Here is a 71,664-nt window from a genome sequence, read left to right on the forward strand (position 1 = left end):
GGCTATGTTCGGCGTGATCGCACAGCTATACTCTCACTCCGGACTAGCCCCGCAGCAACCAGGTCTTCAGGGTATGGGAGCACCTACACTTACAGTCACTCCAGCTCCAGCCTGTACAGTAGCTCCAGCTTCTTCGACGACACCAGAGACCACATTCTCGTTGTCCGCACTTCTTGGGTCTACCAGTCGTCAGATCTTCTCGCCACTGCTAGCGACTACGCTTTTTCAGGACTCACCGTCAGCGGTTCAGTCAGTCGCCCTCCCCATCGTACCACAGGCACCACTTTCAGGGGGAGGAGCAGGAGAGGAGTCCCTACCACCGCAGTTGCCGCAGCTAGCAGCATCAGCAGTCACGACTTTAGATGCTGACACCTCTTTTGCTGACCCGATTACGACTTCTACGGATCCTCTCCCAGGCAGTGCCAGCACGAGAGCCTCCACGACAGCTACACCTCCAGTCAGCTCGGACCCACAGCTCCCGTTCATCACCGACGATTCTCCGTCCGACGACAACGACGATGACCTGGACCGCTTCCTCGCCGTGCCGCGACAGCAGAACCCGTAGCTCGCCTTTTTGGTGCTTTGATGCCAAAGGGGGAGAGAGTTAGGGGAGTCACAGAGGAGTTGGAGTCAGGGGGAGGGTAGAGCTAGCAGAGTGATCGTAGATGCCAGGACTTGATTGTTGTATCTTTATTAGCTTCTAGTTCATGGACATGTATATTTGACTCTTGTGCGTGTTGCTCTTTTATGACATGTCTATGGATACTGTTCGAGCCTTCGTGCTCTTTGTGTGTTTCTTTTCGCGCGTTAATCTTTCTTGCTTTACTCGTTTAAGTTATTGTTTGTGTTGTCATCAATCACCAAAAAGGGGGAGATTGAAAGCATCTAGGCCCTCTAGGTATGTTTCAGTGATTAATGACAACCATTATTGTGACTAATGAGTTTGTGCAGCTTAATGAAATCTTATCGCTCATTGGATTATATGTTAAAGAGGCCCCTAAATTTCATCATTCAAAAAGGCGATCTTGGTATTCAACTCAAGTATATAACAAGACTAAGGATCTTTCTAGTCCTAAGTGTCGCAAGGTTGAGAAGGACACTTAAGTTAGTATAGGTTTTATAGTTTTGTAGAGATCGCACTATTAAGAGGGGTTAAGGCCAAGTAACTTGAGCATGGACATGGTCAATCAAAAAATGGATGCACACATTGGTCACTCGGGTTCTTGGAAGCTCAAACAAGTGCTATTCAACTCATATCTCAAGAATATTTGGATTTCATTCAAGATTCAAATCAAAACAGACAAAATCAGGAAAAAGTCTTATCAGCGGTTTAACCGACGACATCAATTTTCTATACATCGGTTAAACGCTGTCACTGAAGCATGGACACTGAGTATACCGGTTAAACCGACGATATTTGAAATTAACGTCGGTGCAGTTGTCCAGAACGTTGGTTTTCTAGAGATTTCTAAGCTTATACTCTCCGGTTAAACCGACGATGGATTTGAGTTAGCGTCGGTGCAGTTGTCCAGAGAGTTGGTTTCTCAGTTGATCAGTGGACAACTACACTCACTGGTTAAACTGATGATACGTCGGTTAAATTGCTCGAGCTGTAACGGTTAGTTTTTCAAATGGGTTGTTTACATTCATCGGTTAAACTGACGATGACTTTTGGAGGGCCGTCGAATTAACCGGCGTTGCGTACGTTTCTGGCAGCTTTTCTCCAACGGCTCTATCCGCGTGAGCTGCCTATATATACCCCTCCAATGGGTCATTTTGAACGCTCTTGACACCAGGCAACACTCATACACTTATTCTATTGTTGAGAGCCACCTTGAGCTTCACATTCCACTCATTTGATCTTTCAATCATCCAAGAAGCAAGGCTAAGGACTTGAGTAGAGAGAAGCTTGTGTGCATCCGTTCTTGGTGTTCGGTTCTTGCTCAAGTGAAGGCCCTAGCTTATTACTCTTGGTGATTGGTGATTAGTAACATGCCTTCGCCTTCACTTGAGCAAGAATCGGTCGCCAAGAATGGATGCACACAAGCTTTTCCTCACTCAAGTCACTAGCCTTGCTTCTTGGATGATTTCTTGAACAATGTGTAAGAATTGAAGCTCAATGTGGCTCTTACCTATAGAATGGGTGTATGAATGCTTCAGAGTGTTAAGAGTATTGAGAATGACCCATTGGAGGGGTATATATAGGCAGAAATCTCAAATAGAGCCGATGGAGAAAAACTGCCAGAAACAGTATGCAACGTCGGTTAATCCGACGGCCCTCCAAAAATCATCGTCGGTTCAACCGATGAATGTAAACTGCCCATTTGAAAACTAGCCATTACAGCTCAGGCAATTTAACCGACGTATCATCGGTTTAACCAGTGAGTGTAGTTGTCCACTGATCAACTGAAAAACCAACTCACTGGACAACTGCACCGACGCTAACTCAAATCCATCGTCGGTTTAACCGGTGAGTGTAAACCTGAAAACCCCTGAAAAGCCGACTCTCTGGACAACGGAACCAACGTTAATTTTAAACATCGTCGGTTAATCCGGTGAATGTTGTGTCCAGACTCCAGTAACTGCGTTTAACCGACGTATAAAAAATTGATGTCGTCGGTTAAATCGGTGATAAGACTTTTTCTTGATTTTCCTTTTTTTGATTTGAGTCTTAAATGAAATCCAAATATTCTTGAGGTATGAGTTGAATACCACTTATTTGAACTTCTAAGAACCTGAGTGACCAATGTGTGCATCCATTTTTGAAAGACCATGTCACATGCTCAAGTTACTTGACTTAGACCCCTCTTAATAGTGCGATCTCTATAAAACTATAAAACATATACTAACCTAAGTGTCCTTCTCCTCCTTATGACACTTAGGACTAGAAAGATCCTTAGTCTTGAGATTTATATGAAATTCAATACCTAGATCGCCTTTTTGAGTGATGGAAATTGAGGGTCTTTATAACCACATGATCCAATGAGTGATATGATTTCCTTAAGCTGCACAAACTCATTAGTCACATTAATGGTTGTCATTAATCACCAAAACATACCTTGAGGCCCTAGATGCTTTCAATCTCCCCTTTTTGGTGATTGATGACAACACAAATATTATCTTTAATGAGAGAGCGAGAAAGTAAACGCTAAAAAAACTCAAGCTAACTCGAAAAAGACCCAAAGAGCTCAACGGCTCGAATGAAACCCATAGATATGTCTCAAAACACAGCATACGCAAGAGTCAAATGTACATATCCATGAACTAACATCAAATGAGATATAAAACATCAAAGTCCTGCAACTACGAGCTCTCTCTAGCTCTACCCTCCCCCTAACTGACTGACTCCCAAGCTCCTAAGCTCCCCTAAGTCTCCCTCTTTGGCATCAAAGCACCAAATAGGTGAGTCTAGGGGCCCTGCTGACGAGGCACGGCCACAAACTGGTCCGGGTTGTCATCATCATCATCATCGTTTGATGGTGAGCCCTTTGTAACTGACGGGAGTGGAGGATCCGAGCTGACTGGTGGTGTCGCGGTGGTAGAAGCTGTGGTAGAAGCTCGAGTGCTGGCACTACCGGGCAGAGGGTCCGTCGAAGTCACCGTCGGGTCAGCTGAGGTGGTGTCTGCCTCTGAAGTAGTCACCGCTGATGCTGCCGGCTGCATGGACTGAGGAAGTAAGGACACCTCTGCTCCTCCCCCTGAAGGTGCTGCCTGTGGTGCGCTGGGGAGTGCGACTGACTGTACAACTGTCGGAGTGTCGTGGAACAGAGTCGTCGCAGGCATCGGTGAGTAGATCGGACGACCAGCAGACCCAAGTAGATCAGACATCGAGAAGATGGTCTCTGGCGTCGCTGAAGAGGCAGCCTGAGTCGGGATTGGAGCTGGAGCTGGTGTAACTGCAAGTGGTGCGGCTCCTCCCTGAAGTCCTGGCTGCTGGGGAGCTATGCCGGTGTGAGAGTAAAGCTTTGAGATCTGCTGCTGCATCATCCCGAACATAGCCATCATCCCCTGGTGCATCTGCTGGAACTGGGCATCTAAGCGCTGTGTCACTCGATCCAGCAGAGCAACAAACCTCTCCTCTGTAGCTGCTCGCTCTCTGGCAGCCTCCTGCTGGATAGCAAGGAGCTGGGCCTCGTGGGCTCTCCTGGTCTCCTCCTATGCGAGCCTGTCCTCTCTCTGCTGAATAACTATCTGCTGTAGAAGGGAGGTCAGCTCGGAGGGTTGTGTCACCTGTGACTCTGAAACTGTGGCTGCTGCTGGTGACGGTGGACGCTCTGGCTGCCCTGACCCTCCTGCCTCATGATCATGAGCTACTAGTGCTGGAGGGAAGTAGTCGTCGTCCTCGAAGGAGTCTGAATCAATCTCAGACCAGTGTATCTCATCTCCTCCGGGGAGCTGGGCCTCTGCCTCTAGGAGTGCCTCGTCCTCCTCGGCCACTCGGGCCTGATCCTCTGCTGGCAGCTGCGCCATGGCGGCTCTGTCGGCCTGCCTGCCCCTCCTCCGGTCCTGAGGTGTGGTCAGCCTGTATACCGGGAATCGGGGAGCCTCGTCGTGCCTGTAAGGTGCACTGATGGGGAATCCTCTGCAACAATCATGGAACAGATAAAGCTAATCCAATGAGCATACGAAAACTGATGCACGACCCCCATCCCATCAGTGATAACATCCTCAATCTCTGCCAATATGAAATCAATAATGTCGAATGGCTCGTGTGTGAGGATGTGAAGGAGCAGAAGCTGCTGAAGACCTGTGAAGCCCTCTGGGTAGCCGCTCCTGGGCAGTAGTGTTCTCCTGAGTGCCATATGGACTGTATATGCCTCGACGGTGAGCAGACTAGGCACTCTGGCATAGGAGGCTAGGAATGGCTGGCGGAAGCACTGAGAGATATCCTCGTGACCTGGTGCTATCCCGCCGATCATGGCCCTGCGGGGTGGATCTGAATCCCCGAATACTCGCTCGTGGAGGGAGACATCAACCAAGTCCACACCAAGTATCCCTGCCAGTGTCTCCCTCGACAAATCAAACACCTGCCCCCCGAACATGAAGTGAACTGCTCTGCGCTCTGGGGCGATCCAAGCTGTGGCATAGAAAACTCGGACCCAGTCATCTACGTATCTATTCTGCCCCATCTCAAGTAGCCTGGGCAGACCACTGAACTGAGAGAAGTGTCCTCGGATATCAGCTCCCCCTGCGGCTGTCCTCAGCGAGACCCAGTCCAGGACCCTGTGAGGGAAGATCTTGTAGCCTCGCCTCTGGTAAGTCTCGTAAAAGCTAGCCTGGAGGAGTGTCCAGAACCGGCGGTCAACTCTGCTGTCTCGGCCAACTGGAAACCAGTCCTCCTCTGCCACGCTCCACTAGAGCCTCTTGACTTTCGCCGCATTGGCCTTGGTCAAGTTCTGGAGCAGCACACCTGGCTCCAGACGCACAACAGTGTCCATACGGAACACTGCGCGCTCGGCCGCTAGGGCCTGTGCTCTACAGGCTGCTGCTACTGCTGCTGTCCTGCGAGGCACCTGTGGCTGGTGACCACCTCACATCCTCGGCCCGGTGCGACGCTCGATCACTGGTGGAGACCCTGCTGCTGGGGATGTCTGTCGAGTGTGGCCAGAAGGTCGTGGAGTCGGTGACCCATGAGTGCTCTGCCCCTGAGACTGCTCTGACTGCGCTGCATCTGAATCTGAGCTATCTGACCCTGCAGCTGCCTTAGACGCCGCCCTGATGGCCCTGCCCCCTCTGACTCTGCCCCTGCCTCTGCCTCTGGCTGGCTGCTCTCGAATCCGGAATGGGTGAGCACGGCCTGAACCCTGCTCCTCGGCGGCCTTTGCCACCATCTCGGCCCTCTTGGCCTCTCTCTCGGCTCGGGTCCGCTTGTGAACCGGCTTCTCGACCATGATCTCCTTCCCCTTCCTCTTCTCGCAGCCCATCTCGGCTGGTGGTGGCTAGAACGTGGCGCGGTGAGCTAAGGTGAGCGCGATGCGATGCGAAAACAGCTCGGGCAATCTGTCGAGCAGGTAGTGTGCACGGCGTGGATGGCAATGGAGATTGACGTGCTGGTGCGTGGGAATGAGTGGTGCAGTGTAGGATTGCTAGAGCTTGCTGGCGTGGCCTAACTCTGGCGAGGGTGATGGCGGCGAGCAGTGGCGTGGCGGTGGTGCGCGGGCGGCGCGGAGCGGCGTGGAGCGGCGCGCGGGGGCCAGTTCGTTAGCCCTGACCATGGGATGCTCTCCACAGCAATGTGTATACATACCATGCTAAGCACAACCACCATACACCCAGATCGTGTGATTGGGTCCACCCACAACAACAGTGTAGCAGCTGAACTCTGGAGCAATATGCATGGCTCATGGGCCCAATGTTGTGTAACCTCCTAGTTAGAAAACCATGCTTCGTTTGGCATACAAATCTCATGAAACCCAGCACGTCTCTTGTCTAACCAGAGACTGCACCTGCACACCTCATTGTGAAAACGAGCACGTCTCGGGTTCGCCGTGGGTTGAGACAAACGACATCCTTTCCCCAGCCCAGCAATAGCAGACCTCCTAAATTGTCCCACTCTAGTTGGTCAAACCCTTCTTGAAACGCCTACGGCTGTCTGCGTCTGCTTCCTCGATAACTACTTTAATTGCAGCAACACGCCGTATTCGCTACCATCATTTCTTGACAATATGTTAACAGCTATTTAGTAAATACACCATGTAAATTTCTTCTTAATGCAATACATTCTCACATGTGTTTTTTTCTGAAGAGTACGCTGATAGTTTTGATTCGGAACCAATGCTGGTTAGCTGGCAAAGCATGATGATGTGCATGCCAGGAAGACGTTGACTCTGAGGGTAGCATAGCTATAGTGAGATCAGCATAGCTATAGTGAGATCAGCATAGCGTTAGTGAAACCACCAAATGTATCGGCCTTCTTATGTGCAAGCGGTTCTCTCAGAAATGGGGCAGGAAGCACAACCGACCGCAGGCCAGACCAACAAGGTGTTCAGCAGCACCCTACACTAGGTGCTCTGTGGTTTATGTGAGACCATGTTCAATGGAACCTAATTCCATCTAGTTGAGACCAGGAACTTCAAAAGAAGAAATGATGGAACAGAACATGGCAAATGCCTAAAAATATTGAGAAAACAGAAATATGACATTGATACGATGAAGACTACTATAGAACAGCATACAAGAAGGATAACAAACCAAGGCTCCAACACACTTGCACTGAAAAAAAGAAAACACACACATGTTCTTATTAGGCACATCAGAAACAATAGGTTCCCATCGCTGCTATTGTTTCTTCACTTCTCATATGAACTGGGTCTCGATCGCATCATCCTTCACAGCACCGCAGATTGGGCAAGCCGTGAGATGGAGTGCACATGGCTTGCAGGTGCAGAGGTGCTTGCACGACAGCAACATCATACAAGCACCACCAGAGTTGCAAACCATACAAGTACGATCAGTCCTGGTTGACTCTGCTTGCCACACTTGATGCTTCATCTCCAGGGCCTGAAACATGTGAGTTCATTTCCTGCTGCAACGTAGCAATCATTCTGACAAGTGCCTCGTTCATTTCATATACAAGAACAACAAGCTGCAGCAATTGATCCCAAGCATGCCGTGAAGTTTCTTGATTCTCTCGGATCCTTTGCAACTCTAAGCGCATCCTGACTACCTCTTCAACGTTCCGGAGCAGCGCATCGGTTGTCAGAAGGTTTGATAGAATTGCGTTCTGTAAAGACATTTCCTGCTGCTGCGACACCTGAGCCTGCTCATTCTATTTATTGAGGAAAAAAGTAAAAAACAAAAGCAGAAGAAGTAAGACAACATCTATCCAAGACTCAACCAAACTAGTGCACAAAAAGTCACGCAGAGTTGGAGAACCCGACCCAACTGCAGCCTGTGCTGCTCAAGGGAGAACCATTGCGGCGTCTGATTTGTGCTCTGTGGTTCAATCATATGAGTATCTAAGACCTCACTTGTTGGTATATCCAAAGGAAGGCCATTTTGCTTGTTGTCCCTGAGGTTGATTGGCCTGTTCAGAATGGGTATTGAGGTTGTCCATTGCAGACACCAGAGACCAGACTGAAGGGTGTCTCTGGTCCGGTGCGATGGATGCTCCTTTTATAGGGCGGAATGGAGGTGCACAATTAATACCAGCGAATCCAGAAAGATTTGTCTTAAATCTACTCAATAACTCTACTCATTTATTTAGTAGAAGAGTTCATGAACATCATCTGTCTATGTACTCTGATTCTTACCTGTCTAATTGACTGCCAAATATACAAGGTTCACCACAAGATCGGTCAAACTTACCGTTGGTAACCTCATGACGTATGCTCCATAAATTCTTGTCGTATCTACTATGTATTTAGTAATAGATACTTATTTGGTAGAGGATTCTATAGCCAAAAGGCTGGCACTAGCTTAAGACACAGCGTATGCTTGTTTGTTCATTAATCTATGGAAATACGTACAGGATCTATCTAGACGCTTTGTTTGGGTTCTATCAAAACCTAATTAAAGACTGAAGTTTGCAGATTGTTGAGATTGTTAGTACTCCTTGGCAAACATTGTGAAGGAATCTTTTCCAAGCCATCCTCACAACCTCATGGTTACCAAGATGCAAGCTATATCCAGCAACTGAAGCCAAAATAAAAGGGAGACAATTTTCTATAAGTAACCAAAAATGGAATTTTAGGCCTTGCAAAAGGAGAAACATAGAAAGATGTAAAATAAAGAAGAGAAAATAAATCCAAAGAGTTGAGGAAGGTATTATAGGTGTAAGGCTGACCATCCAGTATCCATCCCACACTTGCTTCCAGCAACAGCCATAGAAACCATTGGGTCATGTGTCCAAAGATGAAATCAAGTTCAAGCTCCCAGCCCGCAGCAAAACAGCTGTGCTATGGTACTCGGCACCATAAACAACTAGAGCACCAAGTGCAAATATTTTCCTGCAATTTTCATCAATGAAGATTAGACAAGGGCATATTTATCTAAAGATGATAGAATCAGAACTTGCAAGAAGAGTAGACTTCCAATGATACTGAACACAAATTTACAGGTCCAGTTAAGTTTATTTTCTGAAAGCATGTATCTTTAAGGGTTGAATATAAGATTTTATGAAGTAAAAGCAACAAAAAATCAAACTGTCGCTGCAAATTCTAAGTCTAAATGTATCAATGAATTATATATCACAATTACCAAAGATTTAGGAATTATTCATAAAGCAGTTAATTGATCACAAATCTATATATAAGTTATGAAACTATGACCCATAAAATTTAGACCACAAACAAAAGAAGAGGTAGCATATTTCAAAACAGTCTGCTCAAGCCAGACATGTTTAATTTTAATTTTACCGGATGGTAGGAGGAGCATATGTCCCGTGAGACTTTTGTCGCTAACGCAATGGGCCCACATGTCGGCGTGATGCCGATAGCAGCGCGAACGACTCGTTTGGAGTGACGAGTGATGGAAGATGGCGGCGCCATGCGTGCCCACATGGGTGCTCGGGTATGGAATAGGGGTGTTAGTGATAGTTTGTCTTCGGGAATACGTGCATCTCAATTGAAAATATTACACTATCATCATTACCATATTTTGCATGTTAACTAGTATTTTGATTCACATTTATTATTTGCAACTATGAAATTAACACAATACTGACTCCTTATTGGAAAGTACATTTGGAAATAAAATTGCTAGAGAGAGAGGAGCTCGCTGCTGGCGCATCTTGGAGGGAGGAGCAAAGCTCTGTTGTCATTGCAAGGTTGATGGTAATGGCAAGCACAACAGGTCAGCTGCGCAGGAAACAGATTGTGGCAGCATAAACTTATTCCTTGCGATGCATAGTCTCTGTGTTGTATTAGTGATGCGTTTCGTTAGGGTTGAAAGTTTAGTCTGCTTCATTAAAAATATTGTATTTTGTAAAAAACTATTGTTCGTTAGGGGCCTAGTCTCTGATAGGGTCTCTCTTTTGGCAAGGGCCTTGTACCTCTGTGTGCATGTTCTTTTCTTTGTGATTAAAAAAATTCAGCAGGAATCTCCTTGGTGTTTCCATGGGGAAAAAGTTTGGTGGCTGATCATGAATACCAAGTTCACACGACTTTTTCTTTCACTATTTACTACAAATGTGTACTGTTCTCTGTCTTCAACGACAACGAGAGCAAATGTAAGACACAGTTCCTTTCTCAAGTTGTATTTTTTATGGTCCAACAGGGTATTAGTGAACCAAGTTCAAACATTTAGGCTTTGTTTCATGGTTGTTGATGTAAAAGAATAATTAATTTAATTCATGACCTGACATGCCGATACAAACAAATGGGAACTCAATTAGTTGCCACATCACACAATTCCAGAACTATTTTATCGTCACACCAATAACCAGGAATCAGTTTTCCATACGCCAATTACCCCATTCCCGAGTCACAGTTGACATGTCCCACATCCCCGTGAAAAGCGCATCTGCCTTTTGCCTCCTGCACGCTGGTGGAAAAGTACGAGCCGCAGCTTTGGCCTTTGGCCTCCTGCAGCAGGAATAGACGCCTTCAGAATTTTGGATTTGCTCCAATTGTCCAGCAAATCCAAAATTCTGACGGCGTCTATTCCTGCTGCTTGAATTGATCGGCCTGCTGATGGCTCACCACCATTTGGAGGATGGGATCACGTGGTCACCCCTGCGACTCTCGACAACGGCTGCAAACGTGCAACTTCAGGCAGGTCGCCTCTATCTGTTTGCCACCACATAAGTGTCATGCCGATGGTGGGGACTGTGTTCACGCACTCCCTTGAGAGGATGGAGCATGTTAATTGAGAGAGCAGCATTATCCTAATGAAGCTGTTTCTCGAAGTATGCAAGCTCACGCTTCATGTGCTAGGTAAAAAGGAAATATGTATTGCATTCCTGAAATATATTCGATGTGGTTATAGCAATGGCATTCTGATATTCATGGTTCATTGCAGGGAAATTTGGGTTAACCATGTCTATTGTCAAGATTGATATAGAAGGCAGTATCATAGTAAGAGAAATTCATTCCACATCAGAGGTTTCATATGCATCTAATTGATGTTATAACATAAGCCATGCTAATGAAAGTTTCTTTTGCTTCAACAAATCATCAAAGCAAATTCTGCTACTTTTGATTTATATCTGGTTCCTACTGCAGTTTATGGCAACACATTGGTGATGTTCTTGAGCAGAGGCCGGAGACAGAATATGCATATTAAAAAGTAGGAGCAGCTGCATGGCATGGTGAAAGTAGAAGTTAGCACAAAGACTGACGAAAGTTCTAGCAGTTGTAACAACGATCTTCTCTAGCTGACAAGGTAACCCAGCAAAACTTGCATATTTTGAGGATTTTTTTTTGGAATTTATTAGCGCCTCACTCGCCCGCGCCCTGCTCCTCCTCCCCCCCACCTCCTCTGCTGCGAGCCACCCCCGTCGTACGTCATGCTCGCCCCCACCCCCGTGCATTCCTCCCTCCCCTGCAATCCTCCCCTCCCTAATCTCCGGCCTGCGTGCGCCGGCGCCAGCGCTCCCAACCGGCGCCTCCCCGACGACACCCGCGCACATCTGACTGGGAGTCTGGGACCCGTCCCCGCCGCACCGCCCGAGCTCTGCCCTTGTGCGGCTCGCCGCCTCCCCATTACCTCTGCCCCTGCCGCCGCCCCTTCTCCAACCAAACCCTAATCACAGGTCCTCCTCCTTCCCGATGCAGCGACGGTAGCCAAATGCGGGGGGGCTCGAGTTCCTGGATGTTGTGAAGCTCCTGGAATCTGAGGGTGACCACTGGATGCCTGCGCCCGCCGCCGACTCCGCATGTCGATGCCGTCCCGCACGATGTTGCCTCCACACGTCATTTGCTCCGGCCGTCGCCGGCATCGCACGCCATCCAGGGTCTCCCCATCCTCCACCAGCACCTCGCTTCTCTGACCTGACTAGCTGCGGGCGTGCATGTCTCTCTCCCATGTTGTGTGACCGCATCACCATGTCATTCAAAATCAAGATCGATTTCTTTCTCCAATGGAAAAGGTATTTTCATTTCCTTGCTCACATAGATTTAGATTATACATGTCCAAACATAGAAAATGGATCAGGATGAGGGTTTCCTAGGGATTCATTTAGATTATACATGTCCAAACATAGAAAATGTAGTCTTTTTATTTTCAGTACTACGCCGAGTATGGGTTAAGCTTCTGTTACTTTTTCTGAATTCTAGAGACAATTTTATTTTGAACTTCATGATGATTCTTAAATATGGCTTGGCATTCCTTTCCTTACATAGCTGCTGGTACCTGATAGATGTACGTTACTTTTTCAGAATCAATTGTCATTTGATCATGCAAAGTTGTTTATTTACTGATCCCCACAACATGGTCTTTAAAACATTACAAGGATGGTGCTTGCTTTTACAACAAGTGTGTAGTCTGTCCTGAAAATTTACAAATGCTAACTGGGTAACCTAAAACAAATGTTAGTGCAGCTATCCAGGACATCAGCAGTTTTACTATTGCCTTTGACAGTGAAGTTCAGAACTTCAGATCAGTCTAAGGCACAGTCGTGTCTGAATCCAATTGATCTTCCATCGTATGGCACCTGATCAAGGTATGCATACTAGCAAGCCTATCATTTTAGATTTTTTGCCAATCCAAATGATGGTGCAAGCTGCACCATTTCTTCTACTATTCTGAACCGATTCAGTCAGTTGGTTCGGGCAATATTCAAATCGGAAAGGCAATGTGATATGGGAATACTCATTGATTGGTTGGCAGTCCAAGCACCTTGGGGTTCATTTATAACAGTTATATACTATGTTAACATGTTTTAATTTGTTAACGTTTATTGTCTCGAACTCATAGCATTCTTATGTGCACAACTCAAGTGCGTCAGCTGCTTGCATTTGCCAAATAGAAAAAGAACAGAAGCTGGAGCTAGATCCCTCACATGTCTTAGTTTACATCTTAAAGCCTGTTTTTTTTATAAACAGGCTTTGTATGCCTTCTAAAAGGGTATCAAATTCATATATAATTCAGGTGAATTGAAGAAAAAAACTGCGAACAGAACACAATTGAGATGACCTCCCCTTCTTGGATCTGGGGACGAAATTACTAGTAATGTCTAATGAGCTTTAAAATATTTCATGTTGGTGGGTAAGGTATCTGTTAGCAAATCGACAATTAAACAACTATGTTGTTTTCACTTCATCTTGGGACTAAAGTATTGGAATCTTGTCATCACGCTTACTCTGATTCTGATTGATTTAGTTGCTATGCAAGAGTGCGCTTCTTTTTTTTCCTGTTGCTCTATGAGGTAGCACATATATATTTTGCAAAATTGTTTAGCCATTGCTTGTATTCATAGGACTTATGTAGATGTTCTAATGCAGATTAATGAATGAGATGGTGCTTTCTACGGTCCAAAAATTGATATTGGTGTGTTTGATGCCCTCAAGAGGAAATTTCAATGTGCAACCCTACAGGTTTACCTGAATATTATTCTGCCATTAACTGTAGATTTTTAAAAATAGTCTCATGTATCTAACTTATATATTATATGTTACAGCTGGATTTTCAGCTCCCCCTTCGCTTCAAGCTGACTTACTCTGCCGAGGATGAAGCCAAACTTGAAAGACCTGTGATGATACACAGAGCAATCTTAGGATCCGTTGAAAGGATGTTTGCCATTCTTTTTGAGCATTACAATGGTAAATGGCCCTTGTGGCTAAGCCCTCGCCAGGTCATTGTTTGCTCAGTATCTTTTGGTTCAGCGGAATATGGAAAACAGGTAAATGGTCCTCATATCTGCAAATTGAGTTAAGCTACATAGTTCTCTGTGGTAGCTGATGCTACCAAAAAAAAACTGCTTTAGTTATTCCGTTTGGTGGTCCTCCCCAGTGAAATGGTATTTTAGATGGTTCTTTGTGGTTACTGGTGTGAAATTGCTTAGTTTTTGTCTCTAATTCAAACAACAAATATTTTTACTAACTTTGAGTTGGTTGATGAGGATTATGACTTATGTTTGTTTAATATAACTCGAACATTTGCTCGTTTAACTTGTTGTGGTATATAATTGTGGGTTTCCTGTAATATATGTTCCCAATACATTCCCTTTTACAGACTTGAGCAAACTTGACTGTGCTTATTTTACAAACTTGCTAATTGATCTTTTGGTTTTCTGATACCAGGTCCTTGCCAGGCTACATGAAGCTGATTTTCATGTTGACATTGACATTAGTGACAGAACAATCCAAAAGAAGGTACTTCCCAGCAGCAACAGAAGCCCAGGGCAGGACGGGACAGCCCAGCCCAGCCCAGCCCACCTTGTTGAGGCTCAGGAGGAGGCCCACCCACCTTGTTTGCTTGCTGTTGCTGCAGTCCGTCCATCAGCTTATTAATCATCAGAATCAGAGGTGCTTACTGGATAATCGATTGTCATCTGTGAGGTCTGAAAATCATTGCATTCCTAGGCCTGGCCTGGTTTAGATGCAAAATTTAAAATTCCAAAACTATCACATACGATGTGTGCGGTATATGCATGGAGTATTAAATCTAGACCAAATAAAAAAAACTAATTGCATAGTTTGCTTTTAAATTACGAGACGAATCTAATAAGTCTAATTAGATCATGATTAGTTACTAAATTGCTACAATAAACATATACTAATGATAGATTAATTAGCTTTAATAAATTCATCTCGTAGTTTATAGACAAGTTCTGCAATTAGTTTTGTGATTAGCTTATATTTAATACTTCAAATATGAAAATATTCTCTTTTAAAAATTTTACACGGTCCATCTTAACAAGAGCCTAGTACCACGAAGCAGCTGACATTATCCTTGCCTTCAGCAGCAGTTTTCTACTAGAAAACAATGCTTGTCGATCTGGTGATTCAATCTACCACGCATCTCGATGCTCACCAAGTTACTAGAGCAGAGCTGGCACCGGCACACGGACAGTGAAAAATCAGCTCAAACACAAACAAACTGCATAGTACTGGTCCAACAACGATTAGTTAATTCTTCAAAAACAGCAATTAGAGTAGTTTAACACCCCCAACCATGCACTACACATGCAGCGTTCCCATTAGAAAACAGACAAACGCCAAATGGGGCGGGCAGGGCCAGCGCACATGACCTGTGCACATTGACAGCAAAGATTCCGCTACCATGCCAAAAGGTTCCAGCACTAACTTGGCAATCACAACTCACAAACCTGCCACGAACAAAGTTCTCCCTTCATCCACCATGGATGGAACCCAGGGCGCTTGTCTTTCTCCATATCCAAAACCATCCTGGCGTTCGTCTCCTCCACCTACACCTAGAAAATGCACACAAATCTGAAATCTCTACGCATTCCTGCTGGCATCCTAGCCTCACGTGTGTGCAGGTATAGCAAATTAGTAGCAGCAGCAGCAGCAGCAGCTCACTAGATACATACACACGCTTGCAATTGCAGCAAGTGCTACCAATTTACTACTCAAGGTTGCTTCTCATTTCAGCACCATGCTCACCTCAAACAAAGGAACTCCAATTCTCAGACATCATGCCATGTGTACCTAACAAGTTTCAAGTGGCAATCGCATTTCAAACACTAATCATGAAACGACAAGTACGAATCACATCTTAGTTTGCTCATGCCCCCATGATTCCCAACGCGAAACTGAACATGCAGCAGCAAAGTGCACCCCCCACACCCAAAAAAAGAACACTGCATGCTCAGAAAGTGACCATCTTAAAGCTCTCGCCAGCGCTCATACTGATGCTTATCACAGATTGTACATGATCTCTCCTCATACAATCTTTCTTTCCTTTAATTTCTATAAACACTACAAGCTAGTACAAAATCTCAGAGGATCTGATGATACATGTGAAAACCAGCTTGTGTAAACAAGAGCCAACAGAACACACATGTAAGGTTCCTCTTTCCTGATTTCATATCGGTAAGCGTGATAAGCACTGAAATTCTATGGCAAATTCACACTGACAAATGAATGCACCTTCTTCTCTTTGCTGACCATCCAGGTCCCCACTGACAGCTCAAATGAAACTTTTAATATTTCTAACTAACATGACAATTGACGACCGAGCCAAGATGCTACCAGAAGGAAAAGATAAACTTTGGAATTTTTCATTCGGATTATTCTTCAATCCTTCTACCCAATTCACATTTATTTTGCAGACTGGTCATACTTACATTAACCCATACCTTCTTAATCCTTGCACTTGGACCACACCAAAGTGATACATGATAAACACAACATCAACACAAACTAGTTTTTGTAGTGCTAAACAATCATATGATAGGTAACCTATAGTCCTGCAATACTATGGCCTATGGGGGTAAATAGTTATGTCGACAATGAGAAAAATATATGAGTGGAAATTAAGTTGTTTCTCAGAAGGCAGTGAAAAGTTTACAGCCTTCCAGGACAACATATAAAACTGATGTAAAAACAAATGGCCATGAAGTCTAAATTACCAGAATCAGACTAATTACCACAACACTGGATAGGTAAAACAGGTCCATCACTCCATCATCTTAGCAGTTGCCTAAACATGACAAGCCAAATTGAGAAGAAAACGAAATGAATTCGAACTGAACTGGATGAATGAGTTTTACCAACACGCAATGTGCAATGAGTGTTACCTCAGCTTTATTGCAAAGCCCATTTCCTTTTGAATACATCAACCCAAAAAAATAATCAAGAATTCCCAATCTGAGATGGCAAACATTCCCCCTCCATTGCTTGCTTGCTTGGAGATGAAAGGAACTCCGCATATGAACATGGCAACTATGAACAGGAACAATAGCCATTGCTTGCAGTACAAAATGTAACCTTCTGAACAAACCCACCAAAAGAATGTGCTGAACCCTCATGGAGCAGAACCTGAGCTCTGAAATTAGCAGTTAGCATCGCCCTCATGGATATGGAAATTTTGCTGCCTCAACCAACCGATGGACAGCCCTGTCGCTAGCCATAACCATCAACTCTTTCTGTTACTAGACTAGAGCTCAAAAGATTGCTATGCAGCATAATCGTTTTCAATCACCGGTTGTGTCCGTGTCCCCAAGGCCACAGGTGCCTGCGTCCGCCCAACCTGCGCCATCCGTAACGTCTCCCCAACCTCAGCATTCCGCTCCATCACCTCCAACTTCTTATCCCTTTTGTACCTGACCAAACACAGCAGAAGCACAGCCAATAGCCCCAATGCTATGGCAGCCCCAACGACGCTGACGGCAATCTTCCACGCCTTTGAGTTTCCCTTCTTTTGCCCTCCCGGAGGGATTGAGATTCAGTGACGTACTGCACGTGCAGTTACTGCCGCTGACGTGTGGGCCCATGCGCCGTGGGGCCCACGTGTCAGCGGCAGTAACTGCACGTGCAGTACTGCACCGGATCCGTGTCCCTCCCGGAGGCGGTATCGGTGGGGAGATTGAGCCAGGTGGAGCAGGAGCTGGAGCAATCTCACTGGAGTTCACCACTATTGAGATGTGCCCCTGGCGATACGTCGAGCACACATTAGTTGCCTCCACGTCCCGGAGCAGCGGCACACCATTTAAATCGAACACCACGCACCGCGGCGGCGCACTGCCTGATGGCACCGCCCTGACATTGCTGAAGGTTACGGAAATCGGACTCCCTGACGCGACAATGTTGAGCTCCTGTAGACCCACAGCCGAGAGGTTGGCCGCGTCGTAGGCCGGCAGCCCCAGCACCGGCGCGAGGTAGGGGTACCCGGAGAGCGGGTAGTAGTGGTCCGACGAGCTGCCGAGGTTGCGGTAGACGAGCACCACCCGCTCGACGTGCGGCTGCACGACGACGCCGGTGGGGACGTCGAACTGGAAGTAGTCGGCGAAGCCCTTCCGCCGGAGGCTGCCGCTGCGCAGGCGGACCGCGGAGAGCGCAATGCCGGTGAGGTTGGCGGGGAGGGTGGCGTTGTAGACAATGCCGGTGCGCGGGCGCTCGAAGGCCCGGAACGCGTAGTCCTGCAGCGTCGCGTCGAGGATCCTGGCCGGCGACAGCAGCTGCGACTGCGCCGCCACCCCGGAATCGGCGGTCGAGAGCAGGAGGTGGAGGAGGCAGGCGCAGATCAAGAAGCCCATAGCAAGTGGGGGCGGGCCTCAGAGCTGAGCCGCCGCCGGAGAGCCTGCCCGGGCAAGAGCGGTCAGGACGATTCTGTCATGTCTGGCAACTAGGATTAGGGAGTGCTGAAATGCTCTTACTTGGGGGAAACAAGGACGGGATTTGGAGCGGAGAAGGCTGGGATCCTCTGCAGGGACGGGCATTTACGCCCCCGGACTGGTCCAAGAAATCAGGCGGCTTGAGCAGAGAGGGAGAGCGGCAATGGCGATGGAAGCGAGGAAGGGAGATGACGGCAACACATCAAATCAGGAAGAAGCAAACGCAAATCCGAGAAGGGAGGCGACTGCGAAATCCAAATGCTAGCATATCCGCAATTTCAGTTGAGCGGGCGACCGCTCAGAACGAGCAGAGCAATCGATGTTAGGTGGGCCAAACTGCTCATTGGTGGTCGTTGTTTGGCTAGTAGGTTAGATGGTGATCCACGTTTCCTTTTCTCCAGATTAGTTTCTTTTCAATCATTTTTATTTTATTTTTCTTATTTTCGATATGTTACATATGATGAGTACCTATTATAGGTAGTATACGCTATAATAGTTTTGTCCATTATCAATATAAGTTTGTCTCATAAATGCTATACACAAAGTTATGTGCATAATTTTTCTTTCTAAGTTTGCAACGACAATTTTATCCATAAGTAATTATGTCTAATGTTATACCAAAAAATTATGATAATAAGTTTTGTTTCTCTTGATGAAACATATACATAATTTATCATGATATATAAAAATATAGTTTTACCATCTTGACTAATATTATATATATAACTTATGAAGATGATTAATATATTCTGTTGATGACTTACACCTTACGCACATAACTTATAATAACATTTTGTACGCAAAACTTATATTTTTATAACTTAATACTTCTACGTATAACTTATATTTCGTGAGCATAATTTTTTATAGACAAGCTTATAACGATAACTTATCAAACCATAACTTCTAGGCTTAGATACATAATATATTTATAATATACATAATCTATACTTCTAACACAAATACCCGTGAAAACATAACTATCGGTGATTTGCTGCTTGACCAGTAGCGATCATGATGATCAATGCAGTTGATAACTTAAGCACCGTACCATAACCCATACAGACATACGTGCCACAATAATTTTAATTTACACGAGACTATGGTGGATGAAGGGGGCGGCACAAAGCACCACTACACTACTGCATATGCCACCGATCCACGTGCGCGCGCGCGAGGGAGCAGTAGCTGTGCATGAGCAGGGGGCAGACCCGGAACTGCACGTTGGAACACAGGCGCAGCCCCCTGCCGGTGCCGCCGTCCTCGATTGGCCCTGTTCGCTTCTCTTTTTCCGGCTTATTTCGGCTTGTTTTGGCTTATTTCTTCTCACATGGTACTATTAAATCAGCCAAAATCAGCCGGCTTTTAAATCAGCCGAACAGCCCCATGCTGATCCTGTGGCCGCCCTTGGCCGCCTCTACAATCATAGAACCAGATCTGCGCGTCAAGGGTCCAAACAGTAGCCAAGGGAATCATCGTCTACTGATTCAATCGGCTACATTGCACGGTATACATACATACATAAATATACATGCCAAGGAGGTAGGAGGCGTCCAGGTTGCCGGCGCCAGCACATCGCTGCAAGAACTGTTCCGACTGTGACCATCCCTTGGCACTCACACCTCCTTGCTCTGCGCGAGCTCATTGAATTTCTTGCACCTGTACCACAAATCGAATTAACCAACGTACACAAAGGTGTAAGAACTCCACCATGGCTACGATGGATACACGTACGTGAGGATGGCGCTGGCAAGGTCGGCCGGCGACCCAGCAGATGCCGCCACGGCAGCGAGGATGAGGGGCCTTTGTAAGCAACTGCAAGCTTCTAAAACAAGCCTCTCACATGAACAGTATGTCAGAGTACGTCCCCATGAACCCATCGTTCACATAAGTAAAGCCTCTCACATGAACAGTATGTCAGAGTACGTCCCCATGAACCCATCGTTCACATAAGTAATGATGGCTTCCCAGTCTGCTGACCCACCCCCACCCCGACCCCAAAAGTCCAAATGGCCCATCAACCCATCGTTCACATAAGTAATGATGGCTTCCCAGTCTGCTGACCCACCCCCACCCCGACCCCAAAAGTCCAAATGGCTCATCACTTCCATCTGCATTGCCAGTTCAGCAGTTCCCCATGTCGCCGCCTCTAGCCTCTACTTCTAGGGCAGTGGCCTAGTGGGAAGTCCAAATGGCCCGTCACTTCCATCTACATCACCACTTCAGCAGGGCTGTGTTTAGTTCCAAAATTTCTCTCTCCAAACTTCACTATTCACCTATCACTTCAAATCTCTTGTCTCATGCATGGAGCATTAAATGTAGGTAAATAAAAAAATTAATTGTATAGTTTGAGGTACACGACGAGACGAATCTTTTGAGCCTAGTTAGGTCATGGTAGGATAACAATTATCACAAACAAACGAAAAGTGCTACAGTGTGCTACAGTGTCTGAAGTGACCCTTTTTACTACTATTTTACATATCTAAACACAGCACAGTTCCCCATGTCGCTGCCTCTAGCCTGTACTTCTAGGGTAATGGCCTAGTGGGAGATGGCTCGAAACCGGCAACACCGCAAGGCTTCGGCCTTTCGAATCAGCTTGGTTTGACTCGCATTGCTTCCGCCAACCTGCTGTACACTGGTGGAGGGATATCCACAGGCAAACAAGTGCAGGCCAGCAGTGGAGTCTAGGGTTTTATATTTTGGCGGAAAAGAATTAAATTACAAAATTTCGGTGAAATTCGTACAACCGAACAGACAATATTTTCAAAATAAAAAATAAAATTCGGTATGTCTCGACAGATTTCGGTGTTTTGGATTGAAGTTGCGAATTCGGTGAAATTCGTACAACCGAACAGACAATATTTTCAAAATAAAAAACAAAATTTGGTATTTCTCGACAGATTTCGGTGTTTTGGATTGAAGTTGCGAATATTGACTTAAGGACTCTCGTGTGTTCTAAGCCCCCCAAGCTGCTAGTTTTGGGATGAAAATGCTGTGAAAACAGCTATGCACTGAATCTTCGTTTTCCTCAGTCCTCACAGGTATCTACTTGCTGTATTTTTACTGTACTGCATCATTCATTCGTTACAAGTGATTCAGTTACATAGTATTCTCAATTTTTTTCTAGTTCATGTTATGAATCTTGAGATTATATATGCCCCTCTTTAAAGTTTTTCTTATTTGATTTTGGGTGGCTTCATGGTACATTGAATTGTATTTATATATACTCTTTTACAATAATAACCTTTTTTTTGTCTTGCTACACTTCATATATTCAGTCGAACCGAAGTATTAGTGGAACAAGGAATACCAGCGTTAATGCCTTTAAGCGAATCATAGAAGCAGCCATGCCTCCGGACCCCCACCCACCTCCGCCCCCCGTCGCCATCCACCGCCGGCGAGCCACTCCCCCACCCCCTGCCCAAGATCCTCCGCCGCCAGTAGCCAACCCAACCGCCCCAGCCACAGATCCACCCTTCCCAGCTTTCGCCAGACCGGCTTGCCTGGGAAGCCTTCTTCACAGACTCGCCACCGCCCCTGCCTAGCCATGGACATCCCGTTGCCGATGAGACGGACTGGATGCCCCCCACGCCGGAGTCTAAAGCTGCCACGATGGATCCAAGCAACACCATGGTGGATCCGGCCCCCACCTATGCGGAGGTGGTCAGACAAGGTGGATCTACGGCAAGATTTGCTCCTCCGTCTGGGTCGCCTGCTCCGGATTACCCGCCGGTCTCCCGCCGCCCATCCCATCATCCGGTGACCTCCACTGCGCGGCGGCAACCCCCACGCCGAGCATTTACTACGTCGCGGCGTCCTCTGTCTGAGTTGCGCAATTACTCCAGCCAGGCCACAAGGACGATGCAAGCCTGGATCCCACGATGGTCAACTCCGGCGCTGCTGGATCTGGGGTGGACACCTGCGCGCGGGCATCGAAAGCGGCCTCTGCGCAACACGGCCATCTTCCAGCACCGAGGTGACGGCGGACATGACCGCCATTCAAGCCGCTCGGAAGGAACCCGCCACCATTCAAGAAGCTCAACTACTTCGCTCCACGTATTCAAGCTTGCCACGAACGGTCGCTGCTTCAGATGCCTTGGAAGGGGGCACCTTGCAGCCATCTGCCGTGACCCATTCCGCTGCTTCCGCTGCCATCAGTTCGGACATCGTGAGCGGGAGTGCCGCTTGGGCAGACACTGTAGCCCCCCCCACCACCCCCGCCGCCGCCGCCACCTCCTCCTCTGCGCCCTGGGTTCGTGCCCATGGCAATCGGCGACCCACACACAAGGCCTGACGAGGACACGTTCTTCGTGCCAAACTCCTTCGGCCTGGAGCGTGACGCCCGCGACTGGGAGGCCTGCACCCTTGTTCCCTGGGCCTTGCATCTGCCCTGCGAAGCAGGGGCGCAGGACATCGAGGAGCTGCTGCTGGACGCCCTCAAGCTGGAGCGGGGTGCCATCACCGTCACCGTTCATCAGCCGGAGCCGTACCTCATCCGGTTTGAACGTCAGGAGCACTGCGAGAAGGCGCAAAATTGTGGGCGCTTTCAGCGCCGCGGCATCGACATCTGCTTGAGGCGCTGGAGGAGCCTCACGCACGCGCTGGGGATGCACATCTGCTACCGTGTGCGGCTCTACCTCGATGGAATCCCCGGCCACTCTTGGACGCTGGAGATTGTCGAGCGCGTCATCGGCCATCGCTGCGCGCTGCAATGCATCAACACGGACTTGGTGCAGCCGCTTGATACCAGGCACATCGACCTGTGGGCCTGGACGGAGAATCCGAGTGCCATCCCCAAGAAGGTATGGCTGGTTTTTACCCATAGCCCTTCAGATCAGCCTGCTGCCGTGGCAATCTTCCAGTAGCTACCGGATCAGTGGCAACATGGGGTTCGTTACGAGGTCTTCATCCATGTTGGCGCCATGGAGGACTACACGGCGGCAGCGCAGGACCTTCAAGGAGCTATCTCCAACCCGACCGCCTTTAGGCCGGTCCGGCGTGGGTACGCTTGGCGCTATGGGCTGGGCGACGGCTTGCCTGCGGAGGCGCGCTCCAGGTTTCCAGTGCGGCTACCCCTGCCGCCCCGCGATCCAGCTGCCGGGGGGTCCGACCAGCTGGCATGATGCGACGACGAGCGGCATCGCGACGGCACAGCACCTGCACGGGACCACACTGGGCATCCACGGGACCGTGATGAGATCCGCAGGTCCGAGCGGCGCCGAAACGATGGCCGCACATGCAAGGATGATGGCTTCGTCTAGCCGGGGCGTCGTGGCGGCGACGACGACGACTACGACCACCCGGGCCGGGGCGGCCAGTCGCGCCACTGTCCCTGGTACTCCGACCGCGACACTTCAGAGGCCACAAGGCGGGAGCACATGAGGTCGCCATGCCGCCGTGTAACGTCCCGCCTCCCCGAGGCCGGACCCGCTTACATCTGGCTGCTTTCTAGGACATAGACTGTCCTCACAGACCAACACCAGTCTTTTCTGCACACTTTGTCCTCACTCGTGCGCACCCGGGAAGAACTTCCCGGTCGGTCACCCATCCCCAAATTTCTCCGGGCCAAGCACGCTTAACCTTGGAGTTCTTTGGAGACCGGCTTCTGGAAAAGAAGTTGCAACTTATTGGTATGAGTATCCTATTAATCCTATTAAGCTCTGGGACGGGGTGTCACATGCTCATCCCCTTAAGAGACCGACGTCCTCGTCGATCAATCTCAAGCCAGGAACGTCCTCTCTTGGCCAGGTCCCGTACGTCTAGTGACAGCAGCCCATGTGCCACGTCCGTGCGTCCAGTGCCAACGACCCCTGTGCCACGTCCGTGCGTCCAGTGCCAAAGGCGCATCCCAGATGCCCGCGCACTGACCCGCCATGCGCTCGTGCTCATGCCTCCACACTTACGCCCGTACGTGCCCGTGAAACTGCGAGAGTCGGCTCTGATACCATTTTGTAACGTCCCACCTCCCCGAGGCCGGGCCCGCTTACATCTGGCTGCTTTCTAGGACATAGACTGTCCTCACAGACCAACACCAATCTTTTCTGCACACTTTGTCCTCACTCGTGCGCACCCGGGGAGAACTTCCCGGTCGGTCACCCATCCCCAAATTTCTCCGGGCCAAGCACGCTTAACCTCGGAGTTCTTTGGAAACCGGCTTCCGGAAAAGAAGTTGCAACTTCTTGGTATGAGTATCCTATTAATCCTATTAAGCCCTGGGCCGGGGTGTCACACGCCGCGACACCGAGTTCAAGGGAGACCGGCGTCCGGGTCAGCACTGCTCGTCACGCCTGCCGACACACAGCTGCCTGTGCACTCTGCAAATGCCACATCCTGCCAAGCTGGATTTGGGGGCGTTCTCGGCGGCTCAGCTCCGTGAAACCTTCGCAAGGCAGGCGCATGCTCTGAAGACCAATGCGATAGTGTCTGTCGGCGACACATCTACCTTCTTGTTCCAAGATGCCGCCGACTACATCAACAAAGCTTCTCTCCTCGCTGACAAAATTGGCTTGGTGACTGCGGAATCGGCAAGTGGGAATGGAGCCTGGTCCGCTCCAAAGGATATTGAGCCTTTAATTCCTATTTCGTGTGTCTTCTCTAGGATTGCATCTGCTACGGCGCCTTCGATCGCGGAGGTGGAGTGCACCCTGCAAAACTTGCAGGTTTCTGCGACGGCGGCGGCAACAATGGTGGGGGAGGCACTGCAACTCTCGCCTGACGGCGCTCAGAACTCCATCAGCAACGCTATGCCGCGCCAGGACTGCCTTGCGCCCAACCAGTCGCTTCCCCATGGCCCGCCAACGACGGCTGTTGGGCTGGGGTTACTGGAGGATGATGCGCAGGCCATTGATGGCCAGCTCCAGGAGCCTTCACTGGGCCCGATGGCGGCCCTGGAGTCGCCAGCACACGAGGACCCGGTGGCTGCCGGCGGCCAAATGAGTTTGCTTCATGAGGAGCAACTGGAGGCGGCCATCGACGATCTCTTCACGATGCCTGCACCTTCTCTGGTGCCACAGCAGCAGCAGCGGCGTCCCTGACAGCGACGAACCTTCGACATGACTGCAGTCAGAAGGAGTGCCAGGCTAGCCAAGCGCCCGGTGCTGCCGGCAGTCGAAAGGGCGCAGCGCAACCTTTGCCGCAAGCTGGGGATCTCCGACGACGAAATAAAGCCCATTGAGGAGATTCTCCAAGACTTCATCAGCACCTTTTCAGGTCCCCTTCCTGATCACATAATGGCAGCAATGACTGCTCTCTTCAACTTGGAGGACGACGACGATGACTTGGTGCATGACGCGCTGTTGCAGCACGCAGGAGAGGATGTTGCCGACCTACACCATGAGCTGGCGGTTGCTGATGCTTGATGCGGTGCATTGCCCGCACAGGAGCGCAGGACGCTCCATGTATCCTAGGCATGCTGTCTTCTACCAGATGCCGAGACTCCTTACCCGCCCTGCTGGCTTCGACCTTCGGGCGTACTGTATGCGACTTAGACTCTGCCCGGCTGGCATCGACCTTCCGGCATTCTGTGTGACGCGACTTCGACTCTGCCCTACTGGCTTCGACCTTCGGGCGTATTATAAGTGACTGTGATTATGCCCTGCTGGCCTCGTCCTTCGGGCTTTTCCAGGCACACCAAGACGCTTTCATTATCGTCACACAGCCGTTGCGACACGTCCAAGACTCCCAGCGTCTAAAATTTTGTTTTGCCAAGACAAGCGGCAGACTTCTCTACACAATGACTAATGACTTAAACACGATCTGCTAGAACGTCCGCGGCCTTAACTCAACTGCTCGCTGCTTGGCAGTACATGAGACTTTAAAATCAACAACGTGCCACATTGCCTGCCTACAAGAAACTAAACTGCAGAATGTCGATAGTGCCTTTGCACGCTTTCTAGGAGGATATCGTCTTAACAACTTCGCCTACAAACCTGCATAGGGGACAAGGGGTGGCATTATTTTACTCTGGGATGAAAACTCAACACTTCAAAGTGACGTGCAGATGGGGAGCTTCTCAATAAGCGCGATGGTAACAATAAGAGACTCTGGTACGACCTTCCGGTTGACGTCGGTGTACGGCCCTTCACAGAGAAGGCTGAAAATGGCTTTCCTGCAACATATTCGCGCCATCAAGCCATCACCGGGCATAAACTGGCTTCTTCTGGGCGATTTTAATTTGATCTACAGAGCCAGGGACAAGAACAATAGAAATTTGAATCTAAGACTTATGCGACAATTCCGAGCGGCGCTTGTTTTTTGCGAGTTAAAAGAGATTCATCTGCAAAACCGCAAATTCACTTGGAGCAACGAGAGACGCCAACCGACGTTGATACGACTTGACTGCTTCTTCATTAATGAGGGCTGGGATTTGGCCTTCCCGGACCATACTCTGCACGCACTCTCGTCTTCGCATAGTGATCACTGTCCATTACTTTTGGCGCAACAATCTGGACCGCGGCGTCCAACTTCATTCAAGTACGAGAACTTCTGGACAAGGCTTCCACAGTTTGAACAAACAGTGCAGGCAGCTTGGAACGCACCCACCTCCCACACGGAACCTTTCCACCGTCTTGGACATAAGCTCTTTCTCACGGCAAGGGCCCTTAGATTTTGGAGTTCCTCAATCATTTCTGATGCGAGATTAAAACTTCTAATGGCTCAACAAGTCATAATGCAATTTGACATTGCCCAGGAAAATAGAGAACTAAACGAAGCTGAATTTCGAATCAGAGCGAAGCTCAAAAAGAAGGTGTTAGGATGGGCAGTGATTGAAAGAGCATGGAAAAGGCAATGTGCAAGAGCTACAAACTTAAAGGAAGGTGATGCTAACACTAGATACTTCCACCTCCGGGCAAACGGTAGGCGTCGAAAAAACATCATACAACGATTGCACGTTGGACCAGGTTGGGCTGTGTCCCACCAAGAGAAACAGGAAATAATACACGCACATTTCTCGGCAATGCTAGCAGCGCCACCCAACCGCACGAAAGATCTACGATGGGACAACTTGACCTTCCCCTCAGTGGAACTTGAGTCACTTGACACCCCCTTCACTGAAGCCGAAATACTCAACACCATCAAACAACTACCAAGTGATAAAGCCCTTGGGCCTGATGGCTTCACTGGATTGTTCTTCAAGAGATGCTGGCCAATCATCAAGCCGGATGTGGTGGCTGCGGTGAATGCCTTCTACAACAACCGTTGCAACGACCTTAATCTGCTCAACAAGGCAACAATCGTCCTGATCCCTAAGAAGGAAGGAGCAGAAACAATACATGACTTCAGACCCATAAGCCTTATTCATGCAATTGCCAAGATAATCACCAAGATTCTGGCACTGAGACTTGCGCCACTCATGAATGATTTGATATCGCATTGCCAGAGCACCTTCATAAAAGGTCGTAGCATCCATGACAACTTCATGTACGTCCGCAACCTGGCGCGTCGCTTTCACAGGAATAAAACGCCAGCCCTGCTCATGAAACTTGACATTTCAAAGGCATTTGACTTCGTCCGATGGGACTACCTAATTATGCTACTACAAGAGGGGATTCCCTACAAGATGGACGAACTGGATCACCTCCATTTTAGCCACTTCAACTTCAAGGGTGCTGCTTAACGGTATTCCCCTTGACCCAATACTGCATGATCGCGGAGTACGGCAACGAGATCCGCTATCTCCACTGCTTTTTGTTCTGGCAATCGATCCGCTTCCAAGACTGCTATCAATTGCCATGGCCAGGGGCCTTCTCAGCAAATTACGTGGCCGGGCAGCAAGATTTCGGGCTTCACTTTATGCGGATGACGCCGCAATCTTTATCAGGCCGGACTGCACTGACATCAGCAACTTGGCGCAGTTCCTTCACAACTTTGGGGAAGCGTCGGGACTTATCACTAATCTGACGAAAACAAGTGTTACCCCTATTAGCTGTGAGGGCATTGATCTTCAAACACTCTTGACGGGTTTGCCGGTTAAGAGGAGCGCCTTCCCGATAAGATACCTGGGTCTCCCACTGTCAACAACAAGATTGCGTAGAGTGGACTTCCAGCTGCTCATCGATAAAACAGCGAGCAAACTATCGATTTGGCACGGCAGAAATCTTACACAGGCTGGAAGAGCAACCCTTACAAAATCGGTCCTAACGGCCCAGCCTATTTACTCACTCACGGCTCTCAAGCCACGGAAGGAAGTTCTAGATGAAATAGATCAAATCCGCAAGTGCTTCCTATGGGCAGGCGACAAGATGCTTACAGGTGGAAAATGCAAAATCAACTGGACACGTTCTTGTCTTCCTAAGGAGATGGGAGGTCTGGGACTTCTAAATTTAGAAAAGTTCTCACGAGCTCTGCGGCTGTGCTGGCTATGGCATGAATGGGTCTCCCCTGAGAAAGTGTGGGTTGGTTCTGATATCCCTTGTGATGATACGGACCGACTTCTCTTTGCTGCCTGCACAACTATAACCATTGGCGATGGAAAAAAGACAAAATTCGGGCAGTCCGGTTGGCTACACGGACGTCGACCAAGAGACATTGCACCAAACTTATTCAAAGCTTCCAAAAGAAAGTGCCGCACGGTAGCTGATGCCTTGCAAAGTAGTAACTGGATACGTGAGATAAGAAACACCACCACCTTAAGCATAACACACTTAGTAGAGTTTGTGCAGCTATGGGGCCTGGTACGGCAAACTGTGCTGCAGAACGGCACACAGGACACTATTAAATGGAAGCTCTCGGCGACTGGCGAATATTCGACTGCTTCGGCATACAAGGCACAATTTCTTGGAACCATCACCGCACCAAAATTGTCCTGTATCCGGAGGACGTGGGCACCTCCAAAATGCAAATTCTTTGCATGGCTTATACTCCAAAATCGGATATGGTCAGCAGATAGGTTAGCCATCCGCGGGTGGCCGTACAATGCCACTTGTGCCCTGTGCAGACAAACTATGGAGACTGCTCTTCACCTGCTTGCTGATTGCCGCTTCACAAGGAGAATCTGGGACCATATAGCGCTTTGGGTCCAAGAGCCCCTCCTAAAACCTTCAAATTGGAAGATCGCGAATACTGCACTTGAGTGGTGGATCAACATCACGACCACTGCAGGAACGCCACGGAAGGCATTACGTAGCCTAGCGCTACTCATTATGTGGGTCTTATGGAATGAACGCAATGCAAGAATCTTCAATCGGAAGGAGTCTAGTTTCATCTCAGTAATAGGAAAGATTAAAGAGGAGGTGTCTGCCTGGATTGTGGCAGGAGCGCGCCCCCTTGGGGCCTTATTGTTGCGAGATTAGCCCTTTAAACCATGTAATTTTGGACTTGTACTCTCTTCCTCTTTATCAATGAAATGGGCACATTCTCGTGCCGTTCGTTCAAAAAAAAAAAAGGAATCCCAGCGTTATTGGTGATAGACGATCAATTTCAAGAGAAAGTAACATTTCTGCCCTCTATTACCATGAAGCTTAGCACCGCAAATATAAACAAGAACAAGCTTTAGTTATTATTGAATCTTTACTTTTGTACTGAGAACGATTTATTTATCTTGATATGTCATAATTTTATTTTGTGTGACATCTTGAACGTCTTATATTCTTATATTAGTCTAAAATAGCTCTGGACATTGTAAATATGTTACACTTGCTGCCACATTGAAGATTAGATATTTTGCTGATGGGTAATCCAAAGCATTTAATTGGACACTAGGCACCACTGCTGCTTGGGTAGCTCCTTTTTTTTTAATTCTGAAATTTATCACCATTGGTGTTCTGCATGCGTGTGAGTACATGTTCTATTCCTTTAGGTTTGGAATATGCAAACAGCAGCGGAAATGAATATTATATACAAAGGATGATGACTACGAACAACACATGAATGTCTATTAATATTCAATTGAATTCGAATTTATTCTCAATTTACTTTTATTCAACTAATTTTTATATGGCTGCCTATAACTTGAGGTGATGCTGTAACTTGTTGTATGTGATTGTACCATGTTGTATAATTTTTCTATATTTTGGTGATTTATATGATTTTTTTGACTTATTTATTTTTAATTAAAAATTAATTATTTTCGATGGTTTTACTGTAGCCACCGAAAATTAGGCATTACTTTCGATGGTTTTACTGTAGCTGTCGAAAATTAGGTGCCTCGCCTGTATTTTCGGCGGACTCCGAAAACCGCCGAAAATTAGTTCTGATGTCCTGGGTCCACTTATATAAACACAACATCACTCTAATTAATTATTTGAAACATCTGGGTATGACACAACATCACTCTAATTCATCATACTTTTTATCCTACACTATAGGAAATCAGACAACTTTCGACGACCAAAAACCGCCGAAAATAAGCTATTTTCGGCGGGACCCAGGACATCAGATTTTGTACCACTGTCTATGATGTGCCAAAGCAGTATCTTGATCAACCTATTTAATGCACTACCATATCAGAAAAAAATCCTACATGGTATCTACTCCCTCCATATTGAAAAAAATATCGTTTTGGACAAGATTTGGGTCAAACATTGGGAACATAAATCATGAATAACTTTTAAATAATTTAGTTTCAAAATACAAAAACCATATGAATAAATTTGTCTTGAAAAATACTTTCATAAAAGTATAAATATATCACTTTGCGATAAATATTTTTATAAAAATAAGAAGTCAAAGTTGAGCTTTGGAGACCGTGTCACTATCCAAAACGATATTTTTTTTAATATGGAGGGAGTAATTAATAAGTATGACACTACCCACTAGAAATAGCTTAATGGATGTTATTACTGTGCTTAATAACGTCTAAGTTCAATGAACCTACTTTTTTGCTAGCGCATATAAGAGGAGATGTTTCTCCCATGTCGCACAGTATACTTCCACCACACAAGTTCTGCTCTTATTCGGTTATTCCTGCTTATAGACATTTCTGACTTGGAGTAAGTAGGTCTTCCAAACCGACGCAAGAGAGATCTTGGCGTCTGATCAGTTTTTTGGAGCGCGCACGCGCGGCAAGACTGCTTTCGATCGAAAACATCGGCTTGTTCATGGGAACGGCACCACGAGTCTTGTGACTGCTAATCTATTTTAAGAATATTATTAGGTTCTTTTCTGGTGAGCTACTAAGGCTGAACTCATCAGAGCATGTATGTAGACGTACAAAATAATATAGACTTATTATAGATAGAGAGTGAAGTTTGAAATATATGCTGCTGCTGAGCTCAGCCTAAACAGTACTGCAAGAGGAACAAATCTTGTTTTATATTTTCTTATTGCAAACATATACTTGATGGGAAAAGCAAACAATTCTTGGTCGACTCCAAATACGGGACAAGTTGTAACTCCTTTTTACTTTATATATATATATATATATATATATATATATATATATATATATATATATATATATATAGAGAGAGAGAGAGAGAGAGAGAGAGAGAGTTTTATCTACTCTCGGTTAGCTACTCTCACCTTTAATTAACCAACATAGGTATGTCCATATACTCATTTATGAGTTTGAGTATGTTTATATCTTTATTTTAAGGTATCCTAAAATGAGCTATATGCAAAAATTGCAAATGAGCCCCTATTTTTTAATATATTTTGATAATACAGCCATGTTAGTACATATAAATGAGTATGTCTATATACTTTATGTATATACACATACTCGATGCATATATTACCCGAGATGGATCTAGTATGATTACAAACTCCATATACATACCTTTTTTGTCGGAGATGAAACTCCAGCCGGGTGGCGGATTGCACCCGTCTAGCCCAGAGGGTGAGTACTCGGGGAGCTAGCTAAAGCGTTTGTCTGGTAAGATGTAAAAACACGAAGAACACGTGAGGATTAAAGTGGTTCGGGCGGCCGGAGCGTAATGCCCTACATCCACTTATGTGTGTATTCTTGAGTTGGAATGGGATTGCCCGGAGGAATCCGCGAGAGAAGTTGTGTAGTGGGTGTAGAAAGCTTGTCCTGTCTAGCATGTGCTCTCCCCTTTATAACTCAGAGGGAGCACGTACAAGGCTGTTGGCACCCCGACAGGTGGGCCCAACATGGGTGTATTAAATAACATAATGCTCGGGTCATTATGATGCTACAGTCGCCGACGAACGCAACCGATATCCGCTACGCCATCGTCTTGGATTCTCTGATCGAGGGGATCTTCAGACCAGCGCGCACGTCTTGTCTTGTCGGTGCGCCGCCTGTCGCTGTCGGAACAGGCGGTGACACATTTACCCAACCGGCTGCGTAGCTTGCAGCATAGGGAGCATGATGGAGGGAGCTGTGCCATCGCCTCCATTTAATGCAGCAGGTAGACATGCGCTCGCGCGCGGCGTCTGTGGCGGTACTGTACACCTCGGTAACTCGTGAGCCGCCGTGCGGTCATTCGAGCTTACCTTGGTAACAGGCGCGTAACAGTGTTGTTCTGTCAAAAGCTGCCCGCGCGCTGCAGCGGCAGAGCACAACTCAACCACCCGCATTTAATGCGGTAGGTGGGCGAGTCTTCCAATAGAAGACTCGTATGCGCGCCCGCTCCCGCGCCCGTAGGGCGGGACACGTGGCGGCCCCGAACCCCCCCAAGCGGAGTACTGCGCCCCGCGCGTTAAGGGGTCTGGGTGGCACGTGGAGGTCCCGGACCCGGCTGGGGGGGGGGGGGGTCCGGGGCTCCTGTTGCCGGTACTGAGCGCCCCTCTTCAGGGACACGTGGCGACACCGGACCCGTTCCCGAGTGGGAAGCGGATCCACGGCCGTTGTCCTGCCAGAGGAATTCAGGCCTTTGTGCCCTGCTGCCTAGGCTTTTAAGTGTGGCCTGCGCTCACCCTCCCAAGTCTGCTTCCTTGACACAGGAGGATGGGGTACCCCGATCACGGGGTACTGACAGTGGCCCCCGGGCCCACCGTGGGAGAGGTACAAACCTGTAGGTGGGGCCATCATCACAGCTTACTCTCGTGCAACCTGGTTGCACTGGTATATCATGGCACCCAGTAGTGGCTTTTCCCCCAGTAATTGGTTTCTGCAGATGCGAGCCCCTACGGCTTACTAACCTGTGGTCCCTAGTGTAGTGGAGTACCTGGTCACGTGCATGGCTCTCAGCAGTAATGCAGCCGTGGTAAATGAGTTTTTACCATTGGCGCAGTTTCCCGAAAAAGGCGGGTAGTGGGCGCGCGTTCTGCGCGCACGTCTAATCAACTTCCATTTTTACTGCGCATCGTGGAGTGCGCAGGCACGCGCTCGTCGGTTCGGCTTCTGTCATTTTCTACCACTGCCGATTACCCCCTGCTTATGACAGGTGGCCCCAGGCCCCCTTGTCATTGTCTGGGTCATCAGTAACGCTCGCACGCGACAGTACGGGGGCGCGTGGAAGAGTCAGGCTTTAATAAAAAGCACTAACCGAAACTGTGGTTACCTTTTCGCATTCGCCTTCCTTTCTCAATCCCTTGCGCCCCCTTGCCTTCGCATCCTCTCCATCCTCTGCACCCAGCAACCAAACAGCAATGGCCTCCCTTGGCTACCCCCGCCGCTTTCAGCATGAGTGGGAGTTGGAGCCGGTGCGCCGAGTGCTTGGATGGAACTCGCCGGAGTAAGCTGATCGGATTCGAGCGGGCTCCATGCCTTTCGGCCGGTTGTGGCCCGGTGAATTCGTCTTGTTCGTGTCATACGCATCCACCGGGATCGCCTTGCTGCTTTCTTCCTTCTTCCTGCTGCTGCTGGAGAGCTACGGACTCCAACTCCAGCACCTCACCCCCACTCCATCTTCCAGGTGGCGATCTTCGTCCACCTGTGCGATATGTTTGTGGGGGTGAGGCCTTACATCACCTTGTCCCACCATTTCTTTGTCCTGGTGAAGTCCGGCAAGGGCAGGGACGAGATCGGGGCATACTACTTCTAGGCGAGGTATGGGCTATCAACGCCCTACCTCCCCTCCCTTGTCGGTGGAAGGTGGGAAGACTGGCACCGCGAGTGGGTGATCGCCACCACCGACATCAACGATCGCCTCCCTCTGCCCACCAGCAGCCCCACCATCGACCGCAAGGACTGGTGGGCCAAGCCGACTCTGCCAAAGGAGTTCAGCTCGGTCCTGGGCAAGATCAGGGAGCTGGTCGGGCGAGGGCTGACTTCGATGCACGTGCTCGGAGACTACCTGAAGCACCGCATCACCCCCCTGCAGCAAAGGCCTCGCCCCCGCCGGAGCTACACCGGCTCCAACGACTGCGGCCGGGTTCAGCGCGGGGAGGAGTTCGACCTAACCCAGGAAGGGCTTGAAGTTCTGGTGCAGGGGATGATTGGCGAAGGCTTCGTCCCGGAGCACTTGATCCTACCGTCGGTCATCATTCACCTTTACGAGGACTAGAGGCTGAGGGTGGCGGTGTTGGCGACGCTGCCGACACTCAACGACAGCGGCTTGGCGCCCCGCCAACTGGGGGGAGATAAGAACCGCGGGATTCGAATCCCCGGTGCCTCGGTGGGCCAACCGCAGCCTGCCGCCGCAGAGAGTCGGCCAAAGACCAGCGTCACGGGATCTGCCCCCTCCATTAAGGGGAAGCAAGCCATGGGCAGCGGTTCCTCCCGAAGCAGCTCCAACTAGGCGATCGGAGAAGAGACGCGCCGCAGGCTGCAGCGTGGCGACAGCTCCTTTGTCGGCAATCCCCCGGCCAAGCACCAGAAGACCGCGGAGGAGTCGGGTCAGGGCAGCTCGCAAGGGGGCCCCCTGACTCTGCAGGTGCAGCGCCGCCGCTGTCACGGGGGCAAGATCAATCCCCGCAGTAGCAGCGGCACCCCCAACAACGGCCACAACAGCAGGCATCTCCACCGCCGCCGCGCCAGGTCCCGTCAGAGCGGTAGCCGCCGGCGTCTTCACCACCGCCCCAGCAGTAGCAACCGCCAGCGCCACCGCCGCCACCACAGTAGCAGCCACCGGTGCCGCCGCCACCACAGCAGTAGTAGCCGGCACACCATGTGCCACCACCACTGCAGCCGCCTCAGCCGGCCAAGAAACAATCCCCCAGCTACATTGGATGGTGGAACACCGAAGGACCCAAGTAAGCGGATTCCCCCTTACCTTCTTGGCTGTTTGTGATGTAGTTAGGCCATCTCGATTGAGCCTCTCATTTTGTTTGACAGGGCCCCGCTCCCAGTCCGCAAGACCGCCTCCCCTGCTTCGGCCGGCGCTGGCTCCGTCAAGGGGTCCGGTTCCTAGCAACAACCTTCGAGGGACGCTGCTAAGGGTCCGGTTCCCATGCCTTCCAGAACGGCATCTCCTACCCCGAAGGGGGCATCGTCGAAGGGCCCGGCAACAGAGGCCCCGGCGGCGGTGACGACTGGATCAGCAGCAGGTTCAGCACCGACAGAAGCGGTGCCAAGTGCTGTGACGTCCGGCTCGGGGTCAACAGGCGCTGAGGCCCCGGAGGCTACTGGAGGTGTTGGGTGCATCAGCGGACGCCCTGCCCCTGGCGGATCCGGCACCTACAGGGGCTGCGGCAAGCTCGGTGGCTCCCATAGCTCCAGAGGCATCCGACCCGGTGGTGGACATGGTGGCTTCCGCGCCACCCCTAAGGCCTCTGGAGAGGGCTTCCCTAGGGGTGCATCTTCTGTGGATCTGGTGCCCGGGGATGGTGCGACCCCCTTCGACCCTCAAGGCGCGGGCGAGGAGATACAGGAGGTGTTCGGCGGCTCGGCGCTCCTTCCGGATCCCGCACAGGTGAGCCAGGTCCCCCTCCCCCGCGTGTTACTCTGGCTCCGTCGATCTGTAGAGGAGGTGGCGGAGGTGGTCCAGCTGGTTTGGGAGGCCCTTGAGGTTGAGCTCCGGTGCGTCAGTGACTGGCACGCCCGCCTGGAGGAGCGCACCAAGGCCGAAGCCTCCCGCGCTGCCTCCGAGCGGTCCCAACTCTAGACCGACCTGGAGACCTACAAGCAGGAACCTCCTGAAGATATACAATCGGGAGGTCGCTGGAGCCGGCTGGGAGAAAATTTGGCACCGCGGGATAAGGCCATCACCGAGGAGGAGGCCCGCCTTGCCGGGTTGCAGTCGGAGCTCAAGGTCTGGCGCAAGGATCTTGAGTCGACCTCTGAGTGCCTGCACAGCTAGCACCAAGAGCTGGAGGAGACAGCCAAGAGGTTGGAAACCATCGAGGTGGAGGTTAGGGAGAGGGGCAGCTCCCTGGAGAGGTGGGACCTCGTGGTCACCCAACTGGAGCGCTCCCTTGGCGCCAAATTGGAGGCGCTGCAGAAGGAGGAGACACTCCTCAAGGAGCGCCAGGAGGCCAGCGCAACGGAGGAGGCCCGCCTCACAAGGTGGCGCAAGGAGCTGGAGGAGACTGCCACCAAGCAGTCTTTCATCTAGGAGGAGATCGAGGAGGAGAAGAGATCCCTTGCTAGGCGGAACTCCACCATGGATGCCATGGAGCGTGTCTTCGAATCTTGTCTAGAGACATGCAAGAAGACGGAGGCGCGCTTGGCGGGAAAAGAGCGCGAGGTGGCTGAGGCTCTCACGGCGGCGGAGAAGCTGCTGCTGGACTAGCGTGCGGGGGCCCAACGGATCGCCAAATGGGCAGGCAAAGCTAGCTCCGCTTCGGTGCCACTTGGGATGATCCCCATCCAAGTGGTGGAGCCGCTGGCCTTGATTACCGCGGATACTGCCGCGGAGCACCTCCGTAGCTTGGACCAGACCCTTGGGGCCCGCCTCGAAGAAGAGGGCCGCGAGCTGTGCCGGGTCATGGTGGAGCATGTCCTAACTTGCTTCCGGAGCCACGACCCGTATGTCTCCCTAGCACCTATCATCGAGGGCCCGGTGGCAGACGCTGAAGCCGCCGCCCGGGAAGGAGTGTAGGAGGCCGTCGAGATTGTCTCCGCGCACTTCCAGCGGGTGTCTACAGATGCGGAAGAGGACCTGCAAGAAGACAATGACCCCGCCGGGCCTACACAGTAGTAGTGTTTTGTTTTTTGCTTTTTTAATGTAAGAAAAAACTTTGTTATGATGCCAGTTGTAAATAAAATTTCAACTTAGCTGTCTCGCTTGCCTCCTGTTCTATCTTGCCATATGCAGCACCCGGGCCCCCTGGCCCCGTGGTAGGTAGGCTCATATGATTGAGTCTGGTTACCACCCGAGCCGGACTTGGCCTACATGCAACCGAAAGCAGATGCTTCGGGCCTCCTGGTAGGCAGGCTCATGTATTTAAGTCTGGCTACCACCGAGCCAGATTACCTTACAATCAGTTTAGAACAGTTTCGAGTGTTTTACCTATGGGACCCACTCTACTACACCCCGTCCGATGGAACGTGCAACCGGACCTATCTTCCAGGGTTTAGGGAGCCAGTCTCTCTCACAGAATAAGGTCCGGATCCTTAGAAACGCAGTCTAGGTACTAGAGTACTTGTCTTAGGGTGTGGAGTGTGCAGGCTTAGGGTACGAAACCAGGCTAAGCTGCTACACAGGGCTCCGGACCACCCCAGGGGACAAGTACCACTTCCTTGGGCCGGGCTCCTAGTGACCCGAACCTCTTCCCGGAGTGAGGAGGTCCCATCCTGCGGATCTGAACGGGTGTCTCGGGTATAGGTGTAGCTCAAATTGTAGGTCCAACCATAGGGTTTTTTCATTGATAAGAACATGATAATGTGCTGGACAAGTTTTTTCCAGATGACTACTAAGATAAAAATCAAACTTGCTAGGATGGTAGTAATGATACTATAACTTAACTGTTTGATGTGTGCAGTGCGGATCCTTAGCTCTTGGCTCAAAGCTGACGCTCCGGGCCTCCTGGGAGATAGAACCAAATGTTTGGGTCTGTCTTCCACCGAGCCCAGATCTCAACCTGCAATAAACTTTGTAGCTGATGTCGTGGCCCCCTGGTAGGTAGGCTCTGATGTCTGAGGCTGGCTACCACCAGTCAAGGCTTAACCTGCACATCACTTAAAGTTAAATCTTAGTAGCGCGCCCGTGGGATCCACTGGGATATTCCCTGTGCTAGAACAAGGTTCGGACCTTAAGGTTCGCGGGTCCAGATACTAGGATATGTGTTACAGAGTGGTGGAGTGTGTGGGCTCAGGGTACGGAACCAGGCTGAGCTGCCACACAGGGCTCCGGACCATCCTAGGAAGCAGGTATCCCCTCTCCAGACCAGGTTCCTAACGGTCCAGACCCCTCTCTAGTAGCAAGGGGGTCATTTGGTGACAAAGGAAAGGTTATTCCCGGTCCTGCCTAAGAATAGAACTTACGCAGATGTTCTATGTTCCATGGGTTGGGCAACGACACTCCGTCTTCCATGGAAAGGCGAACGCATCCGGGCCGGCATACTTCCGTCACCTTGAAGGGTCCTTCCCAGCTGGGGGAGAGTTTGTGGAGCCCTTCTCGGTTTAGGATTCGCCTTAGGACAAGGTCCCCGGCCCGGAGCTCCCTACTATGCACAAACCGTTGATGATAGCACCGGAGCGCCTAGTTGTAACATGCATTTTGGATTGCTACTCGCCACCATCGTTCATCATTGATATCCACGTTACTGCGCCATAGTTATTCCTGTATGGATTCATCAAAAGCTTGGACTCGTGGATAACCCAAGTGGATTTCCGGGGGAAGGCATGCTTCGGCCCCGTAGACCAGGAAGAATGGGGTCTCCCCGGTGGCTCAGCTGGGTGTGGTCCGGTTGCCCTATAGCACGCTCGGAAGCTCCTCGACCCATTTCACACCATGCTTCTTTAAGTAGTTGTAGGTGCGAGTTTTGAGCCCTCTGAGGATCTCTGCATTCACTCTCTCAACTTGACCATTGCTCCGAGGATGTGCTACGGATGCAAAGCATAGCTGGATGCCATTGTCCTCGTAGTACCCCTGGAAGAGCCGGCTTTTTGAACTGGGTCCCGTTATCCGCAATGATGCAGTTTGGGACTCTGAAGCGGCATACAATGGATTTGAGGAATGCTACTGCAGTCCCCTTGGTGATGTTCACCACAGGGGTAACCTTCGGCCACTTTGTGAACTTGTCAATGGTGATGTAGAGGAACCGGTACCCGCCGACAGCCTTGTGAAATGGTCCTAGGATGTCCACACCCGACACGGCGAATAGCCACGAGGGTGCGATCATTTGCAGAGCCTGAGCCGGTGTGTGTATCTGCTTTGCATAGAACTGGCACACTTTGTAGGACTTTACCAGCTCGGCCGCATCCTGGAGCACTGTCGGCCAGTAGAAGCCATGCCGGAAGGCTTTACCGACTAGCGTGCGAGATGAGGAATGACTTCCACACTCGCCTCCATGGATCTCTGTGAGCAACTCGCGGCCCTCTTCCTGGAAAACGCATCACATGAGGATGCCATTGGCGTCACGGCGGTAGAGATCCCCTTCTACCACCACGTAGCGTTTAGCCAATCGCACTATGTGCTCAGCGGACACATGATCTTTGGTAAGCATATTGTCTTTTAGGTAGTCTTGGATCTCGGAGATCCATGCATCGGGACTTCCTTGAGTAGCTGGGAGTGGCTCCAAGAGGTCCCCAGGATCCTTAGTGGTGCACACAACCCTTGGCGGGCTCCACGAATGGATTGCCACCGGGACTGCTAGCTTTGAGGTGCTAGCTTGATCCCCTTCGCCTAGTTCGGCAGACTAGGCGGTGGGTTTCAGTAGCCGTCTTTCGAAGATGCCCTCGGACACGGGTGCCCAAGTTGATGCTCTCGTGGAGTGGTCATCTGCTACTGAATTGAATTCGCGAGGAACATGTTACAGTTCCAAGGCGTCGAAGTCCTTCTCGAACATCCTCACATGGATGAGGTATACCGCGAGCTGGGGGTTCTTGCAACTGCACTCCCCTCAGACCCGCTTGATGATCCGCTGGGAATCCTCCTTCACCAAGAGCTGCCGGACCCCTAGAGATAGGGCTACCGTCAAGCCGAAGATCAAGGCTTCATATTCCGCCATATTGTTGGTGGCCTCAAATTCGAGGTGCACGATGTACTTCACTTGATCTCTGTTCGGGTTGATGAGGACCACACCGGCTCCGGCCCTTTTCTTACGGACGAACCCATCAAAGAAGAGTGTCCAGTGAGGCTCGGTGAAGACCGGTGTGTTCACTTCCGGCTCCGGGGGTCCCGCATTTGGATCTGGGCCCCCAGGGTTGCTCAGGGAAGGAGTCCACTCTGATATGAAGTCAGCCAGGATCTGGATCTTGACCGCTTGGCGGGGCTGAAATTCTAGCTGGAATTCAGCAAGCTCAGCTGCCCACTTGGCGATATTGCCTATGGCGTTGGAGTTATGTAGGATGGCTCTTAACAGGTAAAAGATCACTACGACAATTCTGTGAGCCTGGAAATAATGGCGCAGTTTCCTGGACGCAATAAGAATAGCGTAAATGAGCTTATGCGTCTCTAGGTACCTGGCCCTTGCCTCGTGGATGACTTCGCTGACATAGTAGACGGGCTTCTAGATGGTTCGGACCCCTGCAGCAAGGTCCGGCATGCCCTTGCCCGCCATGCCAGGTTCTGGAGCCGCGGGTCCCTTGGCCCCAGTGGTTCTGGCTTCTCGCCGGGTTGAGGTTTGTCCGGACCCCCGGGCATAGGTTCGCCCGCAGCTTCCATGGCGGTTGGCCCACCGTCCTCGGCCGGGGGGTCCCGGGCGACCCCCTAGCCGGCTTGCACCATCCTTTGAGCAAACAGCACCATGCTGACTACTTCTGTCGACCCTGCAAGATATAGAAACATGGTCTCACCTAGCTCTGGGGCTACCAGCACCGACAGAATGGTGAGATGCTTCTTCAGTTCCTGGAAGGCTTGCTTAGCCTCTTCAGCCCAAGTAAATGAACCGGACCTCCTCAGTAGCTTGAAGAAGGGTAGTGCCCTCTCTGCCAGCCTCGAAATGAAGCAGCTAAGGGCAGCCAAGCCAAGGATCCCATGAGCTTCTATATGTCCTTGATGCGAGCAGGAGGCCTCATTGCCTCGATTGCTTTGATCTTGGCTGGGTTGGCTTCGATGCCCCGTTGAGAGACTAGGAACCCGAGTAAGTTCCTACCTGAGACTCCAAAGACACACTTCTCTGGGTTCAGCTTCGTGTGCGTGGTGCACAGTCGGTCAAAGACTAGGGTTAAATCATCCGACAGGGTTGACCCTTCCTTAGTATTGACAACGATGTCATCGACATAAAACTCTACTATGTTTCTAACTAAATCACCAAAAGTTTTGTTCATGGCACGCACGAACGTAGGCAAGGCATTCCTCTGACTATAAGGCATTACAACATAACAAAAAAGCCCATCCACTGTTACAAAAGCTGTATGTTTGCTATCCTCCCTAGACATTCGAATCTAGTGGAAACCAAAGTATACATCTAAGAAAGACCAAAGGTCACACCCGGAGGTGGAGTCCACGATCTGATCGATACGTGGGAGTGGATAGGGATCTCAAGGACATGCCTTGTCGAGGCTGGTGTAGTCGATGCACATCCGAAGCTTCCCGTTGGCCTTAGGGACGACGACCGGATTAGCCAACCACTCGGGGTGGTGGACCTCCTTGATGAAGCCAGTGTGCAACAACTCGCGGACCTCTTCTCGGATGAAGTTATGCCACTCCACGGACTGCTTCCAAGGCTTCTGGCGCACCGGTTTGGCATCAGGGTAGATGTTCAGACGGTGCTCGATCACTTCCCTGGGATCCCAGGCATCTGTGACGGTTCCCAGGCAAACACGTCTACATTTGCCCGGAAGAAAGCGACGAGCACGTCTTCCTATTTCTCTCCCAGGTTTCCCGCGATGCGTGTAGTCTAGGAGGGCTCCGCTCCGACCTGGACGGTCTTCACGGGAATGTCGTCCGGATCGGACGGTTGAACCCTAGGCGCCCTTGCAGGTACATTGGCTCACGAGGTTGAGGGATCTTTTCCCTCGGTGCGGGCAGCCTCTGCCACTAGGGCATGCAGCTTCTCGACTGCAGCGACGGCAGCGGTGCGGTCTCCCCACACGGTGAGGACTCCGGCGGGTGAGGGCATCTTCAAGACCAAGTACCCGTAGTCGGCAATGACCATTATGTAGTATAGGGCCGTCTGCCAATAATGGCATTGAACGGGAGGTTCACCTCTGCCACGTCAAACTGGACGTTCTCCGTGCGGAAGTTCTCCTCGGTCCCGAACGTGACCGGCAAGGTGATGCTCCCCAGATGGAACACCGGCTGTGGGCCCACTCTAGAGAATGGGTGAGAGGGAGCCAACTTGGACTCCGGAATCTGCAGCTGCTTGAATGCAGCATAGCTGATGACATTGAGGCCAGCCCCTCCATCGACCAGCACATGATACAACGTTATATTGGCTATAACAGGCGCGGTGATGATCGGCAGGACGCCGGCCCCTGCCATGTTCTCCGGGCAGTCGGATGGCCCGAAGGAGTCGGTGGTGCTCCTCCACCTTAGCTGTGGTGCCGCCTTCGGCACTCCTGGCTTCGCCGAGAGGACTTCTCAGCGAAGGGTCTTCACGTCCGTCCGGGAGGTAAGCTCCTAGCTTCCGCCGTACATGATGTATAGCTTCTTGCAGCGCTCGTCGTCGCCAAAGTTGGAGTCGCCCTGGCTGGAGACGTTCCTCAGCTCACGAGCTGGGGATTGGTACCCCAACTCCTTCTCGGCGGCTGCCGCGTCGCTGCTGGGGGACTTCTCCTTGCCAGGCCGCTGGCCAGGAGGTGGAGCAGAGCCATCCTTGGAGCCCTGCTCACATCGTCCGCTGACGCGCTTCGCGAGCTTCTGGATCTCGCGGCAGTCAGCGGCACTGTGGCGGACATTTGGATGGACAGGGCCCGAGCCACTGTCGCCACCCTATGGTCGCGGGCATTTGCCGCACGCGTTCTGGCCCCCAGTTGCTGCTGCAGCGATCGAGACACCAGCTTGCAGCCCTTGACGACCGTTGTTCTTGTTCTTATTCTTTTTGCCACCTCCCTGGATGGTGGCACCAGAGCCTCCCACTTGGGGGGCCCCGTCTTGCGGAGCTAAGTGCCATGCACGGCCCTCAGCGGCCCTGGTGCACTTGTTAGCCAGGGAGAAAAGCATGGTGACGCTTTCGACCTCATGCGTCGCCAGCTTCTCGAGCATCTTCTCGTCACGTATAGGGGTGAAAACGGGTCAGATATGGACGGATAGTGGGTCATCCCGTATCCTACCCTAATGTATTTTAATCAGATTCAGGATCGGATACGGGTAGTTAGAAACGAAAAGGATACGGATACGGGAACCGGATAGTTATTCGTACAAATATCGGTCGGATACAGATATTAATTGACTGGATACCGGATACTTGTCGGATAGTGCATGAAACGCAAAGACAAATTGAACACAAGCAATACAACTTACAAAGACTTTGCATGACAACATAACAATAAGTCCAATGTCCAAACAAGTTATGACAAATAAGTATCCGAAAAATACCCGTATCCATATCCGAAAAAGCATCCCGTTTTGATACTGTATCCGGTACTCGCCGCGGGTACCCGTCCCGTTTTCAACCCAACAAATCAACATGGTAGCACTGCATGCAATATGCAAGAGTAGCTGTTCGCCTGCTCCATCTTATGTGTTGCGGCGTAATTAACATACAAGTTATGACTTATGAGTAAAATAACTTAGTGCTAATCGTATGCACCCAGACCTTGTCTTATAAAAAAAGAGCAAATAACAATGCTAATAAGTTATAGAGTATTGGAGTTGGATATGAAATGTAGTTTGTTACCATGATATAGATCTAAATATTATTTTAATTATTATAATATTAATATGAGTCCAAATAAAAAATATAAATCGTAATGTTGTAGATCTTGTCGAGCTATATAATTTTCATATAAATTTCACTATCCGTATCCTCTACCCGCCGGGTATACCCGACCTGTTTTCATCCCTAGTCACGTACTCACTGTCGGAAAGCAGTAATGATAGATGCATCAGAGATATGAGGAATGGTGCCCTGTACCTTGGTGAAGCACAAATAAATGCCCGGAGCGTTTCTCCAGGTTTCTGCCTCATAGCGTGGAGGTGGGCCTCCGCACCGTGCTGCTGATAAGCACTGGCAAAGTTCACGGTGAACCTTGCACAGAGCTCCTCCCAGAACTGCACTGACCCAGGGGTGAGGTTCATGAGCCAAGTCCGGGCTAGCCCGGTCAAGGCTACATAAAAGTAGCTCGCCATAACGGCGACGTTGCCGCCAGCGGCCGTAATAGCGGTGACGTAAACCTACAAGAATTCCGATGGGTTGGTCGTACCGTCGTACTTCTCCGGCAGGTGTGGGCGGAACTTGGACGGCCAGGCCACCGCACGGAGATGGTCTGCCATCGCGGCGCAGCCCACACCAGCCACCGGGGTGCCCGCTTGTGTCCGGACGTTTCCCGGGGGACTTGGGTGCCGCCGCATCCAAGTCGGCGTCGAGGTTGCACCACTCGGTGTTCAGACGACGGTCATGCGCCCTCTCCATCGAGACGCGAGCGTCCTCGTCCGCATGCCTGCGGTTGAGCTCTACCCGCAAGTCCTCTGTCCGTGCACTCCTCACTGAAGGGGAGTGCACAGACACTGACGCTCCATCCTAGCGCGGCTGGTGGAGCACCAGCGCATTGCTAGGCGGAGGTCGTGGTCCGGTCCTTACTGAACCAGGAGCGGCCTGAGCCAAGAGGAGGAGACGGTCGACGTCATCCCTCCACTGCCTTCAGGGCGTCGGGGGAGGCTGCAGCAGCTGGAGCATTGCGGAGCAACTCCCTAGCCGCCGCCAGCGGCCCGCTGGAGGCTGCCTGCAAGGAGGCCCTGGATGGGTGCCCCGAGGCGCGCTGCCGCGCTACGGGCGCTGATGCCTCATGAGGCCGCGCCGCGGGCACTGCGGCCCCCGGCGCGGGGTGGCGAATGGCATGCGGCACTAATGATGCCTCACCCTCCCTCATCTCCGCGTCATCGGCGTGGACGGTGTGCTCGACCACGTGAACCATGGTGATGAGCAGAAGAATAGACAAATCTAACCAAAAGCCCCTACCTGGCACGCCAAATGTCGGAGATGAAACTCCAGCCGGGTGGCGGATTGCACCCGCCTAGCCCAGAGGGTGAGTACTCGGGGGGCTAGCTAAAGCGTTTGTCTGGTAAGAATGTAAAAACACGAAGAACACGCGAGGATTAAAGTAGTTCGGGCCGCCGGAGCGTAATACCCTACATCCACTTGTGTGTGTATTCTTGAGTTGGAATGGGATTGCCAGGAGGAATCCGCGAGAGAAGTTGTGTAGTGGGTGTAGAAAGCTTGTCCTGTCTAGCATGTGCTCTCCCCTTTATAACTCAGAGGGAGCACGTACAAGGCCGTTGGCACCCCGACAGGTGGGCCCAATTGCGGGTGTATTAAATAACATAATGCTTGGGTCATTATGACGCTACAGTCGCCGACGAACGCATCCGATATCCGCTACGCCATCGCCTTGGTTTCTCTGATCGAGGGGATCTTCAGACCGGCGTGCTCGTCTTGTCTTGTCGGTGCGCCGCCTGTCGCTATCGGAACAGGCGGTGACACGTTTACCCAACCGGTCACGTAGCTTGCGGCGTAGGGGGCATGATGGAGTGAGCTGTGCCGTCGCCTCCATTTAATGCAGCGGGCAGAGGTGCGCTCGCGCGCGGCGTCTGCGGCGGCACTGTACACCTCGGTAACTCATGACCCACCGTGTCATTCGAGCTTACCTTGGTAACAGGCGTGTAACAGTGTTGTTCTATCAAAAGCTGCCCGCGCGCAGCAGTGGCAGAGCACGTCTTAACCACCCGTATTTAATGCGGTATGTGGGCGAGTCTTCCAGCAGAAGACTCGCGCCCGCGCCCGTAGTCCGGGACACGTGGCGGCCCCGGACCCCCTGGCAGAGTGTTGCGCCCCGCGCGTTCAGGGGTCTGGGTGGCACGTGGAGGTCCCGGACCTGGCTGGGGGTCTAGGGCTCCTATTGCCGGTACTGAGCGCCCCTCTTCAGGGACACGTGGCGACACCGGACCCGTTCCCGAGTGGGAAGCGGATCCGCGGCCGTTGTCCTGCCACTGCTGCCCAGCCTTTTAAGTGTGGCCTGCGCTCACCCCCCCCAAGTCTGCTTCCTTGACACAGGAGGATGGGGTACCCCGATCACGGGGTACTGATACTTTTGTTTGGCTAGATACCTCATAAATCTTGAGATACATAGGTGCATAAGTAGGTGTAGCTAGAAAGAAATTTACCATATATATATAAATATAATCCATAGGGGCTTGCCCCTCCCATTTCATAAAAAATATTGGACAAGCGTATCTTTTGTTATTAAGGCTGTTATCACCACTCTCCTGACGTGGACATACATAACATTGTTTTGCTTTGTAGACTACACTGTTTATAAAGTAGCGTTTGAAATAGAAGGTGGGATAGGGAGCGAGACCGGTGAGACTAAGAGGAGTGGATGCAGGAAGGAAGGCAAGCATATATTTTGTCCACTCTAGAAACTCTTGCGATAGTGCATCCCGTCTCTCTCAGGTGTGTTTGGATCCGGGGAAAAAAAATTTCCCCTATCACTTCGATGTTTTGATACTAATTAGAAGTATTAAATATCATCTAATTAAAAAACTAATTACACAGATGGAGACAAATTCGCGAGACGAAATCTATTAAGTCTAATTACTCCATAATTTGATAATATTGTGCTACAGTAACCATTGCCAAATTATAGTACAATTAGACTTAATAAATTCGTCTCGTGAATTTGTCTCCATCTGTGTAATTAGTTTTTTAATTGAACTATATTTAATACTTCTAATTAATGTCAAAACATTATATTTAATACTTCTAATTAATGTCAAAACATTATATTTAATACTTCTAATTAATGTCAAAACATTAGATGTGTGAGGGGCAAAAATTTTGCCAGGATCCAAACACACCGTCAGTCTCTCTCCACTCAAATGCCAGGCCCGTTCGCTTCGCTTCGCTTCCGATTCCCCAGTCGGCTGTGAGGCTAGCGAGAGGTTATTTAATTTTATTGTCACGGTTCCTTCCTCGGAAAGGCTAGCTAGCACACAACTCTCGCCCTCACACACCGATCTATGGCAGGGATGGTGACGGCGGCCGTGGTGGCGCCCTTCCTCATCGTCATGCTCTGCTTCTGCATCTTTCTCTGTGCCATGTGGTACCGCGGTGGTGCGCGCGGCGTGGGGATGTGGCTACTGTTCGGCGGCGCTGGCGGAGGAGCGGACGCGGCGTGGTGCTACCAAGGCAGTCTGGGCAACTAGTCTATGGCGAAGCTGCCGCGCCGGGAGGTGGGCGAGGGCGAGGCACTGGAGTGTGTCATATGCATCAGCATCACGGAGCTCGCGGCCGGGGAGACGGCGCGCGTGCTGCCTCGGTGCGGACACGAGTTCCACGTCGACTGCATCGACATGTGGCTCAACACCCACCCCACCTGCCCGCTCTGCCGGGGCGCCGCAGGCGGCGACGACGACCCGCACGTGCCGCCAGCCGTGCCCATCCCCGAGGTCGCCCCAGAGCCACCAAACTTCCCCACCTACCTGCTCTTCTTCGGTTCCCATGACTAGGTCAGAACTCAGAACCTGTCGCTCGCGATAGCAGCCGCCAGCCTTCACGGCGCCTTCTCTGCACCGCAAGAAGGGCATGGCGTCAGTAGTCGACGCAGGCAGGCGGGTTGCGGAGATTGAGCGAGCCGCTGTAGAGGAGTCGTGTTCTAGTACACAGTGGCGTGCCATATGCATAGTTTTCAATAGTATATAGTAGGGGTAAAAAGACCCGGCTTTTGGGACCAAGTAATCGGCCATGAGTTCATAATCTGCATTTCCCGATCCACCTTGTCTTTTTATAATCCGCATGATATCCAAACTAATTACAGATCCCTTTTACCTGCCTAATCGTGTGATTAGCTTTTCCATTACCTTTTGTTCTAATTTACTTAGTTATATTATTATTATCCCCGCTTTGCAATCAATGGACTAAATTATGGGATATTAATCGTCATATATCAGAAGCTTTGATCACCAATCAAGAAGCACCGACTCTATTAATATGCAGTTTAACACATGCAAGGCTGACATACAAATATAAAGTTTATATTACTAACATGTTGTATATACTAGAGATGGTTTTCTGTGGTTTAAGTTGCGTTCTGAATTTTTTATTGCCCTTTCATCTCTCCAATGATTGATTCAAAATCCAAAGGTCTGTGTTGAATTTGGTTGCCTTTGAATGAATTTGCTGCATATAAGTTTGAATTTGACTAATTTGATGTACGAAGGATACACTGGTAGTGATAGTTGATATGGCCAATTTGCTACTGTTCTAATGTCGCATGCATATGTTGATAGTTCTAAGGCTTCTACTGACTATGGGATCATGCCTGCGTCCATATGCTATTATGTACTAGCCATGGGAACCATCATGTGCATAAATAGAGAGGAACGTGATGTTGTCAATGAAAAAGAATTTTTTCCCCATGCTACTTATATAGTATCATGTGATAAAGGTGTTGAAACAGATGTCGCTCAATTGTTGCAATTCATAGTTGCAGGTCTAGTTCCTAGATAGCATTGACAAAACAAAGGGAAGCTCACACATGTATCCCGGCTTCGTATACGTCCTAATGGGCTGGACAATTTAGAGTGTGGCATGGCATAGTAATAAGATGAATCAAATCTCTGGATCCGGACAAGTCCGGCCGGATCTCCCCCTCCCCCTCATCCATCGGTGTTCAGTCAAGGAGATCATCCTCCTCGGTGGAGGAAGAATCCCCGGGGTGCCCATGACCGTTGGTGAGGCCGGCCATGGAGCCAGGCGCCATGCCAGGGCCGACGCCGTTCGGGAGGTTGGAGGAGGAGCCACTTGCACCGAAACCTGAGCCTATGCCGTTGAGGAGGTGAAGACCGAGGCAGCAAGCCACGGCCTCACTGGCGTCGCGGCGTCAGGTAAGGAGGCCGTGGTCCAGTAGCGGTACGGCAGAGGGTGGGGGGCTAGTCTCCCCACCGTCGTTGTAGAAGCGAGGCATGTTATGGCGAGCCGCCATGGTGGCGAAAGGCGCAGATCCGAAGCCCAGACCCCAGCACGGTGGGTCCGTTACCTTCATCGGAGTTGGTGAAGGAAGACGAGGCGTGGCCCTGGTGGAGAGCATCTCCGCCGCACGGGAAGACCCGACCTCCAATGGTGGGCACATCCACCCATGGTTCGGGCAATATGCCGGTGGGTATGCGGGCTTGGTGGATGCAACCACTGGGGCTGAGGTCGGAGCCGGTGCAGGCGCGGGAGTGGGGGCCGGCGTGGGCGCGGGCCAGCCCTTGCACGCCACGGGAGCGGGACAGAAGGCGATGACGGATGCGGGACGGAAGGGGAGGGGCCACAATGTGGTCTTCACGGAGGTGAGCCAGAGCGCGGCGGAGCATGGCCCGGACGCGCAAGACGTTGACCACACCGTGGTGGGTGGCATCCCAGACATCACGGTCGATGGTGGCGAAGAGGGAGGAGACGACGGCGTCCAAGGTATACACCGGCATCTCTCTTACCTAGTTCTATGTCGCCGGCGTTCTTCCTCTTTCTTCTTTGAAAACTCAGTGGTTGAGGCATGCTTGATAACATGTTGTAAACTAAAAATGATTGTGAATCTGTAGAATGAATCTCTTTGTATTTCCATTGATAAGATTGTACAAATGTATACATGGTGAACGGGTGGCAACGCACCCATTCCTGGATTACAATGGTTAGAGAGAGATCTTTGAACAGGCGTCTGTCTTGAGTAGGTGTCCATTCCATACAGTTGATTCTTTATGCATGATGTTCACCATTGATCTTGTGCAGCGGTTCCTTTGATTCATGAATGGATGAGATCATCCCTCTAAATCTTTCATAACAGACTCAATGACAAGCAGAGATCTGGGATTCGGACCAAAATTCGTCCAATTCAAAAGGGCTAGGGATAAAAGAAATCTGGCCAAAAAATTCGGCCCAATTCGATTTTTCTTGATGGTTGCCGAATATTGCTTTTCTGTATTTCATTTTAGCTATCTATTGATGATAACGTATGCTCCTATTTTGGGTGTGAGATTCACTAATAATTTTCTGCATGATGCTCCAGTTGTGGAGCACCTTTTGACTATATTAGGCAGCTACAATCTGCTTACTGTATTTAAGTATCTATTTCTTATATTACTGTACATTGACCATGAATTTGATTTGTTGTATTTTACTACTCTTTCCCTTTTTTTTGTCCATGTCCCATATGTAGTCCACTAGTGATTGATGTGCGCCCATGCGCGTGTGGTTCCCTCGTGTATATATAAACATCTGGAACTCTGACAATTGTGTGTGGAAAAACTTAGCAATTATATTTGGTAGTTGGAATGATCTTAGATGTATACGACTATGCTAAGACATGTCTATGGATAAAGGTTAATACCATATATCACATGTGGCAACACAATGTTGAAAGTTTGTACAAGACACTACATTGCTCATGACCTAGACGAAGAAAAAGATAGTGTACACACGATACAAATGAGCCCATTAAATCATATGTTTCTTCTGTTTGGAGGAGCTTCCTTCGAGCATTGGGTTGCTTGTTAACCCTCCTATGATAAGCTATCCAAGGAAACAATGACATTTATAGAGAGGATGACAAACCAAATTAGTTTGCATCAATATAGACTCGAATAATCATTAATGTGATACCTAGGCAGGTCCTTTTTAAAGGGCATACCAGCAATTATAATTACAGCATAAGGACCAACACCAGAAAAATGAAGGTATATGATGACACAGGCACTTACATTGCTAGCCAAAATTTTGCCAGGCCTTGATCTGCCTGGTGACCAATTTTCCTCCTTGCTTATTATTGTTACTTTCCTACTGAAACAATATCTCAGTTCCTACAAAACAAAATAAAATATGTACTGAGCTCAGATTCGAGATTGAATGTTTATCGCTTCCAGAATTAACTCCTTAGGGCCTGTTTGGTAGAGCTCTCTCTGATTCTGATTCTTTGAGAGAAGTGATTATGTGGCTAAAAGTGATTATCTAGTGATTCTATAGGATAAACTCAATGGAGAAGTTGTTTCTGTGTTGGGAGTGAATCAGAAGAAGCTATTTTTTTCGAACGCAGGCCTTAGTTCATTTCAGAGAATCACTTCACAGAATTCGCTCTCAGAGTGGTTCTCTGAAAATTGCAGCTCCTTTGAATCACTCAACAGAAGCTAGGAGCGGAGCTCTGTCAAACAGGGCCTTAGTTGTGCAGGAAAACCAAATGAACAATAGCAAGGAAAGAACAAATATGTATCTGTCAGTTAATCAAGGACAATGGTGTGAGAGGTTTGTAGCTAGAACAAAATATGAATCAAAGAGAAGAAAGAAAAAACCAATCCTCTCAGCATCACACAGTTAAAAGGTAACTTTTGCTATCATGGCCCATCTGGCTGGCTAGGGGCAGAGAAAAACGGAATTCCACCCTCTCCTTCCCGGTTCCTGAAGGGCCAACAAGCAGAATACTGTTGGCAATTTTGCTAAAGTTTCCCATAGTTCAATGAGCCATGCAGATATCTCACTATCTACATTGGAATAAATCACCATGTGTAACAAGGTTATTAGTGTGTATTGTCTAGATTCAATCAGCGCTCGTCACATTCCTCCATGCAAATATCGATGTATTTGCGTAGCAACCTTCCGACATGCTCGGGTCCCGGGGAGGCGATGGAGCACAAACTGATGGTACGCCCCGGTACGCGGCTGGTCCAGCAGAAGGTTAGGAAGCAATCCTTCGAGCAACAGGAGTTCATCCGGCAAGAAGTTGATAAGCTCCTGCTGTCTGGCTTCATCCGTGAGGTCTACCACCCGGAGTGGCTAGCCAATTCGATCGTCGTCCCAAAAGCTTGTGGCAAGTTGAGAATGTGTATCGACTACACCGATCTTAATAAGGCATTGAAAGTGATCGGGTGCTCTAGCCTAAGAGGGGGAGGGGGTGAATTAGGCACTAATAAAAACTTAGACCTATGGCTCCAACTAGTTTGCACAAAACTTAAACTAACACAAGCTATCTAGATGTGCAACTAGGTTGTTCTAGTGTGAAACCCCTATCCCAAAAGAGTTTAGCAACCTATAGCCTTTCCTATCAAGAAACTATTCTATGAAAGTAGAGGCACACAAATTGCTAGTATGAAATGCGGAAGCTTAATGAGCGGGATAGGAAATAGCAAACTCTTGACGCGGGTGTTTATCCCGTGGTTTGGTTAGCCACAAAGGCACACCTACATCCACGTTGTTGTAGCACTCACTAAGAGTATTGCTACTCGGCCACCAAGTCTCTTCCGTGAACACAATCACGGTCACCTTGGCCCCGGGTTCCACTAAGGAGCTTCTCCACAAAGGAATGGGGTCTCCACATCCCCCACACAAAGATGTCGTCGCCACTCCACACCAAGTCGGAGGGTCGATGACGTTGCCGGCGAGCTTCACACTCCAAGGTGCCGGCGCACCAAGCTCTTGTTTTGGTTCACTAATGAACCACAGCACAAAGGCTCGAAGCCTTACAATCTCACTCACTAAGAGCTAATCCTATACACAATACTCTCAAAGTGTGCTAAGGGCTAAGGATATGATCTTGATGCTTTTGTATGGCTTGGAGATGTTCTTGGGTGTGTGTGGGATGTCCAGCAACTCCAGCAAGCTTCAAATGGCTGGGGTGAGGCGTATATATAGGCCACCAAGTCTTGTAGCCGTTGCTCCAACGGTTAGCTGAACATCTGCGTATCACCGGAAGAACCGATGCCTATGGTAGGGGTAGCGTCGATTCTTCCGGTCACTCTAAGACACGGAATAGCCGTTGAGCTTCTGACTGCTGACACAGTGACCACCGGTTGAACCGATGCTATGCACCGATACTTCATCGGTTCAACCGGTGCTGAAGGATCTTCTCCTGACAGTTGACGTCATTGCACCGATGGTATACTCCGATGCACCGTCGGTTGAACCGGTGCTGAAGAAACCTTTCCTGGACACTTGACATCGTCTCTGGTACACAGTACGCCCAATGCACCGATGCCCTTTCTTGGACCGTCAGTTCAACCGGTGCCTATAGGCTGACTCGGCTTCGATTTCCTCCTGCACCAAACATCATGGTGTCGGTTCTTCCGACTACCATCATGGCGGCTCCCCCTCGACCCCCGTCCATTAACCGGGTAGCGGAACCCCCGTAGGGGCAGCCCTTCGGGCCTTGCTATGCCTATCTTCTCTTTCTCTTTGTCATCACTTGAACCTAAAAGCCTGAGAATGGTCACCTTAACAATCATATTAGTCCAAGTGTTGTGTTGTCATTCGATCACCAAAATCACTCGAAATGGCATAAATGGTGCCATGTTCGTTTCAGGCATGTCCCAAAGATCCATATCCCCTCTCTAGAATAGATCCGATAGTAGACTCCACTTCAGGATGCGAACTTTTGTCATTCATATATGCATATTCTGTTTTTCACCAGATCTAGATGGCTATGCAGGATGAGAAAAAAATCTCACATTTAGACCCCTGAAGAAATGAAGTTCGTTTTTGGACCCTAGGGGTCGACGCCACGACCTGTGGTGCCAAGGTCCGCGTCAGCACGCCAACGTGGCTGTTGACGGGACGTCTAGCTGAGCGCCACGGATCATGGCGTCATGCTGCCATGTTGACGAAGTGGTCAGCCACCCCATGAGACTGACCTCACCAGTGAGCACCGTAGAGCCCCAAAATACTGTAGAGTACTGTTGTGCACTGTAGATAAAACTATTTGCATAGTAAAGTTTAAAATAAATAGTCAGATGAGACATGAGATAGATCCTAGTGAAATTAGTCTGAGAGCACATGGCGTGCCTAGCCCACCCCCGATGGATGGAACGGATGGATGGACGGATTGGCCGACGAGACCGAGGAGAGAGAGAAACGCACAGTCAGGAGTGTGTTTGGTTTCTACAGTGGATTTTACACGCACGTTTTTTTTTGAAAAAAAAATCTCGCATGCATGAAGTACTAAATGAAGTCTATTGGCAAAATTTTTTTAGGAATGGGTGTAACTTTTCGAGACGAATCTAGTGACGGTAATTAATTGATGATTTGCTACAATGTTGCTACAGTGATCATTCTCTAATCATGCGGTCAAAAGTCTCATTAGATTCGTCTCGCGATTTACACGGGAGTTGTGGGGGTGGTTTTGTAATTAGACTTCAATTAATACTCTAAATTAGTGGTCAAAGAACAAAAAAATTTCGCGAAATTTTTTACACCTCAAACCAAACACTGCCATGGTTGGCAGGTTGGAGAGAGAAACAAATATAAAAAACTTGCCACACCTGCGTGCCGGCCCGGCCCTCGGTCTGTCTCTCCTGGTCGATCTCTTTATTCACTGTGAGCACTTATTCACCGGGAGCACTTGTCATCTATTCAGTACCCACGGTACTATATAAAGCTTTTATTAGAACTGTTTAAATATGATTATGCGCACCTAGAACAATGTGTTACAGACGCCAGCCATATGAAGCTATAGCTGAATGTTGACGTGCTCTACTTAAAAACTGATCAAATATATCTCGTAAGTGTTAATTATCTCCTAATATAGTAACAATAATATGAGTATATGTATATATGCCGACAATTGGGATAAAATAATTTTGTGCAGTTAAAACTGCGCGGCACTGCTACTAGTACATGCTGCTCCCTTTCGCGTGCAAAGCGAAGGCCAATGGGGATTTTTTTTTGTGAGGGGGGGTTCTCAGAGCCAGTAGAGCCGTTAGGGTAGTCCCAATGCAGACTCTACTCATAGAGTCTAAGCCTCAAAGACTTCATCACAAAAAACTATACTTCCCAATTCAAAGTGTGTTATTTTGGTTTATATGGCCTACTTGTCTCTCTCACATTCATTCTTAATTTGCGTGAAGACTTGGAGTCTAAATAAGACTTGGAGTCTTGATTTCTCTCCCCCTCTCTTCCATAAATATACTGCAACATCAGCAAAACACAATAAATAGAAGGTTTAGACTCTATGGTAGAGTCTGGGTTGGGACTGCCCTTACATCCCGATCAACTCAACTGTGCTTATTTGAGTATAGAACTGTGCTTATCATTTTTTCCTCGCTGCCCACGAAATTACCTTGAGTACTCAATTACCTTCCTCAACTGCTACGCAATTAAAAAAAAAGTATCAGTACTACCTGAGCTGTCTCTACTGACTCCAACACGCCGCCCTCCCTTGGTTCCTGTAAAATCAGCCGCTGCATCCACGTTGTGCATGTACTCCTCGCTTCTTACCACGTACTAGTAGGAGGCAAAGATCAAGGTATCGATAACCACGCCATGTCGCAACGCCACGCAAAGGCCTGAACCAATCGGACCGGGCTCCGGCAGCACGGCCACGACATTAGCGATAGCACCTCGCCTCGCCTGTCGTGTTCTTTCCTTTCCTTGCTACTATTCCTAGGCCACAGCCTACTGCCACTGCACACTCCTCCAGCCTGTCATGTTCCTTCCATGTGCATGCTACTGCTGCATGTGTAGCCGTGTGGGTGTGGTTCTTGCTGTGCCTACTGCCCACAACTATTGCCTCCTGCGGTGCTCCAGTCCAGCTTCTGCTAGTGCGTCTGTTTTTGCCTTTTAGAGCTAAGCTTGGCAGTGGGCGCCCCATCCCAACCCATATCGACATGTTGACACGGACCTCGGCGCCACGGGTGTGGTGCCGAGACGTGGCGCTGACCCTAGAGATACAAAATCACAATTCGTTTCTATAAAGATCTAAATGTGAAATTTTTTAATAAAAAATGTTAAAATTTTAAAAAATATGAATACCTCTTAAGATGAAAAACACATTGCCAACGTTTGTAAAGTTTTCACAGTTCATACCTTTTCTATTATACATTGATTCAAAACCAGGAGGTACTGCCAGGAGCAGGTCATCCTGATTTGACAATTCAGTGGTCGGTGTATCCTCGAAACTTCTGTCAAACTGGTTTTGATTTGAGTAACGCTGTGTTTAGTTCACGAAAATTTTTGGCCCAAAATTTTTTGAAATGGAATCTTACTATTTCGGAGTACTAAATAAAGTCTATTTATAAATATTTTTGCACGGATGGATTGGAAATCGCGAGATGAATCTAATGAGCCTAATTAATCCATAATTAGCGGAAGGTTACTGTAGCATCACTGTTGCAAATTATGGGTTAAGTAGGCTCATTAGATTCGTCTCGCGATTTACAACTCATCCGTGCAAAAAGTTTTGCAAATAGATTTTATTTAGTACTTCATGCATGTGTCCAAATATTTGATGCGATGTTTTTTGAAAAACTTTCTGAGAACTAAACATGGCCCAAGAGATTTTGTACCTCCAACTGCATGTGACTGATGGACTAAAACCATGCTTAGTGCAAGTTTCATGGGTTTCATTCTCCTTAAATGGCATGCCATGTAGGCCAAAACAATGACATGGCAATAAATTTATGATGAGATGTAAGGAGTCCATCTTCATAATTTCATCCTGATATAACCTGGCGTACACAGTTACCAAGGGCTAGTAGCCTAGTACTCAGTTTTGATACAATTGGAAGTGGCTACATAGTTCAGATGGCATATTTCATCACAAGTCCACAACAACATGCAACAATAAAAAACTATGAATTGTATATTAGACCACGAGATGGAACTGCCTCAAGAGGGTTGTTTTATTCACCAACCTAAACCTCAACCTCTGTAAATGAGGTGGCACTCTTGGAAACCATATAATGAAACACTCCACGACGTATATCCTTACTGCTAAGGGAGATTCTTTCATTGGCTCTACCACTTCCTTTCCTCGCATCTGCTGGACGGTCCTAGTCACATCCAATGAGCTTATGTGGACTACACAGTTCTTTTGAATCCTTTCCTGTTAGCCACTGCAGATTGCACAACAGTTTTTAGATTTTAACAACCACCATTAAGGATAAATGTATCAGAGAAAGCACTTACATTTCTTACAGGCAAGAACCTTCGTTCTTGAGCCCCTTTTAGTATGTCTTGACACCTAATATAGACAGTGATACATGGACTTATGCACACAGTTGTCAGGACTGACAGTGATGGGTGACTTGTCTCGTCAGACAAACTAGCTGCTGCATCTCGTGGTGGCGTGGTCAAGGAAGCCTACTCCCTTCACAAAATCAGAATCAAGGTGAAGGGCAACTGTGTTCACGTGATCAAGAAAATTTCCATAGACGCGCCAAAGCCGAGGACGTCGCCGACCAGGCATGGCCTGCCCCCGCCGCACCTTCCTCGCACGCCACCTGCTCGCTCACCGTCGCCGTTGCATTAAACCACCGTCCGGTCTGTTAGCGCCCTCAGGCCATCAAGCACCCTGCGGACCCGCTTGCTCGCGCGCATGACAATCTCTACACGCCTTGTCACCTCGCCTTGACACGCGAAAGCGGAGGACGTTGCTGACCATGGCCTGCACCCGCCGCGCCTTGCGTTCCTTTTCCTCGTTTTTTATGCTTGCTTTGTTGTTTCTTTCTTTGAGCTCCCATTGGTGGCATTGTCTCTCTCCGTGTGGCCTGACTGTACTTGTTGGATGTTTCAATTTTTTTCTTTCTTCCATCTGTTCTTTTCTTTTCTTTCCTTTTCTTTTTACGCTTTGGATCACCTAATTCATTCTACATGTGAGAAACAAGTCAAATTTTGGTCTACGCCAGCTGTATTTCTTGGATATGATAGCCATTTCTCACACTCTCTTCGGAATCGAACTCTAATTCTGCATCACCCGTCACTACCATGGTAGGTCCCTATCCTACACTGAAAGGTAGAAATTTGAATGATGCGCCGTCGGCACGAGGGCCGTGCGATCCGTCAAGTTATCCTGAATCATCGGATCAGCGAGTAGAGCCCGCGTCAGCCTTTTATCTAATAAATGCGCCCCTTCCGGATGTCGGGGTTTGTTACATGTATCAGCTCTAGAATTATTGCGGTTATCCGAGTAGCACGTACCATCAAACAAACTATAACTGATTTAATGAGCCATTCGCAGTTTCACAATTCGAATTAGTTCATACTTGCACATGCATAGCTTAATCTTTGAGACAAGCATATGACTACCGGTAGGATCAACCAGGTAGCACATCCTCATCGACAAGTAGGCACCGACTTCCACATAGTGCATTAGCCGGGCCAACTGTCGTTTCCAATCAGACAATCTCTGATAGGCACGGGGCGCCAAAGCACCTTCAGCCTTTTTTTGTTACCAAGAGCGAACACAAGGTGGCCATGATGAAGGCAGCCAAGGGTGACTACACAAGGCAACGACATGAACGCTTTCTTATCGACGTGCCACGTCCTGAGGGTGCGCACAACGATAGCAACATTTAGCTATGCAACCTCTAACAAGATTGGTAGCAACACGCAAGCACTCAACAAAGGGTCAGTCATGGTAACCAGAGTATTGAAGGGACAAAGACGCTGGCAGTCGGCCGTACAATAGCAAGGATCCTCCCAGCAGTTACAGGTCCAACACAACTCATGCGCCATCATAGCCGCTACGAATTACCCATCCAAAGCAAATATGCTCAGAATATTATGGGAAAAATTGTGCATGTTACTTTAGCTCAGAATAGGTTTGTGTAAATTTTTCATGTGCTTTACTTGTTGTTTGATATGTGTTTTGAAATAGAAAAGTGCCATGTTGATATGTATAAATAAATGGAAAGCTGCTATAAAACTTGCTCCAAAAATTCCACCAAATAATTTATAGTCATATTACTGTAAGATTGAGCCTCTGGAATTTTTGGGACCATGTTTGCTCCTGTTTTGATATGCATGTACATTATGCTTGTTAAACTAGTAAAAAAATAAGGAAAAAAGGGGTTGAAATTGATAAGTATATTTTATTGTGTTCAAATGGGCTTAGGATTTTTACTGTATAATTTTCAGCTTCACATCATATTTCTGTATTTTCTATCAAAAAGATTAAATGCTATGGACTAGGGGTTCAATAAATAGAAAAGTGGGTTAACATGTGCTCTAAATGCTCCACCCAATTTTAGGTAGACTTGTTACTGTGGAAATAAGCTTTTGTAAAGTTTCCGTGTGTTTTAGTTGCTGTTATCTACTGTTTCTTAATTATGCTTCATGTTAAGCCTAGGAAATGAGAAAAATCAAAAGGAATAGTAAATGTGCTTCAAATGGGCTAAAAATTTTGTGGCGGTCTTGTTATGGTACTGTAAGTTTTCTTTAAAAAATTTGAAGTGCATCAGATCTATTTTGATTGTAGAACATGGCTGCCAAGTTTAATAGTGTAGAAAAAATATTAAAAGATTGCTTGTTTTTACTTTCTTGTGTAATATGGAATATTTGTACATCACGCTCATGCATCCTTGCTGCCATTTTGCATATGATCATCTGCACCCTCGTTTGCATGCATTCCATAGCTTACTTTGGAGCAGCTACGCCATGGAATCGGGAGCTCCAAGTGGGCCATTTTTGGTAAGCACAACTGGCGATGCGGGATGAACCGGAAGCCGGGTTACGGTGTTGATGGACCCAAAGCGGAAGACGTTTCCGCCAAGTCCGGTAAAATTGTCGTTGAACTCCATCTGGATCGTATCTCGATGCCTAGGCCCCTAACTGGCGCGCCAACTATCGTAGCTTTGTACCGACGAGTAGATTTAGGTATAGGATTATCGGGGCAAATCACAGATGGTAGCACAGGACACAGAGACACAGTTTAGATAGGTTCGGGCCACTAATGGTGTAATACCCTACGTCCTGTATACGGCTATTGTATTCCTATATTCAAGAACAATGTGCAGGGCGCAACCTAGATTCTAAGGTGTTTATGGATGAGTCCCCCCCCCCTCGAGGGATCCCCTGCCCGTGGTTATATACTCCCCAGTGGTAGGGTTACAAGTTGGAATCCTAGAACTACAGGTTTTTGGTAAGCCTAATTATTTCTAAGTCACCAGGATCCTGCGGGATACTTGTTAGGCAACGTATCTGGTGCAAACCAAGGATCTCGTGAAAACCTGTGCAAACCTACTAAAAAAAGTTTCAAAAAATTCTAAAAAAAATCATGAATGTGCTTCTCAGCTTATTTCATCTATATACAAAATTTCATGGTCAAATTCATCTTACTCTAGAAGTTACAAACAAGACAAATTTGAGATGCATTTGAACCATTACTGTTGTTAGAAAATTTGTCTTTTTTGTAATTTTTAGAGTAAGATGAATTTGACCATGAAATTTTATATATAGATGAGGTAAGCTGAGAAGCATATTCATGATTTTTTTTTCGAAATTTTTTGAAACTTTTTTTGGTAGGTTTGCGTGGGTTTGCACGAGATCCTTAGTTTGCACCAGATATGTTTCCTGCTTGTTATGGCAATCCAAGTTGTTATATGTGCCGCCATTGATCTGGAGGCCCGGCCCACCCCTATCCGAGTGGTGGCCTAAGCCCATCTTGTAGATATCCGGGTAGCTTGTTATCATCAGAACCTTTAGTGGAGCGCCGCCTACGCATACACGAGCTGCCACGACTCAAAATAATAGACAGGGTGCCCGGGAGAGTGGCTATAGCTTAAGGGAGGCTTAGAGCTGATCAAACCACTTGCTAGGACGTTCGGGACTGAGGCCGAGAAAAAACATCTAGATGGGCTTGGAGTGTGTGCTAGATCGCCACCCTGAAAGAGTCCTCTAACGGTAGGTCAACTCCCGAGTCCTATGTCGTCATATCTTTAACTTTAATCCTATGACTCTGACTACTGTAGCCTCTGCCACTACCATCTCCCTCCTCGAGAAGGAACTCCGAGAGATGAGGCGTGAGAAGGCTAAGGCCGACTCCTCCATATCATCCTTGAAAAGGGAGGTGGAGCTGTTGTCTGCAGAGAGGAACGACCTAACTCGGGCTAAGGAGGAGTCTGATGCAGCCCTGGCCGAGGCAGAGAAGAAGACAGCCTTCGCTACTATGGAGACAAATAGTAAGTGTCTTCTGGGCAAGCCTTTCCTTTTCCCGAGTGATGAGTTCATGACTGAGCCCACTTTGCGTCCCTTCGTCGGATGGAGGCAGTAGAGAAGGAGCTCTCGCGGCTACGGGCAATGGCGGCCAAGTTGGCAAAGAAGGTGCTGTTCAAGCTTGAAGTGGAGCCGAACTCGGCGCGAATCCTCCTGAAGAGTAACAGCCGGCGGGTGTGCCCAAGGCATGACATTGCTCAAGTCCTTCTACCCTAACATTGACCTGTCGGTCATTAGGGGTGGACTGGCCCAACCGGCCTTGAGATTTTGTAATAGGATAGCCTAGTGACTCTTTTGTTTATAAAACAAATACTCCATACTCTCTTACGTTTCCCTACTGCGGGTATAAACTTTGATAAGGTGACAGAAGAGTTCGATCTTTATTGGAGTTGGGGTGTACAGTCGGCGCACCCATTGGGGGTAGCCCCGGGTGTAGTCCCCGACTCTCTGGTAGACTAGCAGCGCAGTCTGGCGGAGACTCCATAAAGGTTCCTGCACAAAATAATTTTGAAGGTTTAATAAGAAAGGTTTTCTACAGGGCAGGTATTAAGTGTAGCCCCCTAGTTTTTGGCGAAGCGTCGCACAACTCGGCCAATAATCTCAGGTAAGCCGAAGTGAAAGAGTTCACAATCCTTCGATCCGAGTGATCCGAGGCAACTTGGCACCTTTTCATAGACCGGGAAAGCAGGCTGATCATAGATTCCTTTGTAAGCAAGAAGCAGCCAAAGGCCAAAATGACTTAGCTTGCGTAGCAATTTAAATTTGATCAAAAAAGCCTAACTACAATATTACTGAGGGTCTTATGATGCTGTGGGGAAACCAACCCAGAAAACCCGAATTATGAAAAAGGTAGGTCGTGCTTACTGATCGATGTAGCCCCCGGCTTGCTGATGAGGTCATAAAATGACTCGGCAGTAAGCCTAGCTTGATCGAGTGAAGACTATGAGCCAAAGGAGATAAAAACTCGTATGAAGAGGTCAGCATAATTCTCAAGTTCTGAAAAAGAAGCGTACTGAAGAACAGAAATTAAAGGGAGCTGACTTGTTATTCAACACATCTCTAGCTATTATCAAAAAGTATCATAAATATGGACTCTGCTTAATAAAAGGCTTAGCTAATAAGAAGATAAAAAGGTACAGAAGCTTGGGGGACGGTAGCCCTCGAGCCCTGGAGCCAAAGGTAGTCAGCAAGCCCCTGGTCGAGTTAATTTGGCCACTCGGCGATGGAGTAAACCCGTGGTATACTCTATTTCAAGCACGGACCGGCCTCTTGGGACGGCATCGCCGGGTTAGGGGTAGGCAAGGCCGCTAGATATGGCTTCGCTATCTTGCTAGGCGCTTCATCCGAGTTGGGAATAGCAGCAGCAGTAAATTGAGCGGTAGTCAAGTTGGCTGCAGCCTGTTGCCTCATAGCCAGTTCCACGCTTTCCTTGTTGCAGGCATAGGCCTTCTTCGGATCACACTTGATGGTGATCGGACCCTTAGGCCCAGGGATCTTCATCATCATGTAAGTGTAGTGTGTGACACCCATGGATTTGGAAATTCCGGGTCGCCTGAGGATTGCGTGATAAGCCATCTCGATGTCGGCGACCTCGAATGTGAGGAACTCGATACGGTAATTGGTGATCTCACCAAAGGTAACCGGTAGTTTGATACGCCTGAGTGGCATGAGTGACTTTCAAGGAACAATACCATGGAAAGGTGTGTCGGAGGGGGACAGTTTGCGCCTGGATCGTCCCATGGCGTCAAGGGTATGGGCGAACAATATGTTCGTCCCTGCTCCTCCATCGATCAAAGTCTTCATAAGGACCACCCTGCCAATAGTTGGGTTCAAAACTAGAGGGAACCTGCCAGGGAAAAGTATGTGATGAGGGTGATCCGCCCGACTAAAGGTGATAGGGTGCTCAGACCACTTCAAGTATTGAGGGGTGGCTGGCTCTATCGAGTTGACCTGTCGGGCGGTCATCTGATCATCCCGCGGGGGGCCATCACTCTTCCGGTTACCTTCGGTACGCCAGAGAACTACCGCACGGAGTATATCTCCTTCACCGTCGCCCGCCTGAACTTGCCGTACAACGCCATCCTCCGGTGTCCTCTCCTCTATAAGTTCATGGCGCGGACCACTACGGGTACCTGTGCATGAAGATGCCAGGGCCTAATGGGGTAATCACCATCCCCGGAGATCGACCGGCGGCTGTCGCCGCCCTCGAGAAGCTGCACGCAATCGCTACGGAGGGGTTCAAGGACTTGCTCTGAGATGAAGAAGCCCACAACCAGGGGATCCCGACCATCAGTTCCGGGTCCCTGGATGCAAAAAGAAGACGGCGGACAGCCCCGACGCATTTCCGTCAAGCTCCCACGGTGCCACGAAGCCCGACAACGCCAAGCAGGTCCTGGCGAAGATGGTGCAGATCGGCGCGAAGCCCTCCCAGATCGCCCGCATAGGCGGAGGCCTAGGAGCCAAATAGGAACTCGTGCTTGTCGCTTTCCTCTGGGCGAATGTCGACATTCCCGGGGTCCCTAGGGATGTGATTGAGCATCACCTCACGATCCGTCCGGGTTCCAAGCCCGTCAAGCAGCAGGTCTGGAAGTAGTCTCTCGAGCGCCAGGAGTTCATCCGCCTCAAGATCGAGAAGCTGCTGCGCGCCGGATTCATGAGGGAGGTCCAGCACCCCGAGAGGCTGGCCAACCCTATCATCGTTCCGAAGGCCGGAGGCAAGCTACACATGTGCATCAACTACACCGACTTAAACAAGGCCTGTCCAAAAGATCCTTATCCTCTCCCTAGAATAGATCAAATTGTGGACTCCACCTCAGGTTGTGAGCTTTTGTCATTTCTGGATGCATACTCTGGTTTCCACCAGATCCATATGGCTAGGGAAGATGAGGAAAAAACTTCATTTGTCACACCTCGTGTCCTGTATTGTTATGTCAACATGCCGTATGGTCTTAAAAATGCTTTAGCGACTATTGTAAGAGCTACACATATAACTCTGACACCCCACATCGGCAAAACTGTGGAGGTATATGTAGATGACATTGTTGTAAAATCTCACCAGAGCGATTTGTTCCTCCAGGACTTGAATGGCGTTTTTCAAAGCCTCCGCGCACACAAGATGATGCTGAACCCCGAGAAGTGCGTGTTTGGGGTCGCTGCAGGCAAGCTCCTCGGTTTCCCAGTATCACACCGGGGGATTGAGGCCAACCCGAAGAAAATCCGGGCCATCGAGAACATGCGTCCCACAACAAACATCAAGCAAGTTCAGCGCCTTACGGGGTGTCTAGCGGCACTCAGCCGCTTCATCTCCAAGCTCGGGCACCGGGATCTCCCATTCTTCAAAATTTTGAGATGGGCAAACCCGATCGAGTGGACAGAGGAAGCAAAGGCGGCATTCAACGACTTGAAGAAGTATCTGACCTCCCCTTCGGTGCTTGTTGCTCCAGAGCAGGGGGAGCCCCTACTCCTCTACATCACTGCTGCGGACGATGTCGTCAGCATGGTCCTTGTTGCAGAGCGCCTGGAGCTGCCCCCAGAAGGAGGATCCTCCGATAGGGGGCCGCTAGGGGACAACCTCCAGGCAGGCGAGAGTTTTGGGGATCAAGTCCCAATACCACGGGGGGTGCAATGGCCCATGTACTTCGTCAGCAAAGTCCTACGGGTGGCTCCGAGCAGGTACCCGAAGGTCCAGAAGCTGTTGTACGCGGTCCTCGTTGCATCAAAGAAGCTCCACCGCTACTTCCAAGCGCACAAGATCTCCGTTACCATGACATTCCCGCTCGGATATATCCTCTGCAACCGCCACTCAACTGGGCGCATCGCCAAGTGGGCTGCAGAGTTGGAGTTTGAAATTGAATTTGTCCCCCGCAACATGATCAAGAGCCAAGTCCTGGCTGACTTCATCACAGAGTGGACCCCCGGGCGGTACCACCTTGACAGGCTTCCGATGCCGGAAGGTGTACCTCCCCGGGGCTATCCTCCCTCATTCACATGGAAGCCTAGAGAGCTATACTTTGACGGCTCCAGCTGGCACCACGTTGCCGGTGCACGCGTGGTACTCAACTCCCCCATCGGAGAGCAGCTCCGGTACATTGTCTACATCTTCTTCCAAGCCTCCAACAATGTTGCGGAGTACGAAGGCTAGGTGACGGGGCTTACCCTGGTGCTCAGCCTTGGCGTTCGAGAACTCCGGGGGATGGGTGACTCTCAGTTCGTCATCAACCAAGTCAACGGTGAGTGCGCTTGCAACAAGTTGTAGCTGGTCACGTACCTGCTCAAGATCAAGCAGATGGAGCTCTTGTTCGATGTGATTGAATTTAAGTTCATTCCCCAAGAGAAGAACACCATGGCTGATGAGCTTTCCTCCATGGCGTCAACACGACAACATGAACCCGATGGTGTCTTTGACTACTGGGTGCCATACCCTACCGCCCGACCTGCCAATCCGGATGATGACGGAACCGATGATTCCATCGTGACCGTGGTGGCCTTGACCTTCGAGGCTCCACTAACTGGCTAAGGAGGTTTCAGCCCCGCGTAAGCGGAGCCGGACCCAACCGTGGATGCTCAAGGAGCTCCTGATGCATGGATCCAGGAGATCCGAAGCTACCTGAAGGACGAGTACCTTCCTGATGATGATGTTTCTGCGGAGCGCCTCGTCTGGCAAGCCCGAAGGTATGGGCTCGTAGAAGGGGACCTCTATCGACGTGGCTTAAATGGAGTGCTCCTCAAGTACATTTCCTAGGAAGAAGGCCACGAGATCCTCGCGGACATCCATGAGGGTGAGTGCGGAAGCCATTCTTCATCCCGCACGTTGGTAGGGAAAGCCTTCCGGCATGGCTTCTACTGGCCAACAGACCTCAGGAATGCGACCAAGCTAGTTCAAAAGTGCAAGGCGTGCCAGTTCCATGCGAAACAAATCTACACACCAGCTCAGCTCGTGCAGCTCATCCCCCTATCATGGCCCTTCACGGTCTGGGGGGTTGGTATTCTCGGTCCGTTCCCAAAGGCCGTTGGCGGCTACGAGTACCTCTAAATCGCTATCGACAAATTCACCAAGTGGCCTAAAACTCTTGCCGTTAGGAACATCGACAAGAATTCTGCTGTCAAGTTCCTCCGGGGGATCATCTCCCGATTTGGAGTTCCAAGTAGGATCATCACTGACAATAGCACACAGTTCACCAATGCCCTGTTTGAAGCTTACTGTGAAGACATGGGCATTAAGGTCTGTTGCGCCTCCTCACATCACCCCCAGAGCAACGCCCAGGCCGAAAGGGCCAATGCTGAGATCCATAGGGGGCTCAAGACTCAGACCTTCGAAAACTTGAAGCATTACGGCAAGAAGTAGACGGAACATCTCGAACCAGTCCTTTGGGTGAACCGGACAACACCAAGTCGGGCCACCAGGGAGACGCCGTTCTTTCTAGTCTATGGGGCGGAAGTTGTCCTCCTCCTGGAGGTCACGAACCGCAACCCCCGGGTAAGCGCTTTCGACGAAGCTATGCTGGAAGAGCTCCGCTAAGAAGATACAATACTCCTTAAGGGACGACGAATTCAAGCTGCTCTCCGTGCCACCAAGTATCAACAAGCGCTCCATCGCTACCACCAATGCCACGTAAGGCCTCGATCGCTTGTTGTAGGAGACCTTGTGCTCCGGTGCATACTAAGTAGGGTGGGGATGAACAAGCTTTCTCCCATCTGGGAGGGTCCCTACCGAGTGATCGAGGTTTGTTGGCCTGGGTGCGTCTGCTTGGCCATGGATGGTGGCGAGGAGCTTCCGTTCCCTTGGAACATCGAGCACCTGTATAAGTTTTATCCTTAAGGCACCATGCTATGAACCTCCGCTCTTACCATGTTTCCTGGGGGCCATCTAGTACCCTTGTACATACTTTCGCATGTGTTGTACATGCAATCTCTATTATTACAATCAGAAATGCTGGAATGATGTTCAAACAGCTTCCAGAGTTTAATTTTATATGTTTAAGTAGTTCAAACAGCTTCCAGAGTTTAATTTCATATGTTTAAGTATTCCTCGTGTGAATTTTTTTGGGTACCCGAACGGACCCTCTCTGCACTATGGTAAAAGGCGGGAGTTCCGTAGCTGGGTCTAGGCATCGGGTCGATGCCGCCTCTCCGTTGTGGTTGAGAAGATCGATGCTACGGTACGAAGCTGTGCCCCAAGCTTGGCTAAGCCGTAAGGACTAACCAGCGGCCCTCCGGGTAGTCCTCTACCCCTTGCGGTGGGTCATTGAGTCTCGGCCTAGCCTGTCTTCACCCGAACATCTCTTCTTGGCCGTTGCGTAAGATGGTGTGCTAGGCCCCGCTCTAGGCGTTCCACGCTGAGCCCCATAGTAGGTTACGGTTTGAAAAGCAGAGGGTTTCTCTAAGTAAGGTATCCTGTAGAGATTCGCCGGGAAAAGTTACCTATCTTCTACCTTGAGAAATTTCAGGAGCTCCGGAGATCTATGGAATCCATGAAGAAGGCAATCACAGAGCTGCTAGGCTCGGTCTTGGAGAGCTCCGGAATTGGCTGTCCTAGAGGACCAAGCTTACGTAAGCTCGGGAGTTGGGAGCTCGAGATAACATAGGCTTGGGCGCAGATAGAGGTCGAGAGTCAAAAGCCCAAGCGCGGATGGACGTAGAGGCTCAGGTTGACGAAAGCTCGGGGGCCAGAAGGTTGAGCTTACGTAAGCTTGGGTACGAGTCGCGCAGTTCTTAAAAGACTTTGGAGATTCCTCAGGCGTTGCCCTAAGGGGCTTCGAGGATGTCAAGTGGCCGGGGCCCAGGCGATGCTCTGGATGAACCCCGGTAAAAAGAGAGAGAAAAAGAAGATCAAGCAAAAATTGCAAGACTGTGACGAGTTTTTAAGTAAGGACGTTTATACACAGAAGAGCAGAGGAGGTAACAAAAAAAAGGAAAAGTGAAAGCTCTGTCGGCTCCACGGCTTGAAGAGCGAGGCGATGAAGTTAGCAGAGCTTCTGCATTGCTCCTTCGCCCACTCTTCGTGGTTTGGTGTTGACGCTCCTTAGTGCCCCCGATTTATATACCGCAAGCGCACGGTTTCGTGTAGCTTTTCCCTTAGAGTATTCCCCCAAGGTTTATCAATCCACGGAACCAAAGAGACAAGAAACAATCTACTAGCATAGAGATTCCTTTGTGTTGAGATGGTGAAAACGAATCTAATCTACTAAAAACACGACAAACACTGAAGGTAGCAAGAGAAAGTTAGAGATAACCAATCTAGATCACCTAGATCATGCATATGTTGTAGTTCTAGCTAGATAAAGTGAAGTAAGATATATGTGAATCTCAATGAAAAGCATCTTTAAACTCAAAATCTCCAATCCGATCCCTCGATACCCCACCTACTAAGTGGCAACGGCCTGTCACGACGCCACCCCTTTCAACAAGATACCCTGAAGCAAGTCGAACCCCCTTTGGTAGTTCCATCATGAACCTCTAGCCACCATGACTACAAGATCATGCTAAGCGATCTATCTCGATAATAGATCTAGGATGAAGCGAACCCAAAGAAACGATCGAAATCAAAAGACAGAACATGGTCGCTAAACATTCGGAATCACAAATAACTTCACCATGAATGATAGTGCATCACAAGATCACAACCGGGGCCCTACCTTGATCTTGATGATCCTAGCTCCAGAACTCCGACGTGGTCTTCCTTTCAAGGTTCCCACGTTGGCTAGAGCAAACCCTAGACAACTAGCACGACCCTCGGCTCTCCGAGAGGTGTCCCTCTATCTTCTCTGCTCCTTGGCGTCAGTCTCCCGAATTGATCTCTCCGTGAACCTTGGGGAGGGGTCTTTAAATAGCCTCAGGGAACCCTCGGTCAAAGGGGAGGTCGAACCGACCTAAAAAAGGGCTGGGCCGGCCGGCCCAATGAGCCTAGGCCGGCTGGCCTGGCACTTTCCTTCGCCGGCTTGTGTTCATCTTTCTCCCCAAGTCTCCTGGAATCTTCTAGAGTTTATGTCTTTCACGATTGCACCCCTTTAGACGTCATTATCTTCGAGATTTCTTTGAGAAGAAGGATAGGATGGAAAATCCTTCCTTAAATATCTCTTTGCTTTGCTTAGCCCCGAAGTATCTTGATCTTATCTTGTGGGCTTTGTCTTTTGGGCTTCATTGGAGGGTGGATGTGCATGAACGGGCCTCTAATCATTATGGCATTTGATCCTTTGTTCGGGCTTTGGCCTTTGTCTTTCTTCGTGTCATCGCGTGATCGTGGGCCTCGCCATTTCATGCTCCAAAATTGGTCAAAAACCTGCAAAAACGAAGTACCTCCAAAATATATGTGCAAACGCGAAAATGACCAATAATTGGGTCGAGGTTAGGATGGTTAGTGATTTTGATATAAAATTCATGTCATTATCAAAGTTAAACAGGGGATAAAATGGATACTTAAGGAGCACCAACATTCCCCCCATGCTTAAACCTTGCTCGTCCTCGAGTAAGTCTTTGATAAAAATCAGCACTACCTTTCAGTGTCCAATCCCTGCACTTGATCATACACGAGAAAACACAATGCTCCCCAAAAAATATTTTGCTGTTAATAGTTCAAGTTGTAACCAGCTTTTTCAATGTGGAAGGTAGATACAAGTTAAATGCTGCTTCCCCACAATTATTAAGCACATGCTCTCAAAATTAAACAAGTCTCAGAATTAAAAAAGTAAGTTCCATAAGTAATGCTAAACCAAGATCAATAATTCAAACCTCATTGCAATTTGCTCATGGAAACTCTCAGCTCATCTTGTCTCTCAATTTTGCTAGAACTCTCTCCTTTCTTTCTCTCATATGTATGTGTGAGGCTTTATCTGGAGCTTTGGAAAGGTTAGTCCTAACAAAAGATATTATAATCAAGATATTATCAAAACAAGAAATACTTCTTATGGATTTACCGAGACTCGTCAAAAAGACCATTGGAAAAAAATTTCTTTGTGGAGAGGGAGAGAATGGAACACACACTTTAGATGGTGGACATGTGCAAATGTCAACGGTTGATCCCAAGGCACTGACTGAAGTCCTTGTTATCGGATTGCACATGGTTGGAATAATTGAGTATAGAATAATCTTCAAAGTACCTGGAGTTTAATGAAGCTAAAGGAACCGAGGAGCTTTTCATTTTTTTTTCTCTCTCCTTTTTTTCTTTCTTTCTTTTTGCTCCTCAGAACCATTGGCAACACAATGCACTTACTCCACCTCCCCCCCCATGCTTGAACGTTTGCTTGTCCTCAAGCAATGAAGTGATGATAACTTGATGGAGTGAGTGCACAAAACCTTTATCAATTCTCTGGACTCAACTTTGGAATTCAAGGGAGCATCTCCTCGTGAAAGATTGAAGCCAACAGAGGAGGAAAAGGGGCAGGCCGGCCGGCCTAGGGGTGTTGAGCCGGCCGGCCTACTGCCTGTAGGCCTTCACTTCTTCGGATTTTTCTTCTGCGAACTCTTTGATGCTTCCCAAGCTTATGTTTTACTGAATTTTGCTCTTGATTCCACTGTTTTGCCGTCGAAATAAATATATACTCAATATATAGGTTGTGGTCAAGGAGGTGTTTCACAAAAAGATGTTTTTGGTTAAGGGTGGATATCCAGCGAGGTTTGCGATGTTCCCAGTACAGAAACTCATAATGCATGGATAGAATGGCTAGCAAAAGAGAGGTACGCAAAAATACGGAATGGTCAGCTTCTTAGTCTCGTACAAAAGAAGATAAATCCTGAATTAATTCACTTGAAAATAATTCTTACTCTATGGATTGTTATGATATATCATTTAGGCTTATGGAAGGGTAGAATAATTGCAAAAGGTATCATTGACAAGGTTAGCTCAAAATTAAATCCAAAATAAATTTTCCTTGACAAGCTTAAGTAAGAGAGCAAGAAAAAAAAGATATGGGTCTTAATTTATCATAACCTCCACAATTGAATTAGCCGGCATTTAATTAATTTTCAGATCATGTTAGAGAGAGCATTAGTTTAATCATGCATAAACCAAGCACAAGAAAGTAGACAAAGCGGCAACGATCATCATATTTTATCATGGCACAAACTTTCTATCATCATTACTAACCATAACATTAAAGTGTAGGTGATGCATTTATTTATCATGGTGATGAAAATAAAAGAAAGCAAATTGCACACATGCTGAAATAAATAAAACAGAAAATTGCTACGCACACACAAGCTTGCACACATGCTGAAAATAAATGAAAAGAAATAGAAAATCCAAACCACACGTGCGAGCATTTTATTCATGGTCATGCCGTCGATCAATCTCCTTGATTAGCTCTTGTGTTGTATCCTTGATCATAATACTGCTGAAATGCTCCTCCATTAAATTGTTCCGGTGGCGCCAGGCCTTGAAGTCTCATTTGACATGCAATTGCCGCAGTTCCATCTTCTAGTTGGGTTGTATGCCTCCGGATGGCGTCTATATCTTCCATGTTTCTTCTCGCATAGTCACCCATGATTCTCATTCCTTGTTCCGGCTGAGGGAGATCAAAATATTGTGCTTCAAATGACGGGTCGGG

At 48.9% G+C, this 71,664-nt stretch overlaps 2 protein-coding genes, 2 long non-coding RNA genes and 1 pseudogene across 6 annotated transcripts; 2 read left to right on the top strand and 3 right to left on the bottom strand.

The window, feature by feature from the left end:
- Nucleotides 1-3,408: 3,408 nt before the first annotated feature.
- Nucleotides 3,409-4,002, bottom strand: LOC120642954 (leucine-rich repeat extensin-like protein 5). Its single transcript, XM_039919512.1, has one exon. It carries the CDS (start codon nucleotides 4,000-4,002, stop codon nucleotides 3,409-3,411), a length of 594 nt encoding a protein of 197 aa, XP_039775446.1.
- A 3,115-nt stretch (nucleotides 4,003-7,117) lies between these two features.
- Nucleotides 7,118-9,203, bottom strand: LOC120639482. Its single transcript, XR_005661438.1, has 2 exons — nucleotides 7,881-9,203; nucleotides 7,118-7,768 (listed from the first exon to the last, which is right to left on the bottom strand). It is a non-coding gene; the product is annotated as an uncharacterized LOC120639482 (long non-coding RNA).
- Nucleotides 9,204-10,824: 1,621 nt separating this feature from the next.
- Nucleotides 10,825-14,450, top strand: LOC120639481. 3 transcript variants are annotated; one of them, XR_005661435.1, is made up of 8 exons: nucleotides 10,825-10,874; nucleotides 10,960-11,015; nucleotides 11,163-11,322; nucleotides 11,715-12,028; nucleotides 12,480-12,601; nucleotides 13,383-13,475; nucleotides 13,559-13,780; nucleotides 14,181-14,450. It is a non-coding gene; the product is annotated as an uncharacterized LOC120639481 (long non-coding RNA). The 3 variants fall into 3 exon arrangements; XR_005661437.1 differs by having other exon boundaries at nucleotides 10,860-10,874; nucleotides 10,960-11,042; XR_005661436.1 differs by lacking the exon at nucleotides 11,715-12,028 and having other exon boundaries at nucleotides 10,841-10,874.
- A 2,131-nt stretch (nucleotides 14,451-16,581) lies between these two features.
- LOC120639480 lies at nucleotides 16,582-18,420 on the bottom strand. The gene is made up of 2 exons (XM_039915329.1): nucleotides 17,372-18,420; nucleotides 16,582-17,262 (listed from the first exon to the last, which is right to left on the bottom strand). The coding sequence occupies exons 1-2, from the start codon at nucleotides 18,098-18,100 to the stop codon at nucleotides 17,020-17,022; spliced, it is 972 nt and encodes a 323-aa protein (XP_039771263.1). The 5' UTR covers nucleotides 18,101-18,420; the 3' UTR covers nucleotides 16,582-17,019.
- A 28,734-nt stretch (nucleotides 18,421-47,154) lies between these two features.
- Nucleotides 47,155-47,862, top strand: LOC120642839 (annotated as a pseudogene).
- Nucleotides 47,863-71,664: the final 23,802 nt, after the last annotated feature.

This window comes from Panicum virgatum, chromosome 7K, assembly GCF_016808335.1.
Source record: "Panicum virgatum strain AP13 chromosome 7K, P.virgatum_v5, whole genome shotgun sequence".
NCBI lineage: Eukaryota > Viridiplantae > Streptophyta > Magnoliopsida > Poales > Poaceae > Panicum > Panicum virgatum.

What these genes read in the sequence shown, in the direction of transcription:
- LOC120642954 (XM_039919512.1), bottom strand. Translation starts at nt 4,002, where the DNA reads ATGGCTATGTTCGGGATGATGCAGCAGCAGATCTCAAAGCTTTACTCT.
- LOC120639480 (XM_039915329.1), bottom strand. Translation starts at nt 18,100, where the DNA reads ATGGGCTTCTTGATCTGCGCCTGCCTCCTCCACCTCCTGCTCTCGACC. An exon ending in GGTGCAGTACTGCACGTGCA is followed by an intron (nt 17,263 to 17,371) that starts GTTACTGCCGCT and finishes GGAGGGCAAAAG; the next exon opens with AAGGGAAACTCAAAGGCGTG.